The 72,089-nt window shown below is 40.6% G+C and overlaps 1 pseudogene; it reads left to right on the forward strand.

The window, feature by feature from the left end:
• Positions 1-9,591: 9,591 nt before the first annotated feature.
• On the forward strand, positions 9,592-56,539 carry LOC101429745 (transmembrane and coiled-coil domains protein 1 pseudogene; annotated as a pseudogene).
• The last annotated feature ends 15,550 nt before the right edge of the window (positions 56,540-72,089 follow it).

Raw genomic sequence — 72,089 nt, forward strand, 5'->3', positions numbered from 1 at the left:
TCCCAGACCGCCGTGGATCGTATGAGGTCACCAAGGTTCAGGAGCAGCAATGCAGAGTGAAAAGATAGGGGTGAGAAGAGAGGAGGGCGTAGGGCTGTGGTAGGGTTACTTCAGACGTGCAAGCACGCGCTCCCGAGAAATCCAAGGATCCTCTTAATCATAGCGGGTCGGTATAAGCCCCTGACATGGAAGGAAAGCCATCCAGTGATTCTCCCAGACCGCCGTGGATCATATGAGGTAGCCAAGGCTCAGGTAGCAGCAATGTTGCATGAGAGAAGTCCCAAGGTGAGAAGAGATGGGGGGGGGGGCTGCCAGGTTATGGAGTGAGGCTCTGGTGGGGTTGCACTGCCCCACGTTGGGCGCCAGCTGCGGCGGCTTGCTCGGTCGGTAGAGGTGGGGTCTGGCTGTGGACGAGGGGTCGGTCCAGCTCTGGACGAGGGGTCGGTCCAGCTCTGGATGAGGGTTCAGTCCCGCTTGGGATGAGGGGTCAGTCCGGCAGCAGACGAGGGGTCGGTCTCACAGGGGTTGTGCGGTTCGGCTGACGGGGTCGCCCAGCGAAGCTGGCGATGAAGGTTCGCCCGGAGAAGCAGGCGACGAACTGGAGACAAGGGAGGCCAGGCCCTTGTCGGGGGCTCTCAGGACTGGAGGGCGCACGGCAGAAGAACTACCATGGAGACAAGGTAAACACGCAAGTCCACTTTATTGAGGGAGAGGCAACAGTTTTATACGGGCTGGGGAATGCTGATTGGTCAAAGCCATGCCCTGTTCTGATTGGTTGCTGGAGAAAGGTCAGTGGGCGGTACTGGATGGGGGAGGGGTGGTAGTTAGGGATTGGCTGTCACTGTTGCTGGGGGAAGGGGCAGGGGTTAGGGATTGGTGCCTGCTGTTGCTGTGGTGGAGGGTAGACTTGAGTTTCCCGCCCACGCCTGGCTGTTGCTGCTGTCGGGGGAAGGGAAGAGGGCAGACTGGATTTTTCCACACACACCTGGCTGTTGCTGCTGTCGGGGGAGGGGAAAAGGGCAGACTGGAATTTTCTGCCCTGGGCCTGTGCAGGTAGAAAGAAGAAAAAGGGTGCCGCCCCACAGGCATCGTGTGGCGCCATCCGGGAGGAGGGGCGGCCGCGGAAACATGGCTGCCGAGAAGGGGAGACCCGAGGGCACTCTGCACCCATGCCGAGCTTCCTTCAGGGGTGGCGGTGAGTCCGACCAGCCACCCTATTATGGGGGCAGTGGCATGGCCTGCTGTGGCTGCTCCCCTGCCAGACCAGCAAACCACACTTCAGCCCGAGGGGTGACCGCATGGTATGAGCTAAAAAGCTATTGTTTTCATGAGAGAGGGAAAGAGAAAAGAAAAGTAATAGTTTCAAGTGTGGATAACAGACAGAAAACAAAACAAAGGTATTAGAAATTAAGACTTAGACCCTTCGTGGATCGAAGAAAGGGAGGTGGGAGGTGGAATATAGAAGAGACAGTAGATGGTGGTGGATATCAATATGTAGGGGAAAGAGGATAGTGTAGGTAGCCTAAATCAGTTCACACAGAAATGAGGCAGTGGAGGATGAGAAATCCCAGCGAATGTGAGTTGTTTCCTGCCGCACCTATTGTACAATTGAGTTAAAATAAACTAAGTAGAATATGAGGGACAAGAGGGAAAGAGACAACAGAAAAAAAAGAAAAAAAAGTGGGGGGAAGGGATGAGAGGAAGAAAGGAAAGAGGGTGGGCAAAGGGTGGGGAACAGGTAGGGGAAAGAAAGAAAAAAAAAACAGATATACACGAACCAGAATTAAAACACCCACTACACAGCACCTACCACACACAAAAAAAAACCTTAAATAACTGAGTAAAAAAAGACTTTGGGGATACGCTATGAGAGAAGACTCGGGGATAATGCGGTGTTAGCAATCAGGAAATTGAAAAAAGTAAAGAATAAGTCAAAATGAAAATAAAAACAAAACAAAATGAAATGATAAAGAAAAAATGCCAACGTTGAAGGCTAGGGCATTTAAGGACCTCAGATGGACCTCAGTGCATGATGGATTCAGGGATGGAAAGTCTGAGATATTGAGGACTCAAGAGGTGTGAGTCTCTGTGGTGTGGGCCATCAGAGTTTAGGGAATTCAGACCTGGCAACCTCCAATCTGGTCAACAGGAAGCCTGGGAGCTCCGCAGTGTAACACAGCCCTCAGGGATCCCCACAGCTGGGTGCCAGCCCTATGGGGGAAGTCAGATCCGCAAACTCTATATTGTGACTGAACCCTGCAATTCACTTACTTAGCTGGGATCATTAGTACGTGTATCTTTCACTTCAGCTTTTGGACAGCTCCCGTCCTGCGACTCCAAACCACCGCCACTAGATGGCGCCTCCACACCGCAGCCACACCACTAGTACAGATCCGAAGCCCGGCCCGTGACGCTGAAAACAGACTCCAAAACCGGAATTCCCAAGCTTCACAGAATACTCCCCAATCGGCTTCCAGGCGTGTCCCCCTCCCCTGCCGCAGCCCAAAACAATATTCCAATTACGTCCCTTTTTTGCCCACAGCCTATTTGGGCTGGAGACCGGCCGCCGGGCCTCCAGGGGCGGGGCTTCAGGCGGAAGCTCTACCATTTTTGCTCGCAATCAAAAGTTTCTCCCGCTTCACAAGAAAACACTGTCTATCCTCCCAAATCGATCTGCAAAGGCGACCCGTCGCATCAACCCACCAACAGCTCGCCCAGAACTCGCGAACTCCTTAGCAACTCAGTGCCATCTAAAAGCGGAGCTGCTGGGCAGGACCACGGTTCCCCCCACCCCCAATAGGGAGGAGCCCATGCGCGGGTCTCACCTGCGGGCAATAGAACCCAAATTATATCTACTAGACCAATCCTCTCCGTTACCTTTCCACCCAATCGATGTCCAGGCACTTCTGCCCTGCAAAAATCCCAAAAAAGCCACGCCTTGGAGAACCTGCAGCCATGCCCAGCTGTCTCTTCCCGGGACAGATCACAAAGGCAAGTTCACTCGGCGACCATCTTGCCTCCTCCTCTGAGCATTTTGCCTTATCATTCAGGTCCCTAAGTCCTAAGTGGATTTTTTCTGTTTTTATCGAGCACTTCTACTATCTGTTTGATTTCTGATGTACTGTCTTCCACATCACTAATTCTCTGCTCTGCCTCTTCTAGTCTGCTGATATTTGCTGCAAGTGTATTTTTGGTTTCTTGAACTGTGGTGTTCATTCCCATCATATCTGTTATCTTTTTGTGTATGTCTGCAATTTCCCCTCCAAGTGTTATCTTCATGTTGTTAACCTCTTCCTTTACTTCATTAAATTTGTCGGTGATAAATGTTCTGAGATCTTTCATTACTTGTGCAAAGTTCTGCTCCCCTTCCTGATTTTTAGTTTGTTCATTGGATTCAGCCATGTTTTCCTGATTACTGGTTTGGTTTGTAGATTTTTGTTGCTGTCTGGTCATCATTTTATCTTGACGGGTTCAATCAGTTCCTTAGCTTCTTTTTCTAGTCTTGGAGATTAATTAGCTGTTGTTTTTGCATAAGTGTTATATCTTCTCTTTATCACTTTGTTCTTCTTATTCTAATTTCTTATTGCTGGTTGAGTTCACTTTAAAGGAAAGTATTAGGGCGGGAGAAAGGCAATTGTGTAAGCAAGGAAAAAGTGTGAAGTAGTATTGGTGATATATGTTAACAGAGCAACATTATGAGATCTGGGAGGATGGATGTTAGATTCATGTAAGTTGTGTAGAGTTATAGCAGTAGGTAGAGTACCTATAATGAGGTAGTTGACTGAATATAGGAGGAATATGGTATGAATTAAAAAGCTATCATTTTTGTGAGAGATGGAAAGAGAAAAGAAAGGCAATAGTTTCAAGAGTGGATAAAGACAGAAAACAAAACAAAGGTATTATAAATTAAGAGTTAGACACTTTGTGGATCAAAGAAAGGGAGGTGGAATATAGGAAAGACAGTAGATGATGGAGGATATCAAGATGTAGGGGAAAGGGGATAGTGTACGCAGCCAAAATCTATTCACACAGAAATGAGGCAGTGGAGGATGAGGAGACCCAGCAAATGTGAGGTGTTCCCTACAGCACCTATTGTATAGTTAAGATAAAATAGAATAAGAAGAAAATGAGGGACAAGAGAGAGAGAAAGAAAAAAAAAGAAGAAAGTAAGAAAGAAAGAGGGGGAGGGTAAAGGGCAGGAAACAGGTAGAGAAAAGAAAAAAAAAAGATATACACCTACCACTACAGTCACAATAACAAAAAAAAAACACTTTTTGTGGATGTGCTGGGAGAAAAGACTAGGGGATAATGCAATGTTAGCAATCAGGACATTAAAGAAATAAAAAATAAAATAGAATAAAAATAAAAACAAAACAAAACAAAAAAGAAAAAAACACAAACATTGAGGGCTAGGACATTCAAGGAGCTCAGATGGACCTCAGGGCATGATGGATTCAGGGATGGAAAGTCTGAGATATTGAAGACTCAAGAGGTGTGAGTCTCTGGGGTGTGGGCCACCAGGGTTTATGGGACTCAGACCTGGTAACCTCAAGTTCGGTTAACAGGGAGCCTGGGAGCACCGCAGTGCATCACAGCCTTCAGGGATCCCCGCAGCTGGGTGCCAGCCCTATGGATGAGGTCACATCCACATGCTCTATCCTGTGTGTCTGTACCCCCCAATTCACTCACTCACTGAGGTCTATTCTGTGGATGTATCACCAATTTGACTTTTGGACCCCTCCCACCCTGTGATCCCCTGGAACAGCCACCTGAGGGCGCCTCTATACTGCAGCCAATTTAATGTCGCAGATCAATACCCAGGCCTGGGGGTGGGACTCCAGCCAGAAACGCTAATAACAGAGTCCAAACTCAAAATTCCAACGCTTTGCAAAATATTCCCCTAATCAGCTTCCAAATATCTCCCACTCTGCCAGACCCTGGTGGCATCTCTTTATTGCTATCAACTTAAGTCCACTGTAGATCGGCAGCTGGGTTTGGTGGGGTGGGGCTCTAGGCTGAAGCACTATTGTTTGTGTCTGCAATCAAAAATTCCCCCACTTTGCAATAAAACTCTTGTTTGTCTCCCCAAATATGTCTGCAAGTGCCTCCTGTCCTATTAACCCCCCAATAGGCCTCTCAGGGCTTATGAATTCCCCAGTACTGCAGAGCCTCTGAGAAAAGAAAAAGAAAAAAGAAAAACTCTGCAGCGGTTCCCTGCACCGCGGTTCCGCCCACCCTAGGAGGCAGCATTCTGCGTGCAGCCTGGAGTTCCGTGTAAAGAGTCTTAATTATATTTTATAGATGTATTTTCTCTGTTACCTTCCCACCAAATCGATGTCCAGACAATTCCTGTCCTGCAAAAATCCTAAAACAGCCTGGTCCCAAAGAACCCCCAATGCTGCCCAGCATCTTCTTTGCAGAAGATATTTTCAGGTAAGCTCACTCAGCCACCATCTTGCCCCCTTCCTCCATGAGACACTCTTGAGATGTGCATAAACATAACCTCACTTTGAACTTTCTTGAGATGGACTTTTTTCTCTCTCTTTCTCTTGAGGAGTAAGAGTAAAATTTAATTATTTTCATTTTAAAAATTAGGTGTATCAACAAAATTTAGGAGGAAATCAGAACAGAGTTAATGTATATATATATGTATATGTGTGTATGTGTGTGTGTGTATTAGTCAGCTGAAGGTGTGCTGGTGCAAAATACCAGAAATCAGTTGGTTTTTATAAAGGCTATTTATTTGGCATAGATGCTTACAGTTACCAGGCCATAAAGAATAAGTTATTTTCCTCACCAGTCTTTAGTCACATGTTGGAGCAAGATGACCTCTGATATCTGCCAGGGTTCAGGCTTTCTGGGTTCCTATCTCCCAGGGTTCATTTCTCTCCAGGCTCCATTCCCCTGTTTTCTCCACAAGGTCAGCTGTAGACTGAGGCTCTTTAGGCTTTGCCTTTCTCCACAAGGCCAGCTGTAAACTATTAGGTGAACAGCTCATTTCTCTTCCTGTGGCCTTCTCTCTTTCCTCATGACCATGCTCCTCTGTCTGCTTACTTCCCAGGGCTTCAGCTTAAGACTCCAGCATCAAAAATTCTTCTGCCATGTCATTTTCTCTGTAAGGGACTCAATGTCCTACTGTTATGGCCCAATCAAAGCCCTAATCATAATTTATTCACATCCAGAGGAAAAGACCAGTTTACAAACTCAATCCAATATATATTTTTGGAATTCATAAACCACATCAAACTGCTACAGTGTATTCTGTGTGCATATACCTTCTTTCATTGCTTTTAAAGAGGAAGACTGACCCCACCAGACCTGCAGGTTGCTCCACCCATATTTCCTTCCATGAGATGACCTGAAGGATTCACAGCTGGAACAGAGAGAGTGATTGCCTCCAATGAAATGTTGCCTGGGGAAAAGTTCTAGCCATTCTTAGCAGAGACTCAGGCCAGGTTGTCACCATTGTGAATGTTAGAGCTACTGTAACTTTTCAGAAGAACCCACGTCTAGGAAGAGGTGACTGCAGATAAGGGTATTTGTAAAGACTTTTCAGAATTATTTAGATTGATTATCTTCTGTTGATTACAGTCCAACTACATGACCTTGTTGTGAAATAAAATCATATGGTACAGATCAAAACAGGCCATGAAAACCAGTAAGAGTTATTTGAAAGCCAAATTACAGACCACCCAACAATTCAAATTTTAGGAATTTGAATTTGGTTTCTTAATAAAAAATAGAGGAAAAAAGGAAAGGAAGGAAGGAAAAAAGGGATGGAGGAAAGAAGAGGGAGAGAGGAGGAGGTGGCACTATTGAAACCTGACAAGAAACTATTTAAGAAACATTAGTTAATAAGAATTTCTTGTTAGATAGAATGGGCAAATGCATAATAAGTGCAAAATCTTTGTGCAGGTTAATGCAGTATTAAATCTAGTAAAATACACATACCTTAAAATACTTTTGTAATGTCATATATATACTGCTCCAAGCCCTTTCATAAAATACAGAGAGACTAATTCAGGAGCATTCTAGAAAAAAAATATGAATTTCTTTAAAGGGGCATGGTAAGGGTTAGGACACTATAGTCTCAGGGCAGATCACTCCTAACATACAAAGCTGAAACTATGTTTGGTATTTCTGTTCAATCTGGCAGCAAAAACTGTTGTAAGGGTATTGGCCAGTTTTGAGAACATTGTTTTAAAATATGATCTTGCAGTTATCTCTAAAAAAAAAATCTTTGTGAAAAGTTTATTAGCCTTTTTTGTAACATTTGTATATATTGACATTTCTTTCTCAAATAAAAGAAAAGTAGCAGAGTTTTAAATGGGAAAGGGACATAGCATATGATTTAAAGCAAATGTGAACCCTCTTTGGGTTCCTTTCACACAAAGGGATACAGACTCTTTTAAATAAAATAATACTTCCTTAAAAATCTGCTGCCTAACAACTGTTTACATCATAGAAAAAATAGCATTTTTGTAAAAAGAAATATAGATACTTTGTTAAAATGCTTTATTTTAAACCAGCAATTATTTTTCATATAAAGAGTTTCTAAACATCCATTCAGAAAATAAAAATAGAACATACTGAGTGCAAAGCAGAGAAGGCATGTTTGCATGTTTGCAAAAGATCAAAGTATTTCACTCTCAGGTAAATAATAACTGTAGTACATTATAGTACACCTTTTAATATTTTAGCAACTCAAAGACATTGCTTTTATCTCTGATGGCAAGTTACTTATACATAAAATCACGGCCAGGAGGAGAAGGCCAAACAAGTAGAAATGGATCATGGTATATTCATTACACATTTCCCCTAAATTAAAAGTGCTGAGACATGAGGCCACAGCCTACATCCCAAATCCCTTCACATGAGCACAGAACCCAGGATGTGGAGAATCAAAGGGGAGAATTATGGCATTCAGTCCTTCCAAAATTATTTCACTAGATCTTCCATGTTCAATTTTTCACTCAGAACAAGACTAACACCCAACCATTTACCAACTATGCCAAATCCATCAGCAAGTAGTGTTTCAATGAAAACACTTTTCTAAATACAGATGTTAAATCTTCACGCTATAAGAATAGATGGTTTCAAGTGACTATTGCTTTATCTCCACAAAGCAATTCTGCACTAATGACTAATTATTGTGTGGTAGAGGCAAAGGACATATTGATTCACTAAAACCCGGTAGTTTCCAACTGAGAAGTGGGCCAGTTGGGTAGGTACCCGAAAATCAAAGAATACTTAGCAAACTCAATGCTTCACTGCCATTCCATCACACTTTTGCCACTCTGGTAGGATAATACGAATCTGAGCACCAGAAATCTTAATAGATTTTCTTCCTTTCAGTTTGTGGGGCCAGGAGTCTGTTTTCTTCCTATAAAAGAATGCCCCTAGGGATGGAGTCCAAGCGTCCCCCTCTTTGTGCCAGGTTCCCACCATTAAGAGACATGCAGGCCCCCTGGGCCTTGAAGCCCCTGGCCTTCTCTGTGGACTCGGTGCTACGGGAGGCCAGGAGCTCTATCTGGGACATGGACCTCACCTCCTTAATTATTAGGTCATCGGGGTCAGCCCCTCCTGTGCAGAGAGATCCGTTTTCTTGCAAGCTCTTGATCAATTTAGATGTGCTCTTGGGCCTCTTCTCCGAGCCTTCCATGCTCAGGCTCCTCTTGATGACGTGGAACGGCATGGATCAGAAGGGCATGTTTGACCCCACAGCCTCCGGAGCTAAGGACCTGGAATCCAGTGGGCTCAATGCTGGCGCTCGGACCCTGTCCACAACTGTGGGCTCTGAAGCTTGGGGAGCAAGGCTCTCCCTGTCTTCCCCTCCCCACCCCCCACATCCCCAGGAAGAGGTTGCTCTCTTTTCAGCCACACTTCTGCCTGCTGTCGGCATTGAGATAGACTTTTGAAATATAAAATATGAAAGTCTTGTACACTCAGCCCCGGGTCTTGGGATACAACTTTTCCTTATGATACAATCATTCTTTGCTCTTCAGCATGAACCCTATCACATTTATTTCCTGTTCTCTTCATCTTTGTGAGTTCATCATCCTTTTCACTGAAATCCTTTTTGATGAATCAGATCATATGGGCAGGAAGGAGGAATACTCTGTTTAGATGTAACATGCTAGGGAGTATTTCACCCTTGACTTTCTCTCCCTCTAGTTTTTCTTATTTCAGGAAGTGCTCTAATGAATTGCATCCTGGTTGACACCTTGCCTTTCTCTTCAGTTCCATGACATAGCCAAAACTTAGGAGACAAGGCTGGATGAGTTGTAGATAAATTTTCTCCAATCATCAAATTTGCATTATCATCACAAAAGGTGCTCTGTATAATATCAAACTTCTAAAATTTTTGGAAGGAAGTGGATGTGGCTCAAGTGATAAGGCCTCTGCCTGCCATGTGGGAGGACCTGGGGCCTCCTGGTGAAAAAGAAGAGAAAACATGCCTGCATGGCAAGCCAGTGCTTGCATGGTGAACCCAGTGCATGCATGGTGAGCTGAGTGCCCACACAAGTGCCTGCATGGTGAGCCAAGTTTCCACGTGGTGAGCTGAGGGATCACATGATGAGTTGAATGCTCATGAGTGCCCGCATGGTGAGTTGAGTGCCCATGTGGCAAGCCAAGTGCCCATGCAGCAAGCGGAGTGCATGCATGCTGATACCTGCACAAGTGAGTCATGCAGCAAGATGATGATGCAACAAAAAGAGAGATGAAGGAGGGGGGAGAGTTCAAGGTGAAGCACAGCAGAAACCAGGAACTGAGGTGGCACAATTGACAGGGAACCTCTATCTACATCAGAGTTCCCCAAGATTGAATCCCAGGAAATCCTAAAGGAGAAACATGAGCAGAGAAGACAAAAAGAGAAATATATACAGAGGATAGTGCAGCGAATAGATCCAGAAAGGAAAAACATCAGGGTGGGGGAGGAAGATGGGAAGAAAATAAATAAATAAATATTTTTAAAAATTTATTGAGACCTGTCTTGAGACTGAACATATGTTCTATACTGGAGAAGGATCCATGAGCACTTGAGCATAATGCATATCCTGCTGTTTTGGGGTGTAATATTCTATAAATGTCTGTTAGATCTAGTTCATTTAAGATTTCATACATGCTCTGTTTCCCTGTTTATCCTCTGTCCAGATGTTCTATCCAATGCTGAGAGTGGTGTATTGATGTCTCCAACTATTATTGTAGAGATATCTATTTCTCCTTTCAGTTTTAACATTGTGCCTCATGTATTTGGGGACACATATAGGTGCATATACACTTATAATTGTTATTTCTTCCTGGTGAATTGCCACTCTAAGTAATACATAATGGCCTTCTTCATCCCTCATAAGTTTTTGCATTTAAAATCAATTTTGTCCAATAAGAGTATTGCTAGTCCAGATCTTTTTGGTTATTATTTGCATGGAATATCTTTTTCCAATCTTTAACTTTCAGCCTGCTTGTGTCTTTGCATCTAAATTGGGTTTTTTGTAGACAGCATATACATGACTCATATTTTTTGTACATTCTATCAGTCTATGTCTTTTGATTGGGCAATTCAATCTATTAACATTCAATGTTATTACTGTAAAAGCATTACATATTTCATCTATTTTATCCTTTGGCTTTCCATTGTCATATCTTCCTATTCTCTTTTTACCTTTTAAGTTACCCTTACTAACAACCTTTATTTCTATACTCTTCTCCAAAACTCCTTCCCCTGTTTTTCACTTTCAGGCTGCAGCAGTCCCTTCAGTATCTCTTGCAAACCTGTTCTTTTGGTAATATACTCTCTCAGGTTTTGTTTATGAAAACTTTAAACTCATCCTGATTTTTTTGAAGGACAGTTTTTCTGGATAAAAAAATCTTGTCTGGCAGTTTTTCTCTTTCAGTACCTTAAATATATCATACTATTGTCTTTTCACCTCCATGGTTTCTGATGAGAGATCAGCACTTAGTTTTATTGAGCTTTGTTTGTATGCAATGCATTGCTTTTCCTTGCTGCTTTCTGAATCCTCGCCTTATAGCTGGCATTTGACATTATGAATAGTAGGCATCTGAGTAGGTATATTCAGATTTATCCTGTTTGGAATGTATTGCCCTCTTGGATATTATTTATGTCTTTCAAAATGGCTGGAAAATTTTCAGTTATTATTGCCTCACATAAACTTTCTGCCCCTTTCCCATTCTCTTCTCCTTCTGGGACAATTATTACATGCTGTTTGTGTATTTTGCACTGTCATATAATTCTCTGGGAATGGTTCAATTTTTTCCATTCTTTTCTTTTTCTGTTTTCCTGTCTTTTCCAGTTCAGATGCTCTGCCTTTTAATTCACTAATTCCATCCTCAGTCAATTCAAATCTGCTGTTATAGGCCACAAGTATTTTTAATCTCATCATTGTGTTTTTCATTCCCATATCTCTGCTACTTTTCTTTGCAGAGATTCAATTTGCTTCTTATGCTCACCAGTATCTTTGGAATATCTTTTATCTGTTTTGCCATGTTTTCCTTCAACTTTCTGAATTTATTTGGAAATTTGTGTGACCATCATTGATTAGTTGTCTTAAACCCTTAAATTAGTTTCTCATCAGGATTTTTGATTTTTTCCTTTGGTTGGGCTATATGTTTCTGATTCTTCATATTATTTGTAAATTTTTGCTGAGGTTTAGGTATCTGATAATATTGATGAATTTACTCTGATGGTCAAACTCTCTTTTTCCTAGTGGTTCTGTTTCATGGTTATTTAGTTTTGGTTCAACTTATTTTAAATCTTTAAAGTTGCCAAGCTTAAGTTACCAACACAAGGGCAGGGATCCATTCAAGGGACATACACTAGATTCAAGGGATCTGGGACTCCAAAACATTTTTACTTCTTACAGTTTCCCATCCTGTCAGCAGTTGGTGCTCTACAAAGAATCTTTCCATGGAAAGTAATATTAAGTACAAAATCTCATCAAAATCAGTTATAGGCATGCAGTTTGTCTTGCAGCAAAGTTCCTTCTGGCTGTAGCCCTGAGAAACTTATAAACCAAGTTATCTGTTTCCCATATACAAAGGAGGAACAGTATAGGGTAAACATTTGCTTTACCCTAAGGAGAAAATGAAAGGAAAATAGGCATCATTGGTCCCAAACAGGTTTTAAAAACCTGCAGAACATAGTCAATTAGATTTCAAAGTCTGGGAGTCATCTATAGAATGATGTCTTCTCCTCCCCCATGGGGCCCACCCTTACCATAGCTTGACCAATGGCTGCATTCTTATTTACACACTATCCTCTGGGGGCTTGTTTTCTGGACCCTTGGAATTTCCCAAGCCATCAATTTCTGGTTTCTTCATGTCCAGCAGTTCAGTTCTTAGTTTATCTCTTTCCTCTTATATTTTGTTATAAGCTACCAGGAGAAACCAGGCTGCATTTTCCACATTTAATCTGGAAATCTCCTCAGCTAAATGTCCAAGCTCATTATTTTCAAATTCTTCCTTCCAACTAACATCAGGAATGAATTTTGCCAAGTTTTCTGCAACTTTTAAACAAGATTTGTGGGAAGCGGACTTGGCCCAGTGGATAGGGCATCTGTCTACCACATTGGAGGTCTGCAGTTCAAACCCTGGGCCTCCTTGACCTGTGTGGAGCTGGTCCATGTGCAGTACTGATGCACGCAAGGAGTGCCCTGCCATGGAGGGGTGTCCCTGCATAGGGGAGCCCCACACGGAAGGAGTGTGCCCCATAATGAGAGCTGCCCAGTGCAGAAGACAGTGCAGCCTGCCCAGGAATGGTGCCACACACACAGAAAGTTGATGCAGCAAGATGACACAACAAAAAGAAACATAGATTCCCATGCCACTGACAACAAAAGAAGCAGATAAAAAACAAGAACACGCAGCAAATGGACACAGAGAGCAGACAACCGGGGTGGGGGGAAGGGGAGATAAATAAATAAAAAATAAATCTTAAAAAAAATATAAAACAAGATTTGCCTTTCCTCCAGTTTCCAATAATATTTTCACCCTTTCCTATCATCTTTAGCATACATATTTTAGCCAACAGTATTTTCGAAGAAGTCGAGACATTTTCTATCAAGCATCTTAAATTATTCCAAAAATACCCTTTACCTATTTATAAAGCCTTTCAAACAACTTTGGTAATTACAAGCAGTGACATCCCACTCTGCTGGTACCAATTTCTGTTTTAGTTTGCCCAAGTGCTGCCAATGGCAAGTACCAGAAGTGGGTTGGTTTTTATTTAGGGGATTTATTTGGGGTAAAAGTTTAGTTCTGAGATCATGAACTATCCAAATCAAGGCACCATCAGAGGGAGTTTCTCACAAAGTCAGCTAACCTTGATTCTGTTGTCTGGCCATGTGGAATCAAGATGTCCACCAATATCTGCCAAGGCCTCTGCCTTCCTTTCCAGGTTCACCATCTCTTGGAGTCTAGCTCCTGGAGCTCAGCTTTAAGCAATCAGGCATAGGGCTTTTCCCTTTCCAGGCCTCCTACATCAGTCTCAGTTGCTCCCTTTTCTTCTGGAGTCCAGCTGCAAGTTATCAGGCATTTGGCTCATCTCTTCATGGACCTCAGCTGTTTGAGCCTCTCATGGGCTCCTCTCTTTGTGGCTGAGCTGTGGGTGAAGCTGGAGTCCTTTCTCTCACATTGTGGGATCAAATATGGTGGCTCCCTTTTCCTTTGTGTCTCTGTGTCTCTTTGTGTCTCTGTGTGTCCTCATTTTTATCAATCACAGTAAGAGAACAGAGACTCAACTTGAGTCATGCCTGATTTACATAGTCCATTCCAAAAGGTCTCACTCACAGAGGAATGGATTAGTTTCTTTTTTGGGGTTCATAAAAGAACTTCAAGCTGTCACAGGAATGAATGAACAAAGAAACAATCAATAATAACAAGAGCAACAGGAGCGGCACCAACAAAAACCTTAAGAGGAAAAGTCAGAACCCAGATATGCTACAATATATGATCTAAAATGATAAATTTTCAAAATAGAATGAAGTGACCCATACACAGGAAAAGCATAGTCAATAGAAGCGGTCTCAATATCCTCAGACTTAGAATTAGCAGAAAAAGAATTCAAAGCTGTGATTATAAATATATTCAAGAAACTAAAGTAAGTCATGTTTAAAGAATAAATGAAAGTAGGACTACAATGAAGGAACAAAATGAAACTCTCAAAATGGAGATAGAAATTATATTAAAAAACTAAATTGAAAATTTAGTATTAAATGAAAAACAATTATGAATGTAAAAAATCTAAAAGAAAATCTCATTTCAACATGGCAAAAGAATTAATCAGATTACTTGAAGGCAGATCAATTTAAATTATCTACTAAGCATCAGTAAAAAAAGACAAGCCAAATGAACAAAACCTCAGAAACCTGCAATATAACATCAAATATATCAAAATATATGTAACAGGGCACCCAGGAGTGATGTAAGAGGTCATAAAATATATATAAAGAAGTAATGAGGGAAGCAGATGTGGCTCAAGTGATTAACTTTCTACCTAACATGGGAGGTCTGGATTTGGTTCCTGGTGCTTCATAAAGAAGATGAGCCAGTGAGCAGATATGACAAGTTGGCACGGTGGGCTGACACAATAAGATGATGCAACAAATAAGACACACAGAAGAAACCATAATGAGAGACACAACAAAGCAGGGAGTGGAGCTGGTTCAAGTGATTAGATGCCTCCCTCCCACATGGGACGTCCCAGGTTTAGTTCCTGTTGTCTCCTAAAAATAAAAGAAGACCAGCACACAATACACAGACACAGAAAATGCAAAGCAATGAAGGGGTGGGGAGAAATAAGTAAAATACAATAAATTTTTTAAAAAAAGAAGTAATGATTGAAAACTCCCCAAATGCAAATCTATACATCCAAACTTCAACAAACCCAACTAGGATAAATATAAAGAGGTATACACCTACACACATCATAATCAAACTGTGAAATTTGGAGATAAAGAGAAAACAAAGGAAAATAATTCCTTATATAGAGGGAAGCAGAAATATGATTGACTGGATGCCACAAGGAAGTGGCCTGACATGGTCAAAATTCTGAAAGAAAAGTCTTGGCCAAGAATAGTATATCCAAGGGGGTGGGGAGGGAAGGGAAGAGAAATAAATAAATAAATAAATAAATAAATCTTTAAAAAATAATTGTATATCCAGCAAAGCTATCCTTCAAAAAAAAGTGAAATAAGACAATTCCAGATTAACCAGAACTGAGAGAATTTGTTCATAGAATAAATTCTTACTAGAAATACTAAAGAAAGTAATTCAGGCTAAAAAGAAATTACTCTAGACTGTGACTCAAATTTTTAGGGAGAAATGTAGAGCATTGAAAAAAATAATATGGGTTAAAATAATAGATTCTTTAGTTACACATTTTCTTACTTATTGTTTGCTTTCATATAATACATGAGAGTCTATAAAGTAGAAATTATAGCATTGGATTGAAGTTTTTAACATCTATAGATGCAACATATGACAATAAGATAAAAAAGAACGGAGGAAGAAATGGAGGTATATTGAAGCAAACTTTGTAATTTTTCTTGCATTAAGTAAACATTAATGCAAAGTATATTGTGATAAATTAAGATGCATATTGCAATCCTTAGATTACAATTCCTACAAGATAATGTCAAATTTGCATTTTATAAAGATCATCTAGGCAGGATTATAGAGGATAAATTTGAAGGAGTCTGGTCTAAAGGAAAAGGAACCATTTGAAGGAATTATCTAGGAAATAAGCAGTAAAACCTTGGCTAAGACTAAGGCAATAGGAAAAATAGCAGGACTAAATTAAGAAAATATATTTAGGTCTCCATTACTAATTATATCTAGAAGCAAGAAGAAGATGTCAAGGAAACTTTCCTGGTTTCTGACTCAAACAATATGGAGATAATGGTACCATTCTTTGTGACCAGAAAGAGGGGCAGAGCTTTGGGGGAAGAGTTTAATTTGAGGTACTTATGATACTCCAGTTAGAAATTCAGATGTGGAGCTCAGGAGAGTGTTCTGGACTAGATGTGAAGAGTTGTAGCTCACTGGGAGATTGAGTTTAAACCACAGTTTTAGAGGAAGTCACTCATAGGGAGTGCAGGGGAATGGGAAGGAGTTTGAACTTTGTGGAACATCAACATATAAGGGGTAAATAGAGATGGAGCTAGCTGAGAAATCAGAATAAACAGAGTTAGAAGGGCTAGCAAAAGAATGATGGCAAGTAGGATCAAGTAAGTGGGAGAATATTATCAAATCAACATAAAACTCTGTAAAATACAAAAATAAGGTCAGGAATGACAAGAAAAAGAAAATATTCCTTATATTTCAGAAATTGAATGTACTGGTAACTTTAGCAGAGAATTTCAGTTGAGTAATTGGCTAAGGTGGAGTGAGTTTAAGATCATGGTGAGCTGTATTAATCAGTCAAAGGGGTGCTGATGCAAAATACCACAAGTCTGTTGGCTTTTATAAAGGGTATCTATTTGGGATAGAATCTTACAGTAACAAGGACCTAAAGAGTACAACTCAGAGCTACTTCCTCACCCAAATTGTCATGTGTTGAAACAAGATGGTGGGCAATTTCTGTGAGGGTTCAGGCTTCCTTCTTCCCTGTTAAGACTCCATGGGTCCAACTTTTTCAAATCTCAGCTGTAGCTTAGAATAGGGCTTGTCTTTCTCTCCAGTGGCCATTTCTTTCTGGGCTCAACTGCTCTGTTTTCTCCACAAGGCCAACTGTAAGCTGTTAGGTAATTGGCTTGGCTCTCTCCTTGGGGATCCAGCATCCAAAACTCAAACTCTCTCCTCTTCTGTGTCATTTTCTCTGTGAGTCACCACCCATCAAGGGGGCAGGGACTCCACATCCTACTAACATGGCCAAATCAAAGCCTTAATCAAGTAAATATGAATCTAACACAATCTAATATGCCAAGAGGAAGAGACTCATTTACAAACATAATCAAATGTCTACTTTTGGAATTCATAAACAATACCAAACTGCTACACTCCACCCTCTGAGTTCCTAGAAAACATTACAATATGGAATTAGAGTGGACATGCTGGTATGCTATTATAGAACTATTGTGACTCTAGCAATGGAAGAAATTGTATCATTCATGTGGAGACAGTGGCTACAGTAGTTGCTGAGGGCAGTGAGAGGGAAGTAGTGATGTGATGTGGGGATATTTTCAGAACTTGGAGTTGTCCTAAATGATATTGCAGGGACAGATGCTGGACATTATATATCCTGCCATAACCCACTGAATGTACTGGGTGAGTGTGTAAAATACAATGTAAACTATAATCCACACTGAGATTTGATACGGACTCCTCTAGTCAGAGAGAGCCTGAAATCAACTTAGTTCTTCAATTATATTGTTAAATGCAGATTTTTTGGGGTATTTTTTTAGGAGGTATCAGGGATTGAACCTGGGACCTTGTACATGTGAGGCAGATGTTCAATCACTGAGCTGCAACCACTCCCATGGTATTACTTTTGATTTACTATTTGCTAGGTACAGGCACTTCTAGTGACTTCCACTTGACCTTTCCTACAATAGCAGTCCTTATTCAAGAGGTCAGGGAACCAAAGTGGGGATATTGCTACTTCTTCAGTATGTATATTCCAATTATGCATCCTGGAACTGGGGAAATAACCATAGATTGGTTTGGGGAGCCCCCGAACCCACTGTGAGATGGACTGAATTAAAACTCCATCAATTACCTGACCTCCATAATCCCCTATTCTGACTGGTGGGCCATAGTGGTGATTAGGGTCACCTGGAATTACTGTCACTTCAGAACCATTGTCCAGGAACTGCTGAAGTGTCTGATCATTTCCTTTTCCCCAAAGCACAGTCACCGTGGTAAAAGGCCATAGATTCCTTTGAGGAAAGCTGGGAGGAATATTAATAGCATAAATTTTTAACAGTGGGCAGTGTCCTTCCCCAAGCTGACCCAGCTTACCTTTCACTCAATGTGTTCTGAGTTTCTTAAACTCCCTCAAGTCTGGAAGACTCTTTATATTTTATTCAAGTTAGGCTTTTGTCCACTTGGTCTAGAACTCTTCTATTTATACAGATCACATAAGAAGTTAGTACATGACCTATTTATTCCCCTTCTACATACCTCATGGTCAACCAGCCAATGGCATACATCTCTGTGAATCAGTCCATTTTGATTACTGCAATGACTCTGCTGTCCATTAGAGTCACCAAGCCCCCTTCTGTTGGGCAATTAAGTGCCATCACCAGGCTCCTGCCAACCTGGGGTCTGATCATCCCCATTATATTTAAGGTTCCAAATACAATGTAAGCAGTTCCCACAGCAATATCTAACCTACAGAGAAGATTGATCACAGAGCTCTTCAGAGTATATGATGCTCCTATCACAAATTTATTCCTCCCAGTTGTGATGAAAGGTATGTCTTCTGGGCACTTCTCGGTGGGTAAGCATGTCTGGCTTGATAAAACCTCCCTAAAATTCCAATCTCCCTAAGACTTTGTGCTTCTTCATCTACATAATACCAGGGCAGTTCTGGCATTTCCATTGAATTTAGTGTAGGCATCTTTTGGCCCATGTTTTAACTAACTAAAGTCTTAAAGCTTTTTTAAAAAATGTTTTCCTTAGAGAATTTGTGAACTTACAAAACAATTTTGTACATGTGTGGAATTCCCATAAAAATTACATTGCTGTGGAACATTTGTTATGGATTATGAGATAACATCGTCAGACTAACAAAAACCATAGTCTATAGTATACATTTGGTATATATTTTTTCCACACTCCCTATTATTAACACAGCACATTTTTTGGCATTGATGCAAGAATATAACAGTACTGCTGTTACCCATAGTCCATAGGCTACATTAATTGTATTTTCCCATGCTTTTCCATATTCTTACCACTTTGCAAATAGTGATATACATTTGTTCTAGTCCATGAAAGGATATTCTTGTATTTGTACCACTAACCACAATTCTCATCCACCTCTGGGTTCATTGTGTTAATCAGACCCTAGATTATTCCCTAGCTTTCTTTCAATTGACACTTACATACCTAGTCTAACATTTCCAGGCACAATCCCATTTATAAACCAGCTTTGTTAGTCATACTCACTGTAATGTATCACTCTCAACTCTATCCATTTCCACACTTTTGTAGTCAAGCTAATTAAAAATTCTACATGCATTAATCATCAGTAGCCATTCTCAGCCCTTATCCTATCTCCTACTGACCTGTACTCCAGGTATTAACTCCCTGCATTTATTCTTCATCTTTAGTTCATATTAGTGAAACAATGCAATATTTGCCCTTTTGTGTCTGACTAATTTCACTGAGCAAAATGTCTTCAAGGATCATTCATGTTATCTTATGTGTCCCACTTTCATTTCTTTTTACTGCAGCACAGTATTCCATTGTATGCATATACCAGCTGGGTTGGTTTGACCTATCTAGGTAATATGATTATGCATTTAAACACAAAGTCAGACAAAAGGACCTCAGTTCTTGCACATCCCACAATGTGTGTGGCAGAAATAGAGCTTTCTCTCTGCAAATTTAAGGTAAGGATAGCACATTTGATTTGTTCTTAATCATATTTTTTTTGTATCACTTCATTATTCAAGCTCTTTTCTCTCTCTCTTCAAAATTTTAGGTGATACTTGAGATTGAACCAAGGATCTCATACATGGGAAGCAGGCACTCAACCACTGAGCTCTACCCACTCCCTCTTTTGTTATTTTAATTAATTTTGTTTTGTGCTTTTTTTCTTTTTCCTTTTTTATTTTCTTTTGTTCTTTCTTTTTTTCCTTTTTGTCTCTTTTAATTAATTCTAAATTTATTTGGAATAGTGTCAATTTATTCATTCTTATTTTTACAGATGAAATAAATTAAGAAGCTGTGCACAATTAATAATCCCCAAAGTATTATTTAATTACTTAATTTATTCATTCAACAAATATTTTGGGTTTTTGGTAGGTATCAGGCACAATATATGTACCAGAACAGGCAAGATTTTTTCTTCACAGAACATTATTATGTGGAGAAGGCAGATGATAAACAAGCAAAATATCATGCATACAATATTAGATCTGGAATGATGTGTGTTACTTTAGCATTTAAGTGTCTCCTCTACTAAAGGTCCTCAGTATAAGTAAAATCTTTGAAAATATTCTGGGAGATCATTATATATATGGAAAAACTCAATTTCATTTGTTTCATTTTATTGGTTTTTAATCTGCCTTCTTTTTTGGTTTTCAGTTTTGAATGTAATTTTACAGCCAAACAATAGGACACAAAACAATTCTTGCTTGTGGAAACATGAACATGTTCATTGTGGAGGTGTGAGGAACTACCTAGTATTTTCAGTGACTTCCAAGTATAAGTGTGAGAGTGAAGACATCATGAAGAATGGATGGGAAGTTATTCCATTTCTTATCTGCTCTTTGCGTCTTTCCCTGTATATAATGACCAAATTGAAACCTCTCTGTTCATCTTGCAACTTTTAAGAGAATCACTGGAATTTTTTTCTACATGGCCTTTTGCAAATGTATGGCAAGATAATTTATTAAAACTTAAATGGAATGTAAAATTTTCCTCTATGTTTCTTCTTTCCCTACCTAATTCAAGGAAGTAGTTGGGCTCTGCAAAACAGAAGCTGTCAAAATGTATAGTTCTTCAGGATTGTTTCATAATCATCTCATTGAACTGGTCATACTGAATGAACTGGAGACTGAAGGAAAGTTGGGTTGGAGTGGGAAAGGAGAATCCTAGACATTGGGAAAGGACAGGGCCATACTTATACTGTCCCGGAGTAGGTGGCAACAATTCAGAGGGAAATGGTGGATCAGGAAGATAAATCTGATAATGGTCCTTCTGGCCTTGTCAAGCTGCCTGTGCTCAAATAGGGAATGGAAGCAGCAGAGCCAATGCTTCAGTAAATGGAGTGTGTTAAGTCTTCTTTCCAATGCCTTGGTGCATCATTGTGTACTGGAGAATATTGCAGAACCATAAGCAGTGGGGGGATATTCTAAGAAGACATAATAAGTTTTCTACCATTTGGTAAGCAGGCACCTCTGATATGGAGTTTCATTTACTTAAAGAAATATCATGAAACAGTTCTTATTGCACAAATAATTTTATGCACAGATTCACTCGAATAAATACCTATCTTTAATTCATCCATTCAGTGAAAAAGGTTTACATGTATAAGGTCTACATGTCAGATGTTATGCCAGATACTTTTGAAAATGAAATGACTAGACGTTCCCTCAAAGTTTGGAGAGAAGTAAGGCCAAGTCAAAAATTGTTTTAGTTATCTTTTTGCTACATAGCAGATGAACCCCAAAGGTAGAGGTTTAAAACAATATTCACTGCACACACAACTTTTCAGATAGGCAATGTGAGGTTCTTCTAGCCTGATCCAGGCTCAGCTGCACTCAACTGGACTTACTCATGTATCTAAAAGCCAATGTCATGTCAGCAGGTGGCCTCCAGAACAAATATGGAGGCTTGACTGGGGCAGAGAACAATGGATTTTTACTTGAGTGCACTCCTAAACTGACCAGACATGTGATCTCAAAGGTCCTGAGCTCAGTGCCTTTTTTGTGAGGACAATCATAACCCCTTTCCAGAGACCCAAAGAGAAGTACGTGAAGAGGCTATGGACATCCATAACATTTCCTGGGTCTTAGGACCAGTAGATGAAATAACAGGGGTCCAGATTCCACTTTTGAGTGATGGCTCTTCTAGGAACCAGATCACACAATCCCATTCTATTATATATCTATGATAGATGTGTCTTTGGAGGAGATACAATACATTGGTTGATTGAACAAATATTTATCAAGTACCCACTATGTGTCAGATACTGTCATATTTTCTGGTGCAGCGGCTTGCTCGGTCAGTACAGGTGGGGTCTGGCTGCGGACGAGGGGTCGGTCCAGCTCAGGACGGGGGGTCGGTCCCACTTGGGACGAGGGATCAGTCCCACTTGGGACGAGGGGTCGGTCTGGCAGTAGACGAGGGGTCGGTCTCACTGGGGTTGCGCGGTTCGGCTGACGGGGTCCCCCAGCGAAGCCGGAGACGAAGGGGTCGCCTGGAGAAGCAGGCGATGAACTGGGGACAAGGGAGCCCAAGCCCTTGTCGGGGGCTCTCAGGACTGGAGGGTGCACGGCAGAAGAACTACCGCAGAGACAAGGTAAACACACAAGTCCCCTTTATTGAGGAAGAGGCAACAGTTTTATAGGGGCTGGGGAAGGCTGATTGGTCGAAGCCATGCCCTGTTCTGATTGGTTGCCGGCGAAAGGTCAGTGGGTGGTACTGGATGGGGGAGGGGTGGTGGTTAGGGATTGGCTGTCGCTGTTGCTGGGGGAAGGGGAAGGGTTTAGGGATTGGTGGCTGCTGTTGCTGGGGTGGAGGGCAGACTGGAGTTTCCCGCCCACGCCTGGCTGTTGCTGCTGTCGGGGGGAGGGAAAAGGGCAGACTGGATTTCTCTGCCCACGCCTGGCTGTTGCTGCTGTCGGGGGAGTGGAAAAGGGCAGACTGGAATTTTCCGCCCTGCGCCTGCGCAGGGAGAAGGAAGAAGAAGGGTGCCACCCCACAAGGCATCAGGTGGCGCCATCTGGGAGGAGAGGCAGCTGCGGAAGCATGGCTGCTGAGAAGGGGAGACCCGAGGGCACTCTGCGCCCATGCCGAGCTTCCTTCAGGGGTGGCGGTGGGCCCGACCAACCACCCTATTATGGGGGCAGCGGAATTAGGCCTACCGCGGCTGCTCCCCTCGCCAGGCCAGCAAACCACACTTCAGCCCGAGGGGCGACCGCATCTGGAAATTCAAAGATGAGTTTTCTTTAGTTGCTTTCTTATGAGAGGTCTGAAGAAGATATGTAAGAGCCTTAACAAAATATACAAATTATTTCTCTCTAAATATAATTCATTCTATATTAGCTTTCCTTAAAAAATAGGTTAAAAAGAGGCTACCATTTATCCTGTTAGTTCCCACTTGATATCTACTTAGAAAATTAATTACATAGAAAACTTCTTTCAGAAATTCATATAATATTACAAATGTTCAGAAATATGAGACCATTTTCATGTTCAGAGGAGAAAATTCAACTGGTATTCAAAAAGTAAGTGGCAAAATAAAAAGAAAATTAAAATGGAAGAATCTGCATTTATAAGCATAAAATCCCAGTAACTATTACAGCATTTTCAAAGAGTAAAAACCTTCCTATAAGACAACATTATCATTAATACAATTGTGCACAGGACATTGTCCACAGCAATATCCCCAAAGGAAGAGGAATAGGCATGTAATTTCACACATTTGGGGGTGATAGGGATGGAGAAGCCTCTAGGGATGCATGAAATCATGAAACCAGAGTTCTAGTCTTATAGCTTAGGACCCTTGGGCCCAGGTTGCTCAGGTACATAACCATCCCTTCTCAGAGGCTTCAAATCAAAAGAAGGTTCTAAGCATCCCATAGCATCTAAATCAATAAGTCCAAGTTCCAAGCCCAGTAAGATTCCAAAGATATCAGGGAGGTCTTCTTCCTCAGCTTCATTTGAGCAGACCTCAAATTCATCAAGCTACAGGTCTTCTTCAGAATATCAATGCATCATGTGTACATGTATTACTAAGGTACACATGGCAAATGGGGTTGCTGTTGAGTTGCAAACCAAAATTACATTTGCATCCATGGGAAAAACATCCCAGTATTTTAGACTGAGCTCTCCGAAGAGAGCACCAAAGAATTTGCCCTCCAAGTATAACCAATGCCAAGTTTGGTTTAATCCTTGGATACCTTCCAGGAGTTGCTGAGGCATGTACCCTTGAGCCCACCATCTATGTGAAGGAAGAAGAGAAGCCTCGTGCAGTGTCTGTGAACTCATTGGTCATCAGGGAGCAAAGTTTCCACTGTGTGACATGCTGCCATGTGTTCTCTTCCTTGAAGACCATTCTGCAGCACACAGTGTGGCATGAAGGAAAGATTCACCTGCCACATCTTCTTTGAGGAGATGCTGAAGCAGCAACAGCTGCCCTCAGCATTATGTCAATCCAGACTGTGGCATCAGCAATTTTAGCAGAGATTGATGGTGGCCATGAAGAAGGAAGTAAGAGAAAGAGAATAAATCTGACAACATCTGCACTATAAGTTGAAAAAGCAGAAACGGGAGCTGAATAGGCTGAGGTAAGAGCTGTTGAAGCTGCAGAGGCAAGAAAACTGGCAGAAGAAACCAAGAGCAACACAACCTCTATCACAGATAGGGAAGCACTTAATGACCCACCTTAAGATAGCCTAAATTGGAAAAAGCATGGCTTCAGCCTGGGAAATGCACATCTTTCTGTGAAAATTTCCATTCAGTCTACTGTAATCTTCCTCCCATTTAAGAACCTCTACTCTGTCCATTGTAATTTTGCAACCTCTATCCAATTACATGAAGATCAACAACCCCAGGAGGAACTGGACTGAAGAAGCCTCAGAACAGCTGATACCAGCTCAGGCTAAGAGGCTAACCCAGACCTAGAAGAGAGAAGAGGTCTCATCTGGAAGCTGAGATCTACGGAACCCTGAAATGAGCCACACTGTAAGTTGGGAAAAGAGGAATGGGATTTCACTGGAACATGGGAGACTGGGAAGGAACCACAGCATAGGCAGTTCCATGGGAATTTAGTTTCTAAAGGAGAATGTGATAGATTTTTTAATACACACCATATGATTTTATTTAGTGTGAAGGCACAACTTTATTTTATTATTATTATTTAAAGAAGCTTCAGATTACATAAATTTTACATAAAAAATACAGGGAGTCCAATATACATAACCTCTTCTCCCTCCATACTTTCCCCCATTAACATCTTTCATTAATATGATGCATTTGTTACAATTGATGAACACATATTGAAGCATTGCTATATTTTATAAAAGATTTTATTTATTTCTCTCCTCTTCCCCTCCCCCCACCCCAGTTATCTGTTCTCTGTGTCTATTTGCTGCGTATTCTTTTTGTCCGCTTCTGTTGTTGTCAGTGGCATGGGAATCTGTGTTTCTTTTTGTTGTGTCATCTTGCTGCTTCAACTCTCCGTGTGTGCAGTGCCATTCCTGAGCAGGCTGCACTTTCTTTTGTGCTGAGCAGCTCTCCTTATGGGGCGCACTCCTTGTGCATGGGGCTCCCCAATGGGAGGGGCACCCCTGTGTGGCATGGCACTCCTTAGAGTTCCTTAGAATATCAATGATCAGGTTCTTCCATTACTAGAGTAATAATAAGCTACTTTGGTCCATAGCTGCATTTCCACTTTATGTTTGCTCATTCCTCAATCTTGAGGATTTGGGGATGGTGATGCCCACTCTGCTTCTGATTGAGAATGGGCTTAGATCCCTTGGAGCATATGGATGGAATCATCTTGTTTGCCATTGTAGATACTCTGTTTTTGGGGATGGGAATTGTATATCATAATCCTTTTGTTAGTTTCCTGGGTGAGTCTGATGACTTGGAGAGTATGTGTTGGCTGCAACTCTGCTGAGATTCAGGGCTCAAACAGCATATGAACAGCATGAAGATTTAAGTCTCTGTGACACATATTTAATGGGGGTAGGGCTAATTATAGGTTCAAGTAAAAGGGACATAAGAATCATGTTTAGGAAAATTATAAATGAGTCCAACTTTGATACATTGGGGGGATAAGCTATCATATATTCCAAAGTAAGGCCCACTGACAAGGTGCCAAATTTCTTGTTCATCTGCCCTAACCACAGTGTCCAGATGTCTCTAGAACTCTCAGGGGCCCTCCTATTTGAAACATTGTTTACTGTGGCAGTCAGTGAGATTTTCCTAAGACATGCATAAGTGTAACCTCTGGGATGACCTTCCAACTCACTAAAATCTCTTAGCCATAAAAATTGATTTGTATTTAATGTTTCCCCCTTTTGGTCAAGGTATTTTTCCAAATGTATTGCTAGTGGGTGCTTGGTAATAATCCCTCAGTGCCAGGGAGGCTCATCCCTGAGAGTCATATCCTATGCCTGGGGGAATGTAGTAAGTTTATATACTCAATTTTGCTTAAAGAGAGGCCACATTAGAGCAACAAGGAGGCTTTTAGGAGGCCACTCTTAGGCAACATATAATACTAGGTTAGGTTTCAATTTCACAAGAACAACGTTTATAAGTACAAGCCTCTATATCAAGAGCCTGATATATTTGTCTGCCCTTCTTCACTAGGAACTGCCCATGCACTCTAGGGATTCTTGCCACTGTATTAGAGAATGTAGTATGACCTCCCAGGATGGGAATTCATTAACATTTTGGTTATTACATGGGTCTCCACTCACCAAGACTATACCCCCTGACCACTTAAACACATTCATATTCCATAGAGACATCCCCCAGGTGTCACCTTCCCCACACATCCCCCACCACTGATACCTTGCAGTAGTGGTACTATCCTGCCATAGTTGTGACTCTTGTGTTAGTCAGCTAAAGGGGTGCTGATGCAAAATACCAGAAAGTGGTTGGTTTTTATAAAGGGTATTTATCTGTGGTAGGAGTTTACAGATACTGGACCATAAAGCATAAGTTAGTTCCTTCATCAAAGTATATTTTCACATATTGGAGCAAGATGGCTGCCAACATCTGTTAGGGTTCAGACTTCCTGGGTTCCTCTGGACTCAGCTACTGTTTTCTCCACAAGGTCAGCTGTAGACTATCAGGTGAAGCACTCTGTCTCTTTCCCTGGGACTCTAGCTTAAGACTTCAGCATTAAACTCCGACATTAAGAACCATTAACTCTGTTCTTTGCCATGCCTTTTATCTCTGAGTCCCCACCCACAAAATGGTGGGGACTCAGTGTCCTACTGGCACAAGAGTTTTACATAATTATTTAACCAGTTAATCCTATGAATCCAATATAATCTAATATGCCCAGAAGAAAAGATCAGTTTACAAACACACTTCAATATTTCTTTTTGGAATTCATAATAATATCTAAGGGCTACACTCCTGAAATCCAAAACCTTCCCAAAACAAAGCCAAAAAATTAAAAATATATATATATATAAATATAAAAAGATTAACTTCTTTTTGCATCGTGTCTTTTATTTCTTTAAGATCTGTTATCTTTTATGTACAATGATTTTCATCTGTATTTATCTCACATCTTATTTTTTGTTTCACTTTATTTTCAAAGAGCTTTAGGTAACAGAAAAGTCATGCAGATAATACAGAGGATTCCCATATACCCCCTCTCCTCTCCCTCCTTTCTCACATTTTCTCCTATTAATGACATTTTAAAAAAAGATTTATTTATCTAACCCCCCATTGTCTGCTCTCTGTGGGTTTTTTTTGCTGTGTGTTCTTCTGTGTCTGCTTGTCTTCTCTTTTAGGCAGTACTGGGAACTGATCCTGGGACCTTATGGAGTGGGAGAGAGGTGCTTAATCTCTTGCACCACCTCAGCTCCTTTAATAACATCTTACATGAATGTGGTACATTTATTGCAATTGATGAACAAATATTGAAACATTGCCACTCACGATGGTCAATGGTTTACGTTATGGCCCACATTCTGTGCTGTACACTGTTATAAGTTCTAACAAAATGCATAATGGCCTGTATCCATCATTGCAAGATCATGCAGAACAATTACAATGCCCTAAGAATACCCCATGCTCCATCCATTCTTACCATGGGTTCATGATAAACACTAGGTTGCAATTTTTGAAGAATAAGTTTCATAGTTACATGCATTAATATTAAGGGCTTGACATATTGGTCCATCTTTTATTAGTCACTGCCCATGTTCTTGAGAGACCTTGACCCTCTATTTGAGAACTTTGCAGGGCTCCCCAGGATGGGAGTTTAATTTTTTTTTGGTTATTGTGTGGTCTCCAACTACTGAGATAACACCATATGACAAGATGAACTCTTTCATATTCCATAGATGCATGCTCCATGTGCATGCTTTCCCACATATTGTCCCACCCCCAACACCCTGTACCAACAACCTCCCCTTGCTATATTTGCCAAAAGAACATTCCCACCATTGTAATTTTTAAAATCCTCCCCCTTGCAGCTTTTTGCTTGCTGTCTGCTCTGTGTCCATTCGCTATGTGTTCTTCTGTGTCTGTATTTATTTATTTATTTATTTATTTATTTATTTATTTATCCCCCCCTGTAATTTGCTTGTTGTCTGCTCTCTGCATCCATTCAATGCAATCTATTCTGTGTTATTGCCTGTCTCCCTTTTTGTTGCATCACCTTGCTGAGTCAGCTCTTCATGGTGCTTGTGGGTTAGGCAGCACTCTGCAGTGCTTGCAGTCTGGGCAGCCCTCCATGGCACTTGCAAGCCAGCAGCACTCTGCAGTGCCTGGGCCAGTGTCTCTCCACAGCATGTGAGTGAGCCTGCCTTCACAAGGAGGCCCCAGGATGTGAAACCACTGCCTCCCATATGGTAGATGGGAGCCCAACTAATTGAACCACAGCCTCTTCCCTCCACCATTGTAATTTTAACCACAGACCTACAAGTCCCCACAGTTCACCTCTTTCTTCCTCCAGTCCTTCCCTCAGTTCCATGGATAGTCCAAACCACCTCCCCACCCTGCTCATCCTTACATTCCAGGACCTTTGACCCCACTCACATCCCTGCACCATCACCCCATCCACTGCCAAATCACCCTTCCACATTTTCATATATTTTGAAGGCACAACTTTAACACAGTTTAAATCATATGCATCTTAGTTATGCTATATTTTCAGTACCAGCTCATAAAAAGATATATTTGCAAGCATGTCATCAGAGATTTTCCGATTGTCAATGTAAAAGTTGATTTATATCTATCCTTCTCTAGTTCCATCTTGTTTTGAGAACCATAGTTTTGTAATAAGTTTTAAAGTCAGAGGGAAACGGACTTTGGCCCAGTGGTTAGGGCGTCCGTCTACCACATGGGAGGTCCGCAGTTCAAGCCCCGGGCCTCCTTGACCCATGTGGAGCTGGCCCATGCGCAGTGCTGATGAGCGCAAGGAGTGCCGTGCTACACAGGGGTGTCCCCCGTGTAGGGGAGCACCATGCACAAGGAGTGCACCCATTAGGAGAGCCGCCCAGCATGAAGGAGGGAGCAGCCTGCCGAGGAATGGCGCCGCCCACACTTCCCATGCCGCTGACAACAACAGAAGCGGACAGAGAAACAAGACGGAGCAAAAAGACACAGAAAAGAGACAACCGGGGGAGGGGAGGGGAATTAAATAAATAAAAATAAATCTTTAAAAAATAAATAAATAAAAAAAATAAAGTCAAAAAGTGTGAGTCCTCCAACATCATTTTTATTTTTCAGAATGGTTTGAGCTATTCAGCATTCTTTATCTTCCAAATAAATTCAATGATTGGATTTTCCATTTCTGCAAAGAAGGCTGTTAAAATGTTGATTGATATGATATTGAGTATGGAAATCATTTGGGTAGAATTGATAGTTTGGCAATATTTAGTCTTTCAATCCATGATCATGGAATATCTTTCCATTTATTTAGATCTTCTTTGATTTCTTTTAACAAAGTTTTGTAGTTTTTCATGTTTAAGTCCTTTACATCCTTGTTTAAATTTATTCCTAGATATTTGATTTTTAGTTGCAATTGTAAATGGAATTTTTTTCTTGATTTCTTCCTCAGATTGTTCTTACTAGTGTATAGTAACACTGTTGATTTTTGCATATTGATATTGTACTTCACCATTTTGCTGAATTCATTTATTAGCTCTAGTCTCTTCATTGTAGATTATTTGGAATTTCTATATACAGAATTAAGTCATCTGCAAATAACGAAATCTTTCTTTCTTCCTTTCCAATTTAGATGCTTTTAATTTCTTTTCTTTCCTAATTGCTGCTATTACTATTGTTATTCAAAATATTGAATAAGAGTGGTGAGATGATAATGGACATCCTTGTCTTGTTCCTGATCTTAGAGGGAAAGCATTCAAACTTTCCCCACTGAGTATGGTGTTAGCTGTGACTTTTTCATATATATACTTTATTATATTGAGAACGTTTCCTTCAATTCCTATCTTTCAGAGTGTTTTTTTTTTAAATTGAGAGGACACATTAATTGCATTTCCTGTGTTGAACCACTCTTGTTTGCCTGGGATAAAACTCATTTGATCATGATATATAATTCTTTTAATGGGTTATTGGAATTGTTTTTTTTTTTTTTTATTGTTTTGTTATATATTTTTTTATTCATTTTTCTAAAATATTACATTCAAAAAATATGAGGTCCCCATTCACACCCACCGCCCCCACCACACCTCTCCCCCCACAGCAACACTCTCCCCCATCATCATGACACATCCATTGCATTTGGTGAGTACATATCTGGGCATAGCTGCACCTCATGGTCAATTGTCCACAAATAGCCCACACTCTCCCACATTCCATCCAGTGGGCCCTGGGAGGATCTACAATGTCTGGTAATTGTCCCTACAGCACCACCCAGGACAACTCCAAGTCCCGAAAACACCTCCACATCTCATCTCTTCCTCCCATTTCCCACACCCAGCAGCCACCATGGCCACTTTTCCCACACCAATGCCACATTTTCTCTGTGGACCTTGGATTGGTTGTATCCATTCCACATCTATGTCAAGAGGGGGCTTAGATTCCACATGGATACTGGATGCAATCCTCCTGCTTTCAGTTGCAGGCACTCTAGGCTCCATGGTGTGGTGGTTGAAATTCTTCAACTCCATGTTAGCTGAGAGGGGTAAGTCCAATAAATCAGAGTGTAGGAGCTGAAGTCTGTTGAGGCTCAGGGCCTGGCTATCATACTGTCAGTCCAGAGATTCAAATCCCCTAGATATATCTTAAATCCGAGTACCAACTACAATTCCAGTAAAGTAGCATGAAAGTGTTGTGAAAAGAGATCACATCTGAGTCCAGCTCCATCACGCAGAAACACCAACTCCAAAGAAGAGCCAACTGACATGGCAGTGAACTCCCTCAGCCATGACCATAGAACTTGTGGGTCTCTTTAGACTTCAAAAGAACCAATACATGGGGTTGTATCTACTTTGTCTGTCTCTGAGACTCTGCTCAGGTGTGCATAAGGGCAATCCTTCTGAAAACCTCCAGACTCGTTTTTAGAGACTCATAGCCATATAAACTCATTTGTCATTTCCATTACCCCTTACATTAGGTCAAACAGCATTTTTAACTCCTGTTATTATAGGTAGACAGGGATATTCTGCTGGTCAATGTTGAACCATTAATTCAAGGTCATTTTCTAGTTACATCATCAGCTGGTACTTGGTAGTGATCCATCGGTGCCAGGGAAGCTCATCCCCGGGTGTCATGTCCCACGCTGGGGGGAAGGCATTGTATTTACATGCTGAGTTTGGCTTTGAGACTGGCCACATTTGAGTAACACAGAGGCTGTCAGGAGGGAACTCTTAGGCACAGTGCTGCTCTAGGCCTTGTTCTTATTTCAGGCATATAGGCTCACAAGCATAGTCATTAGTATCAGGGGGTCACTGTTGGACCCTCATTCCTTCCTGTTCCTTGCCGTTGCACCTGGGGGACTGCTGCTGCTCCCATAGGGACCATGACAGAGCCCCCCATGGCCAGGAACCCAGCACCCCCCCAGCTGTTGTTTTTAATTGTTTCCACAATGAGTATATCAAAACATTTCCATGCACCCTGGACACATGCCCTGTATAAGTCCATGTCAACCTAATGGCCCCTGTCAATAGCGTCCCATACCAGTATTCCTCTGCTGCCATTGTAGAACCACTCTGTGATCTAAAACTTCCTGAAAAGTGAAGCCCAATATAATATCCGGTTCCCTTAATACTAAAATGGAATATAGCGATGAGTTGAAAGGTTAGATACAGAGGAGGAGGCAAGATGGTCGCCGAGTGAACTTGCCTTTGTGGTCTGTCCCAGGAAGAGATGGCTGGGCGCGGCTGCAGGTTCTCCAAGGCACGGCTTTTTTGGGATTTTTGCAGGGCAGAAGTGCCTGGACATCGATTGGGTGGTAAGGTAACGGAGAGGATTGGTCTAGTAGATATAATTTAGGTTCTATTGCCCGCAGGCGAGACCCGCGCACAGGCTCCTCCCTATTGGGGGTGGGGAGAACCACAGTCCTGCCCCACAGCTCCACTTTTAGATGGCTCTGAGTTGCTAAGGAGTTCACGAGTTCTGGGCAAGCTATTGGCGGGTTGATGCGATGGGTCGCCTTTGTGGGTCGATTTGGGTAGACGGAGTTTTGTTGTGAAGCGGGAGAAATTTTGATTGCTAGCACAAACAGTAGAGCTTCTGCCTGAAGACCCGCCCCCAAGAGCCCGGCAGCCGGTCTCCAACCCAAATAGGCTGTAGGCAAAAAAGGGACGTAATTGGAAAATTGTTTTAGGCTGCGGCAAGGGAGGGGGACACGCCTTGAAGCTGATTAGGGAATATTCTGCGAAGCTTAGGAATTCCGGTTTTTGGAATCTGTTTTCGGCGTCACAGGCCGGGCTTCGGATCTGTACTAGTAAAGTGGCTGTGGTGTAGAGGCGCCATCTAGTGGCAGTGGTTTGGAATCACAGAACGGGAGCTGTCCAAAAGCGGAAGTGAAAGATACACGTACTAATGAGCCCAGCTAAGTAAGTGAATTGCAGGGTTCAGTCACAATATAGAGTTTGCGGACCTGACTTCCCCCATAGGGTTGGCATCCAGCTGTGGGGATCCCTGAGGGCTGTGTTACACTGCGGGGCTCCCAGGCTTCCTGTTGACCAGATTGGAGGTTGCCAGGTCTGAATTACCTAAACTCTGGTGGCCCACAACACAGAGACTCACACCTCTTGAGTCCTCAATATCTCAGACTTTCCATCCCTGAATCCCTCACGAACTGAGGTCCATCTGAGGTCCTTAAATGCCCTAGCCTTCAACATTGGCGTTTTTTCTTTATCATTTCATTTTGTTTTGTTTTTATTTTCATTTTGACCTATCCTTTACTTTTTTCAATTTCCTGATTGCTAACACCACATTATCCCCGAGTCTTCTCTCACAGCATATCTCCAAAGTCTTTTTTTAGTCAGTTATTTAAGGTTTTTTTTGTGTGTGGTAGGTGCTGTGTAGTGGGTGTTTTAATTCTGGTTTGTGTATATCTGTTTTTTTTCTTTTTTTCTTTCCCATACCTGTTCCCCACCCTTTGCCCACCCTCTTTTCCTTTTTTCCTCTCATCCCTTTCCCCCCTTTTTTTTTCTGTTGTCTCTTCCCCTCTTGTCCCTCATATTCTACTTAGGTTATTTTAACTCAATTATACAATAGGTGTGGGAGGAAACACCTCACATTCGCTGGGATTTCTCATCCTCCACTGCCTCATTTCTGTGTGAACTGATTTAGGCTACCTACACTATCCTCTTTCCCCTACATCTTGATATCCACCACCATCTACTGTCTCTCCTATATTCCAACTCCCACCTCCCTTTCTTTGATCCACAAAGGGTCTAAGTCTTAATTCCTAATACCTTTGTTTTGTTTTCTGTCTGTTATCCACACTTGAAACTAGTACCTTTCTTTTCTCTTCCCCTCTCTCACGAAAACAATAGCTTTTTAGCTCATACCACATTCCTCCCATATTCAATCATCTACCTCATAATAAGTACTCTACCTACTGCTATAACTCTACACAATTTGCATGAATCTAACCTCCATCCTCCCAGATCTCATATTCTTGCTTTGTTAACATAAATCACCAATACTAATATACACTTTTCCCTTGCTCACACAATTGCCTTTCCCCAACACTAATATACTTTCCTTTAAAGTGAACTTAACCAACAACAAGAAATTAGAATAAGAAGGAAACAAGTGACAAAGAGAAGATATAACACCTATGTAAAAATAACAGCTAATTAACCTCCAAGAGTAGACAAAGAAGCTAAGGAACTGATTAAATCCATCAAGATAAAGAGATGACCAGAAAGCAACAAAAATCTACAAACCAAACCAGTAATCAGAAAAACATGGCTGAATCCATTCAACAAACCAAAAATCACGAAGAGGAGCAAAACTTTGCACAAGCAATGAAAGATCTCAGAACATTTATCACCGACAAATTTGACGAAGTAATGAAAGAGGTTAAAAACATGAAGACATCACTTGGAGGGGAAATTGCAGACATACGCAAAAACATAACAGATATGATGGGAATGAACACCACAGTTCAAGAAATCAAAAATACACTTGCAGCAAATATCAGCAGACTAGAAGAGACAGAGCAGAGAATTAGTGATGTGGAAGACAGTACATCAGAAATCAAACAGATAGTAGAAGGGGTCAATAAGAAGATAGAAAAAATCCAATTAGGATTTAGGGACCTGAATGACAATGCAAAACACTCAAACATACGTATTATAGGCATTCCAGAAGGTGAAGAGAAGGGAAAGGGGTCAGAAGGAGTGTTGCAGGAAATAATGGCTGAAAACTTCCCAAATCTACTGAAAGAGACAGATGTACATATCCAAGAAGCACAGCGCACTCCACTAGTCATAAACCCCAACAGGCCCACCCCAAGACATATACTTGTCAAATTATCTAATGCTCAAGACAAAGAGAAAATCCTAAAAGCAGCAAGAGAAAAGAAAACCATCACATACAAGGGAAGCTCAATTAGATTAAGTGCTGATTTCTCTTCTGAAACCATGGAGGCAAGAAGGCAGTGGTATGATATAGTCAAGGTACTAAAAGAAAAACATTTCCAACCAAGAATACTCTATCCAGCTAAACTAGCATTCAAACATGATGGAGAGTTCAAAATATTCACAGACAAACAGAAACTGAAAGAGTATACCAACAAGAAACCTCCCCTTCAAGAAATTCTAAAGGGAGTTCTGCAGGAAGAAAGGAAAAAACAGGAAAGGCAGAGTTGGAGGAGAGTATAAGAGCAACAACAACAAAAAAAAAGACAAAAAAAAATATACAAACAAAATATGACAAACACAAATCCAATCAAAATATGGCTAACACAAATAATTCCTTGAAAGTAATAACACTGAATGTCAATGGATTAAACTCACCTCTCAAAAGATTCAGACTGGGACATTGGATAAGGAAATATGACCCATCTGTATGCTGTCTACAAGAGACACATCTTAGGGAAACGGACTTTGGCCCAGTGGTTAGGGCATCCGTCTACCATATGGGAGGTCCGCGGTTCAAACCCTGGGCCTCCTTGACCCGTGTGGAGCTGGCCATGCGCAGTGCTGATGCGCGCAAGGAGTGCCGTGCCACGCAAGGATGTCCCCCGCGTGGGGGAGCCCCACGCGCAAGGAGTGCGCCCGTGAGGAGAGCCGCCCAGCGTGAAAAGAAAGTGCAGCCTGCCCAGGAATGGCGCCGCCCACACTTCCCGTGCCGCTGACGACAACAGAAGCGGACAAAGAAACAAGACGCAGCAAATAGACACCAAAAACAGACAACCAGGGGAGGGGGGGAAATTAAATAAATAAATAAATCTTTAAAAAAAAAAAAAAAAAAAAAAGAGACACATCTTAGACCCAGAGACGCATGGAGATTGAAAGTGAATGGCTGGAAAACAACCATACAAGCTAACAATAACCAAAAAAAGACAGGAGTAGCTATATTAATATCAGACAAAATAGACTTTAAATGTGAAACAATTGTGAGAGACAAAGAAGGATACTACATTTTAGTGAAAGGGAAAATCTGTCAAGAAGATCGAACAATCAGAAATATTTATGCCCCTAACAAGGGTGCCTCTAAATACGTCAGGCAAACGCTAGAAAAACTAAGTGAAACAATAGAAACATCTACAATTATAGTGGGGGATTTTAATACACCACTATCAACTCTGGACAGAACATCTCAAAAGAGAATCACCAAAGAAACAAAACATCTGAACAGTATATTAGAGGAGCTGGATCTAATAGACATATATAGATCACTACACCCAAACACAGCAGGATATACATTTTTTTCAAGAGCACATGGATCATTCTCCAAGATAGATCATATATTAGGCCACAAAGAAAGGCTGAATGAATTCAGAAAGATTGAAATCATACAAAACAATATCTCTGACCACAGTGAAGTCAAGCTTGAAATTTGCAAGGGACAGAGGCCCAGATTTCACACCACAATTTGGAAATTAAACAGCACACTCTTAGAAAAAGAGTGGGTCAAAGAGGAAATCTCAAAAGAAATCAATGACTACTTGAATCAAATGATAATGATAACACAACATACCAAAATTTATGGGATGCAGCAAAAGCAGTACTGAGAGGAAAATTTATATCCATAAATTCATATATCAAAAAAGAAGAAAGAACAAAAATTGAAGAGCTAACTGCACATTTGAAGGAATTAGAAAAACAACAACAAAGTAACCCAACAGGAAGAAAAAGGAAGGAAATAACAAAGATAAGAGCAGAACTAAATGAAATAGAAAATAGGAAAGCACTTGAAAAGATAAACAAAACCAAGAGCTGGTTTTTTGAGAAAATCAACAAAATGGACAAACCTTTGGTGAGACTAACAAAGAAAAAAAGAGAGAAGATGCAAATACACAAAATAAGAAATGAGAAAGGCGATATCACCACTGACCCCACAGAAATAAAGACTATCATAAGAGGATATTTTGAAAAACTATATTCCAACAAAAATGACAATCTAGAGGAAATGGACAAATTCCTAGAAACACATAAGCAGCCCATATTGACGAAAGAAGAAATTGATGATCTTAACAAACCAATCACAAGCAGAGAGATAGAATCAGTTATTAAAAATCTCCCAACTAAGAAGAGCCCAGGGCCAGATGGCTTCACAGGTGAATTCTACAAAACATTCCGGAAAGAACTGACACCAATCCTGCTGAAACTATTCCAAAAAATCGAAACAGAAAGAACATTGCCCAACTCCTTCTATGATGCCAACATTACCCTAGTACCAAAGCCAAACAAAGACATCACAAGAAAGGAAAATTACAGACCAATTTCTCTAATGAACCTACACGCAAAAATACTTAACAAAATACTTGCTAATCATATTCAACAACACATTAAACGAATTATACACCACGACCAAGTGGGATTCATCCCAGGTATGCAAGGATGGTTCAACATAAGAAAATCAATCAACGTAATACACCACATAAACAGATTGAAGGAAAAAAATCACATGATTATATCTATTGATGCAGAAAAAGCATTTGACAAAATACAGCACCCTTTCTTGATAAAAACACTCCAAAAGATTGGAATACAAGGAAATTTTTTGAACATGATAAAGAGTATATACGAAAAACCTAAAGCCAATATTGTTTACAATGGAGAAATCCTAGACTCCTTCCCTCTAAACTCAGGAACAAGACAAGGATGCCCACTGTCTCCGCTCCTATTTAACATTATCCTAGAAGAACTTGCCCGAGCACTGAGGCAAGAACCAGAAATAAAAGGCATTCAAATTGGAAAGGAAGAAGTCAAAATTTCATTATTTGCAGATGACATGATCCTATACATAGAAAATCCTGAGAGATCTACAACAAAGCTTCTAGAACTCATAAATGAGTTTAGTATAGTTGCAGGTTATAAGATCAATGCACAATAATCAGTAGCATTTCTGTACACCAATAATGAGCAAGATCAGGAGGAAATAAAGAAACAAATACCATTCACAATAGTAAATAAAAAAATCAAATACTTAGGAATAAATTTAACTAAAGAGATAAAGAACTTATACACCGAGAACTATACAAGATTGTTCAAGGAAATCAAAGAAGACCTAAATAAATGGAAGACTATTCCTTGTTCATGGATAGGAAGACTGAACATTATTAAGATGTCTATCCTACCAAAACTGATCTACACATTCAATGCAATCCCAATAAAAATCAACACAGCCTTCTTTAAGGAGCTAGAAAAACTAACTATGAAATTTATTTGGAAAGGAAAGAGACCCCGAATAGCCAAAGACATACTGAAAAAGAAAAACGAAATTGGAGGAATCACATTACCTGACTTCAAAACATACTACAAAGCTACGGTGGTGAAAACAGCATGGTATTGGCATAAGGAGAGACACACAGACCAATGGAATCGAATTGAAAGCTCTGATATAGAACCTCACATATACAGACACATAATATTCGATAAAGCCACCAAACGCTCTCAACTGGGAGAGAGTGGCCTATTCAACAAATGGTGTCTGGAGAACTGGATAGCCATATGTAGAAGAATGAAAGAGGATTACCATCTCACACCTTATACAAAGATCAACTCAAGATGGATCAAAGACCTAAATATAAAAGCCAAGACCATAAAACCCTTAGAAAGCAGTGTAGGGAAACATCTATAGGACCTTGTAATAGGAAATGGATTTATGAATATCTCACCAAAAGCACGAGCAGCAAAAGAACAAATAGATAAATGGGACTTCCTCAAAATTAAAGCCTTCTGCACCTCACAGGGGTTTGTCAAGAAAGTAAAAAGGGAGCCCACACAGTGGGAGAAAATATTTGGCAACCATATATCTGATAAGAAACTTATAACATGCATATATAAATAACTCCTATATCTTGAAAATAAAAACATAAACAACCCATTTAAAAAATGGGAAAAAGACTTAAACAGACACTTTTCCAAAGAAGAAATACAAATGGCAAAAAAGCACATGAAAAAATGTTCCAAATCTCTAGCTATCAGGGAAATGCAAATCAAAACCACAATGAGATACCATCTTACACCCATAAGATTGGCAGCTATGAAAAAAGCAGAAGATTACAAGTGCTGGAGAGGATGTGAAGAAAGGGGAACACTCATCCACTGCTGGTGGGAATGCAGAAGGATCCAACCATTCTGGAGGACAGTATGGCGGTTTCTCAAAAAACTAGCCATAGATTTGCCATATGACCCAGCAATACCACTGCTGGGTATATACCCAGCAGAACTGAAAACAAGGACACAAACCGATATATGTACACCAATGTTCATAGAAGCACTGTTCACTATCGCCAAAAGTTGGAATCAACCCAAATGCCCATCAACAGATGAGTGGATCAATAAAATGTGGTATATACACACAATGGAATACTACTCGGCTGTAAGAACAAACACACTACAAACACATGTGATAACATGGATGAATCTTGAGAACCTTATGTTGAGTGAAGCAACCCAGACATTGAAGGACAAATACTACATGACCTCAATGATCTGAAATAACCAAGCTGCCCTAGATAGCAAGAGACTGAACAATAGGCTTACAAGAAATCAGAGGGTGGAGGAAGGATGTTTGCCGATGTCTGCAGGGGTGGAATTTAAGACGAGATGGTGGTAAGTATGAACACAAAGAAGAGATAGAAGGGGGGCAAGGGGTTGCCTCTGGTTGGGGCTTTGTGGGTTTGAGGGTGGCTGGGGAGGGGCGGATGGGTAACATTGCCCAAAAGTGGGGGGAGGGAGGGGTAGCATACGAACACAGGAGAGGGTCAGGTGTTGGTGGAGAGTAAAATACCGAGAAAATCATATCAAAATATAATATAGAGGGTTACCTGTTTAGAACGCTCGGAGGGGAGGGTCTGATGCAGGACGGGCTCCTGGGCAATGTCTAAATGCTCATTCTGCCAGAGTGGGTGACACCATGGGGTAGAAACCCAAGTAGTGAGAGTGGGGGTGGACCCACATCCTGGGGAGGACTAATGCCACCAAATAGAGGGAACTGTATCCCTCGAGAGAAATGGTGGCTCCCAGGGCATTAGGGCAGTTGAGCAAGTTAGGCGCTGAACACTATTCCATCTATCTCTGGAAGTGGCTCCTTCGGAAACGGAGGTTGGCTGTCACTGTGGGCACCAAGGTGGAAGGGAAAATGGACGTTAAATGTGTGGAACCAAGGTAAAAGGGGGGTAAGAGAGGAGTTTCGTGAGAGTACACAAGGATGGATATAAAACATGTAATATTACACCATAACATATAGGAGATGACAGACTGATAATGTAAACCATAATGTAAAACATAGGATAACTAAGAATGTAAAAAAATGTGTATCCTAAAGTATGCACCACAATGTAAGCACAGATGTCACCTTGTTAGAAAGCTATTGTCTTAGATGCTGTACATCACGTTAAGTAAATATGATGTGAATAGGGTGTAAGGGTATTGCTGTGGAAGGGAAAAGGTTTTGTGGTGGATGTATGGGAGTGCTGTATATTATATACATGCATTGCTGTGGTCTAGGGCTCCTGTGAGGAGAAGCTCAATAATTAGGGGAAAAAAAACAACAACATAGGATATAGAATTTTTTCCAAGTCAACACTTATTCTCTATCTAACCTTTAAATCCATCGCTATATGCCATTCCCTAGTAAGGGACCCTGACATTATATTGGGCTTCAAATTTCGGGGAGTTCTGGATCACAGAGTGTTTCAACAATGGCAATGGAGGTATACTGGTATAGGATACCATTGACAGGTGATATATGGCTGACAGGGAGCTGTACAGAACATATGTCCAGGGTGCATGGTAATGTTTGGATATACTCATAGTGGCAACAATTAAAAACCACAGCAGGGGGTGGAACTGGGTTCCTGGCCAGTGGTGCTCTGTTGTGGTCCCTAGGGGAGCAGCGACAGTCTCCCAGGTGCAGCAGCGGGTACCAGGAGGGAGTGAGGGTTCAACAGTGAGCCCCTGATGCTAATGACTATGCTTGTGAGCTGATAAGCCTAAAATAAGAACAAGGCCTAGAGCAGCATTGTGCCTGGGAATTTCCTCCTGTCAGCCTTCATGTTACTCAAATGTGGCCAGTCTCGAAGCCAAACTCAGCATGTAAATGCAATGCCTTCCCCCTAGCGTGGGACATGACACCCAGGGATGAGCCTCCTTGGCACTGAGGGACCACTATCAACTACCAACTGATGATGCAACTGGAAAATGACCTTATACGGAAGGTTCAATGCGGATCAGCAGAATATCCCTGTCTACATAAAATAACAAGTCTTTAAAATGTTGTTTGACCTAATGTAAGGGGGAAATGGAAAGGAGAAATGAGTTTATATGGCTACGAGTCTCTAAAAAAGAGTCTGGAGGCTGGCAGAAGGATTGCCCTTATGCACAACTGAGCAGAGTCTGAGAGACAGATAAAGCAGATACAACCCCCAGATATTGGTTCCTTTGAGGGCTAAAGAGACCCATGGGAGTTATGGTCATGGCCGATGGGGTTAACTACCAGGTCAGATGGCCCCTCTTTGGAAATGGTGTTTATGTGTGATGAATCTGGACTCAGATGGGATCTCTCTTCATAAGACTTTCATGCTAATGTGCTGGAGGTGCAGTTAGTGTTGGGGTTTAAGATATATTTAGGGGGAAACGGACTTTGGCCCAGTGGTTAGGGCGTCCGTCTACCATATGGGAGGTCCGCGGTTCAAACCCCGGGCCTCCTTGACCCGTGTGGAGCTGGCCATGCACAGTGCCGATGCGCGCAAGGAGTGCCGTGCCACGCAAGGGTTTCCCCTGCGTGGGGGAGCCCCACGCGCAAGGAGTGCGCCCGTGAGGAAAGCCGCCCAGCGTGAAAAGAAAGAGCAGCCTGCCCAGGAATGGCACCGCCCACACTTCCCATGCCGCTGACGACAACAGAAGCGGACAAAGAAACAAGACGCAGCGAATAGACACCAAGAACAGACAACCAGGGGAGGGGGGGAAATTAAATAAATAAATAAATCTTTAAAAAAAAAAAAAGATATATTTAGGGGATTTGAATCTCTGGACTGACAATGTGATAGCCAGGTCCTGAGCCTCAACAGACTCCAGCACCTACAATCTGATTTATTGGACTTACCACACTCAGCTAAGATGGAGTTGAAGAAGGACAACCACCACACCATGGAGCCTAGAGTGATTACAACTGAAAGTGGGAGGATTGCATCCAGCATCCATGTGGAATCTGAGCCTCCTCTTGACATAGAGGTGCAATGGACACAACCAATCCAATATCCACATAGAAGAGGTGGCATTGGATTGGGAAAAGTGGACATGGTGGCTGATGGGTATGGGGAAAGGCAGAAAGAGATGAGAGGTGGAGGCGTCTTTGGGACATGGAGCTGCCCTGGATGGTGCTTCAGGGGCAATCACCGGACATTGTAAATCCTCACAGGGCCCACTGGATGGAATGGGGGAGAGTATGGGCCATGATGTGGACCATTGACCATGAGGTACAGAGGTGCCCAAAGATGTACTTACCAAATGCAATGGATGTGTCATGATGATGGGAACGAGTGTTGCTGGGGGGGGGGGGGAGAGGTGTGGTGGGGGGAGGGGTTGAATGGGACCTCATATATATATTTTTAATGTAATATTATTACAAAGTCAATAAAAAAAAGAGATAATACAACCCAATGACGATTGGACCAGCAAACCAACTAAGTGAAAAAATACTTTAGTAGACATTTTTTCCAAAAAGGAAATAAAAGCCATGGGGGCTGCTGGGTGTGGGGAATGGGAGGAAGAGATGAGATGTGGAGGCGTTTTCGGGACGTGGAGTTGTCCTGGATAGTGCTTCACGGACAATTACGGGACATTGTAGATCCCCCCAGGGCTCACTGGATGGAACGTGAGAGAGTCTGGGCTATGATGTGGACCATTGACTATGGGGTGCAGTGATGCTCAGAGATGAACTTACCAGGTGCAATGGATGTGTCATGATGATGGGAGAGAGTGTTGCTGTGGGGGGAGTGGGGGGCAGGGGCGGTGGGGTTGAATGGGACCTCATATTTTTTTTTAATGTAATAATGTAATAAATAATTTTTAAAAAAAAGTAACCAAACAGGACATGCACAAAATGTTCACCATCACTAACTACTAGGGAAGTGCAATTCCAAACTATACTGAGATACCATTTCACAACTTATAGAATGGCCATTATTTTCAAAAGGAAGACAACTAAAAGTGCTAGAAAGGATGTGGAGAAATAGGAACACTGCTTCATTGTTCATGTGAATGTAGAATGGTGCAGCCTGTGTGGAAAACAGTTTGGCAGTATCTCCAGAATCTAAATATACAATTGCCAAAAGTTTTCATATAAATGCAAATGAATAGAGTTGATGGTAACACATTTTAGTGACTACATAACTAATGCTCCTCACTTAGTCTTTTTTAAAGAATTCACCATATTATTATTTTAATGGAAAAATAATTATAAATAAAAATATTTTAAAGGAATAAAACAAACTAAGCAGAAAAATGATATAGTATTCATAATCCACAAGTAATACAAAAATCTAAAGTACATTTCTTTGAAAAACTAATAAACATCTCCAAATTTGTCATTTGAATGTTTGGTGTTAAAGCACAATGTCATTAGACAATAAGTATGAGATAGTTATATAAGAAAATTGAGAAAATCTTACTCTTTTCCTGGAGTGTAATATGAATAAAAATATTGTTAACCTCTAGATTAAAGCAGAGATGATCATCCATTTACAGTAACCCTCCTATCCAAATTTATGTATTCATTAATTGTTTAATAAATTATATGACAATGTAATCAATATTGGAAAAACATGCAATGAATAAAGAAATACAGTAATCAGGTAAAAAAATAAAATAAAATAAAATAAAATAAAGGTTAGATACAGAATACACATTAATTTGGAAAAATTCTACATCCTATCTTTTTCTTTTCTTTTTTCCTAATTATTGAGCTTCTCTTCATAAGAGCCTTAGATCACAGTAATTCCTATATACAATATACAGTACTCTCACATATCCATTATAAAACCTTTTCCCTTCCACAGCGAAAATCTTTTAACTTATTCATATCATATTTACTGAAACTGATGTACAGATATTGAGACAATAGCTTTCAAACAAGGTAACATTTGTGTTTACATTGTGATTTATACTTTAGGCTATACAGTTCCCTACATTTTTTAGTTATCCTATGTTTTACATTTTGGTTTACATTATTAGTCTGTCGTCCCCTATATGTTTTTGGTGTAATATTACATGTTTTATATCCATCCTTGTGTAGTCTTGTGAAACACTTCTTTTGCCCTCACATTTACTTTGTTTCCATCTATTCAATATCTATTTCCCCTTCCCCTTGGGGCCCACAGTGACAGTCAATCTTCATTTCTTGAGGAGCCATGTTCAGAAATACTTACAACAGTGTTGAGGGCTTGATTTGTTCAACTGCCCTAATGCCCAGGGAGTCATCCTTTCTCTTGAGAGATATAGTTCCCTCTATTTGATGGTATTAGTCCTCCCCAGAATGTGGGTCTACCTTCACTCTCATTATATGGGTCTCTATCCAATGATATAACCCACTCTGGCAAAATGAGCATTCAGATATTCCCTAGGAGTCTGTCCTGCATCAGATTATCCCCTTTGAGTATCTTACACAGGTAACTTTCCTAATTATATTTTGAAAAGTTTTTCTCAGCATTATACTCTCAACCAACACCTAACAATCTCCTATGTTCATGTGTTGCCCCACCCTCCCCCTAATTTCTTGGGCAATATTACCCATCCGCCCATCCCTAGCCCCACGGAAAGGTAACCCTATGTCCCCATTTTATCTCTTCCTTGTACACATACTTACCTCCAGCTTAGCATAGATTTTACCCATGTAGATGTCAGCTTACATCCTTCCTCTACCCCCTGATTTCCTGTAAGCCTATCTTCCAGTCTCTAGCTCTCTGAAGCAGCTTGCTTATTTCATATCATTGAGGTCATGTAGTATTTGTACTTCAATGCCTGGGTTGCTTCACTCAACATAAGGTTCTCAAGATTCATCCATGTTATCACGTGTGTTTGTAGTGTATTTGTTCTTAAAGCTGAGTAGTATTCCATTGTGTGTATATACCACATTTTATTGATCCACTCATCTGTTGATGGGCATTTGGGTTGATTCCAACTTTTGGTGATAGTGAACAATGCTGCTATGAACATTGGTGTGCATATATCAGTTTGTGACCTTGTTTTCAGTTCTGCTGGGTATATACCCAGCAGTGGTATTGCTGGGTCATATGGCAAATCTATGGTTACTTTTTTGAGAAACCGCCAGACTGTCCTCCAGAATGGTTGGATCCATCTGCATTCCCACCAGCAGTGGATGAGTGTTCCCATTTCTTCACATCCTCTCCAGCATTTGTATTCTCCTGTTTTTTTCATAGCTGCCAATCTTATGGGAGTAAGATGATATCTCATTGTAGTTTTGATTTGCATTTCCCTGATAGCTGAAGATTTGGAGCATTTTTTCCTGTGCTTTTTAGCCATTTGTATTTCTTCTTTGGAGAAGTGTCTGTTTAAATCTTTTCCCCATTTTTTAAATGGGTTGTTTATCTTTTTATTTTCAAGATATATGAGTTCTTTATATAAGCAAGTTATAAGTCTCTTATCGGATATATGGTTGCCTAATATTTTCTCCCACTGTGTAGGTTCCCTTTTTACTCTCTTGACAAACTCCTTTGAGGTGCAGAAGGCTTTGATTTTGAGGAAGTCCCATCTATTTGTTCTTTTGCTGCTCGTGCTTTTGACGTGAAGTTCATGAAGCCATTTCCTATTACAAGTTCTTGTAGATGCTTCCCTAACTGCTTTCCAAACTCTTTATGGTCTTGGCTCTTATATTTAGTTCTTTGATCCATCGAGTGATTTCTGTATAAGGCGTGAGTTGGTAATCCTCTTTCATTCTTTTACATATGGATATCCAGTCCTCAGGCACCATTTGTTTAAGAAGCCATTCTCTCCCAGTTGAGAGGGTTGGTCGCCTTATCGAATATTATATGACTGTATATATGAGGATCTATATCAGAACTCTCAATTTGGTTCCATCGGTCTGTGTCTCTCCTTATGCCAATACCATGCCATTTTCACTACTGTAGCTTTGTAGTATGTTTTGAAGTCAGGTAGTGTGATTCCTCCAATTTCATTTTTCTTTTTCAATATGTTTTTGGCTACTTGGGGCCTCTTTCCTTTCCAAATAAATTTCATAGCTAGCTTTTCTAGTTTCTTAAAGAAGGCTGTGTTGATTTTTATTGGGATTGCTTTGAAAGTGTAGATCAGTTTTGGTAGGCAAGACATCTTAATGATATTTAGTCTTCCTATCCATAAACAGGGAATATTCTTCCATTTATTTAGGTCTTCTTTGATTTCCTTGAATAGTGTTGTGTAGTTCTCTGTGTGTAAGTTTTTTTTACATATTTAGTTAAATTTATTCCTAAATATTTGATTTTTTTAATTTACTATTGTAAATGGCATTTGTTTCTTGATTTCCTCCTGATCTTGCTCATTTTTGGTATACAGAAACGCTACTGATTTTTGTGCATTGATCTTATAACCTCCAACTTTACTGAACTCATTTATGAGTTCAAGAAGATTTCTTGTAGACTTCTCAGGTTTTCCTTTGTATGGAATCATGTCATCTGCAAATAATGAAATTTTGACTTCTTCCTTTCCGATTTGGATGCCTTTTATATCTGGTTCTTGTCTCAGTGCTCGAGCAAGTACTTCTAAGACAATGTTAAATAGAAGGGGTGATAGTGGGCATCCTTGTCTTGTTCCTGATCTTAGAGAGAAAGATTTTAAGATTTCACTATTGTAAATGATGTTGGCTGTGGTTTTTTCATATATACCCTTTATCATGTTCAGAAAATTTCCTTGTATTCCGATCTTTTGCAGTATTTTTATCAAGAAAGGGTGCTGTGTTTTGTCAAATGATTTCTCTGCATCTATACATATGACCATGTGATTTTTTTCCTTCCATGTGTTTATATGGTGTATTACATTGATTGATTATCTTATGTCGAACCAACCTTGCATAACCGGAATGAATCCCATTTGGTCATGGTGTATAATTTGTTTAATGTGCTCCTGAATATGATTAGCAAGTATTTTGTTGAGGGTTTTTTGCATCTAGGTTCATTAGAGAAATTGGTGTGTAATTTTCCTTTCTTGTGGTATCTTTGTTTGGCTTTGGCACTAGGGTAATTTTGGCATCATAGAATGAGTTAGGCAAAGTTCCTTGTCTTTCAATGTTTTGGAAGAGTTTCATCAAGTTTGGCGTTAGTTCTTTCCAGAATGTTTTGTAGAATTCACCTGCGAAGCCATCTGGCCCATGGCTCTTCTTAGTGGGGAGGATTTTTTTTTCTTTATTTATTTTTTTAATGTTACATTAAAAAAAATGAGGTCCCCATATATCCCCACCACACTCACCCCACTCCTTCCCCTATAACAATAACCTCCTCAATCATGGTGAATACATCTCTGAGCACTGTTGCACCTCATGGTCAATGTCCACCATAGCCCACACTCTCCCACAGTCCACCCAGTGGGCCATGGGAGGACATACAATGACCAGTATCTGTCCCTGCAGCACCACCCAGGACAACTCCAACCCCTGAAAATGCCTCCAAATCTCATCTCTTCCTCCCAATCTCTATCCGCAGCAGCCACCATGGCCACTTTCTCCACACCAATGCCACATTTTCTTCAATTACTAATCACTATAGTTCATGAATAGAACATCAGTAAGTCCACTCTAATCCATACTCTAGTCCTCCATCCTGTGGACCTTAGAATGGTTGTGTCCACTCCACAACTATATCAAGAGGGGGCTTAGATTCCACATGGGTGCTGGATGCAATTTTTCTGCTTTCAGTTGTAAGCACTCTTGGCTCCCTGGTGTGGTGGTTGACCTTCTTCACCTCCATGTTAGCTGAGTGGGGTAAGTCTAATAAACCAGAGTGTAGGAGCTGAAGTCTGTGGAGGCTCAGGGCCTGGCTATCACATGGATGGTCCAGAGATTCGGGTCCCATGGGTATACACTAAACCCCAGCACCAACTACAGTTCCGGTATGGGTAACAGGAGAGGCTTGTGGACAAAGACCACATCTGAGTTCAGCTCGATCACACAGAAACACAAACTCCAAAGTAGGGCCAACTGACATGGCATTGAACTCCATCTGCCATGACCATAAAACCTGTGGGTCTCTGTAACCCTCAGAAGAACCAATACCTGGGGTTGTTTCTACTTTATCTGTCTCTGGGACTCTGCTCAGGTGTGGATAAGGGCAACCCCTCTGATAACCTCCTGGCTCTTTTTGGAGACTCGTAGCCATATAAACTCATTTGTTCTTAGCATTTCCCCCTTTTATTCAGGTCAAAAGCATTTTTAACTCCTGATATTATATGTAGACTGAGATATTCTGCTGATCCGAGTTGACCCTTTTATTCAAGGCCGTTTTCTAGTTACATCATCACCTGGTACGTGGTAGTAATCCCTCAGTGCTAGGGAGACTTATCCCTGGGAGTCATGTCCCATGCTTGGGGGAAGGCAATACATTTACATGATGAATTTGGCTTCAAGACTTGCCACATTTGAACAACATGGAGGCTCTCAAGAAGTAACTCTTAGGCACTCTTCAGCTGTAGTCCTTGTTCTTATTTCAGGTGCACAGGCTTACAAGCATAGCCATTAGTATCAAGGGCTCATTGTTGGACCATCCATCTTTTTTGGTCTTTGCTGTTGGACTTGGGGGATTGTTGCTGTTCCTTTAGTGACTGTGCTAGAACTCCCCTGACTAGGAACTCAGCACTCCCTCAGTTGTTTTTTATTTTAACCACTGTGAAAATACCCAAACACTTTAATGTGCCCTGGATATATGCCCTGGAGAACTTGCCAACCATGTGTCCACTGTCAATAACATCCCACACCAGTATTCCTCCCCTGCCATTGTTGAACCTCTGTGATTCAAAACTTCCTGAAAAATGAAGTCCAATATATTGCCCGGTTCTATTAATAGTAAAATGGAATATAGTGATGAGTTTAGAGGTTAGATGTAGAATATATATTAATTTAGAAAAATTAAGGTAAAAATAAATTGAAGTATCAAAAATTTTAAAATGCAAATCTTTGTCTTTGATGTTTTGCCTTCCATCACTGCAATAGTGTTGCCCTGTGTGCAATTTGGCAAGGCAACTTCTTCCATCTTTTCCTCCATGTCTACGTCCTTTCTTTTCTTTTTCTTTTCCTAATTATTAAGCTTATCTTCACAAAAGTTTTAGATCACAGCAATTCATATATACAGTATACAGTAATCCCCCATATCCAACATAAAACCCTTTTCTCTTCCACAGGAATAACCTTTTTACATGTTCATACTATATTTACTGAAACTGATGTACAGATATTGAGACAATAGCTTTCAAACAAGGTAACATTTGGGTTTACATTGTGGTTTATATTTTAAACTACACAATTTTCTAAAATTTTAGTTATCTTATGTTTTACATTATGATTTACATTTTAGCCTATCAACCCCTATACATTTTTGGTGTAATTTTACATGTATTATATCCATCCTTCCATAATCTTGTGGAACACTTCTATTGACCTCACAGTTACATTGATTCCACCTATTCAATACCTCTTTCCCCCTCCCCTCAGGGCCTGCTGTGACAGTCAATCTTCATTGCTTGAAGGGCCATGTTCAGAGATACTTGCAACAGTGTTGAGGGCTTGACATGCTCAACTCCCCTAATGCATTGGGAGCCACCATTTCTCTAGAGAGATACAATTCCCTCTATTTGATGGCATCAGTCCTCCCCAGGATGTTGGTATACCTTCACTCTCATTATATCGGTCTCTATGCAATGATATTACCCACGATGGCAAAATGAGCACTCACACGCTCCCTAGAAGCCTGTCCTGTGTCAGATTACCCCTTTAAGCATCTTAAACAGGTAGTTTTCCTTATTATATTTTTAAACAGTTTTCTCAGCATTATACTCTCAACCAAATATCTGATAATTTCCTATGTTCGTATGTTCTCCCACCCTCCCCCCAATTTCTTAGGCAATATTACCCATCCTCCCATCCCTAGCCCCCCTCAAGCCTGCAAAGCCCCACCCAAAGGTAACTCTATGTCTCCTTTTAATCCCTTCCTTGTACAAATACTTACCTCCACCTTATCACAGATTTCACCCATGTAGGTGTCAGCTTACATCCTTCCTCTACCACCCAATTTCCTTTAAGCCTGTCATCCAGTCTCTAGCTCTCTGAGGCAGCTTGGTTTACTTATTTCAGATCATTGACGTCATGTAGTATTTGTCCTTCAATGCCTGGGTTGCTTCACTCAACATAAGGTTCTCAAGATTCATCCATGTTATCACATGTGTTTGTACTGTATTCCTTCTTATAGCTGAGTAGTATTCCATTGTATGAATATACCACATTTTATTTATCCATTCATCCATTATTGGGCATTTGGGTTGGTTCCATCTTTTAGCAATAGTGAACAATGCTGCTATCAACATTGGTGTGCATATATCGGTTTGTGTCCTTGTTTTCAGTTCTATTGAGCATATACCCAGCAGTGGAATTGCTGCATCATAAGGCAAATCTACAGCTAACTTGTTGAGAAATCACCAAACGGCTCTCCAGAATGGCGAGATCCTTCTGCATTCCCACCAGGAGTGTATGAGTGTTGCCATTCCTCCACATCCTCTCCAACACTTGTAGTCTTCTGTTTTTTTCCATAGCTGCCAGTCTTATGGGAGTAAGATGGTATCTCATTGTAGTATTGATACGCATTTCCCTAATAGCTACTGATTTTCATCATTTTTTCATATGCTTTTTAGCCATTTGTATTTCTACTTTGGAGAAGTGTCTGTTCAAATCTTTTCCCCAATTTTAAATGGGGTGTTTGTCTTTTTATTTTCAAAATATAGGAGTTCTTTATATATGCAGGATATAAGTCTCCTATCAGATATATGGTTACCAAATATCTTCTCATGTTGGGAGGTTTTTAATGACTGATTCTATCTCTTTACATGTGATTGGTTTATTGATATCATCAATTTCTTCTTTCATCAAGACCGGCTGCTTATGTGTGTCTAGGAGTTTGTCCATTTCCTCTAAATTATCCTTCTTGTTGGAATATAGTTTTTCAAAGTATCCTCTTATGATAGTCTTTACTTCTGTGGGGTAAGTGGTGATATCTCCTTTCTCGTTTCTTATTTTATGCATTTGCATCTTCTGTCTTTTTTTTCTTTGTTATTCTCACTAAGGGCTTGTCAATTTTATTGATCATCTCAAAGAATCAGCTCTTGGTTTTGTTTATCTTTTCAAGTGCTTTCTTATTTTCTATTTCATTTAGTTCTGCTCTTATTTTTGTTATTTCTTTCTTTCTTCTTCTTTTGGGTTACTCCTTTTTTTTTTTTTTTTTTTTTTTTTTACTAATTCCTCTAAGTGTGCAGTTAGCCCTTCAACTTTAGCTCTTTCTTCTTTTTTGATGTATGAATTTATGGCTATAAATTTCCCTCTCATACTGCTTTTGCTGCAACCCATAAGTTTTGGTATGTTGTGTTATCTTTTTCATTAGTTTCATTAATTTCTTTTGAGATTTCCTCCTTGACCCACTATTTTTCTAAGAGTGTATTGTTTAATTTCCGTATCTTGGTGCAAAATCGGGACCTCTCTCTCTTGCAGATTTCCAGCTTCACTCCATTGTGGTCAGAGAAATTATTTTGTATAATTTCAATCTTTCTGAAATCATTGAAAATTTCTTTGTGGCCTAGTATATGGTCTATCTTGGAGAATGATCCATGTGCACTTGAGAAAAATATATATCCTGCTGTATTTGGGTGTAATGTTCTGTATATGTCTATTAGATCCAGCTCCTCTAATATACTGTTCAAAGTCTTTATTTCTTTTTTAATTCTCTTTTGTGATGTTCTGTCCAAAGTTGATAGTGGTGTATTAAATTCCCACACTATAATTGTAGAGGCATCTATTCTTTCACTTAGTTTTTCCAGTGTTTGCCTCACGTATTTTTAGGCACCTTTGTTAGGAGCATAAATGTTTGTGTTTGTTTGTTCTTCTTGAACGATTATCCCTTTCAATAATACATAGGTCCATCTTTGTCTCTCACAACTGTTTTGCATTAAATGTCTATTTTGTCTGATATTAATATAGCTACTCCTGACCCTTTTTTGGTTATTTTTTCCTTGTAAGATTGTTTTCCAGCCATTCATTTTCAATTTCCTTGAATCCCTGGGTCTCAGATATGTTTCTTGTAGACAACATATAGATGGGTCATATTTCCTTATCCAGTCTTCCAATCTGAATCTTTCAACAGGTGAGTTTAATCCATTGACATTCAGTGCTATCACTTTCAAGGAATTATTTATGTTAGCCATATTTTTTTGGACTTGTGTTTGTCATATTTTGTTTCTTTTCTTCTCTTTTTGTCTTTTTAATTGCTCTTACACTCTCCTCCAACTCTGCCCCTCCTGTTTTTTTCTTTCTTCCTGAGAACTCCTTTTAGTATTTCTTGAAGGGTGGGTTCTTGTTGGCATCCTCTCTTAGTTTCTGTTTATCTGTGAAAATTTTGAACTCTCTGTGATTTTTGAATGCTAGCTTAGCTGGGTAGAGTATTCTTGGTTGGAATTTTTTCTTGCTCCACTGCCATCTTGCCTCCATGGTTTCAGATGATAAATCAGCACTTAATCCTATGGAGCCTCCTTTGTATGTGATGGTTCTCTTTTCTCTTGCTTTTAGACTTTTCTCTTTGTCTTGAGCATTGGATAACTTGACAACTATATGTCCTGGGGTAGACCTGTTGGGATTTATGCTGTTTGGGATGCATTGTGCTTCCTGGACATGTACACCCATCTCTCAATAGATTTAGGAATTTTTCAGCCATTATTTCCTCCAACACCCCTTCTGTCCCTTTTCCCTTCTCTTCTCCTTCTAGGATGCCTATAATGTGTATGTTTGTGCATGTTGCATTGTCATTCAGTTCCCTAAATCCCAGTTGGGTTTTTTCTATCTTATTATTGATCAGTTCTGCTATCTGTTTGATTTCAGATATATTGTCTTCCACATCACTAATTCTCTCCTCTGCCTCTTCTAATCTGCTGTTATTTGCTGAGAGTGTATTTTTGATTTCTTGAATTGTGCTGTTCATCACCATCATATCCATTATCTTTTTGTGTATGATTGCAATTTCTTCTGTATTCTCTCCAAGTGTTTTCTCCATATATTTCATCTCTTCCTTTACTTCTATAAATTGTTTGCTAATATGTGTTTTGAGAGCTTTAATTAATTATTCAATGTTCTGCTCCCCTTCCTGGTTTTTAGTTTGTTCATTGGATTGGGCCATGTTTTCCTGATTATTGGTTTGGTTTGTAGTTTTTTGTTGCTGTCTGGTCATTATTTTATCTTGATGATTTGATCAGTTCCTTAGCTTCTTTGTCTAGTCTGGGGTTTAATTAGTTGTTGTTTTTGCCTGAGTGTTATGTCTTCTCTTTGTCACTTTGTTCTTATTATTCTATTTTCTTGTTTCTGGCTAATTTCACTTTGAAGGAAAATATTAGGGCCAGTGAAAGCAAAATGGGTAAGAAAAGAAAATGTATAAAGTATATTGATAATAAATGTTACCAGAGAACTATATGAGATCTAGGAGAATGGGTATTAGACTCATGTCTAATATCTGCTGTGTAGAGTTGTAACAGTAAGTAGAGTATCTATAATGAGACAGTCAACTGAATATGGGGAGGAATATAGTGTGAATTAAATGACCAGTGTTTTCATAAGAGAGGGAAAGAGAAAAGAAAGACAATACTATTAAGAGTGAATAAAAGACAGAAAACTGAACAAAGGTATTAGAAATAAAAAGTCACACAATTTGGGGACCAAATAAAGGGAGGTGGAATGTAAGAGAAACAGATGATAGAGGATAGAAAGATGTAGAGGAAAGGGGATAGTGTTGGTGGCCAAAATCAATGCACACAGAAAAGAGGAAATGGAGGATGAGAAAACACAGCAAATGTGAAGTGCTCCCTGCAGCACCTAGTATATTTTAAAAAAATAAAATAAAAAAGAAGAGAAAGGAAGAAAAAGAGAAAAAAGGGGAGGGGGGACAAAAAATGGGGGGAGCAAGCAAGAAAAAGAAAAAGAGGAAAAAAAGAGAAAGGGCCTTGGGGGGTTAAAGGGGAAGAAAAAAACAGAAGATAATGCAGCAATAACAACAACAACAACAAAAACTGAACATTTCAAGATAGGAATCCTCTTTGCAGTTAAATAAAACACTTAGGGATCTGACATTCCCCCTTTCTCCCTTCTTCACTTCCCTCTCTCCCAGGGCAGCAGAAAAGCTGCATGAGGGATCCAGTAGGAGATTCAAGTGGGTCCTTGTTGAATAAACTCAACACAGAAACAATGACTCTTTATTTCCAGCGAGAGAGCACCTACACCTCACCAGAAACCCCAAATATGCTATTGGAAGTTTGGAAAGCATGTCCTACAATCTCTCCCCTTTACATGTGCTAGGGGAGGGTTAATTGATTTTCTGACTCCACCTTCTCCCAGCCGAGTTTCCTATTCCAAGACATTTAGGTAAATTGGGCTTTCTCAGCAGATTTGCCTCTCCTTTCTTCCCAGGCTTTCCCTAAGTCAGCTGGTATGCTCCTCCAAGCTCAAAAAAAGAAAAAAAGAAAAGCAGAAGGCTAGGGTAATCATGGACTTCAGAGCATGTTGCATTTGGGAATGGGAAGTCTGGTATATTGTGGAATCAAGGTATGTGAATCTGTGGAGCATCAGCTATGGGGTTTAGGGGATACGGACCTGGGAACTATGCATCCAGTAAACTCGGGGTTTGGGAATGCCACAGCACAACCAATAGTTTTCAGGGATCACCATGGCTGCCAGCCCTAGGGGGAAGGGTCCTACCCATGGCTTCTGACCTCCATGTCAGAAACCCAAAATTCTACATTTTGCAAGAACCTCTTCTGTCACTGTCTCACCAAATCAAGGCCCAGAAAACTCCTGCCCTGCAAGCCTCTGAAACAACCCTCTCTGGCAGGACTCTGACCCTACTCAGCCTCTTTGCAGGAGAGATTATGAGGTGCATTCACTTAGATGCCATCTTGCCCCACCCCCACCCCACAGTTTTGAATTGAGTCCTGTAGCAAGATGAAGAGAGGAAAGATCTTGCATAGTAGTTGAAACAAGCCAAAGGCTCCAAAGAGAAGCCCTCAGATCAACAGGACATCTGGCCAGGAGATGGCAGCTGTGATGTAGTCAGGCCAGCCCAAGTCTTCTTCCACAACAGGGGCTCATACCAGCTCAGCTGTGATGGAAATAACTTTTGTTGCTGCATGTCTACCAGGAGAGGAGGCAACTGCAGAGGGAATTGGAGTAGTTAGAAGTAAGCAGCCTTGCGAAGACTTCCAGTACAGTGGCCTCTAACATTGGTGGCAACATCCACACAGACTCCGTGGATGGAATGCTAGACCCTCAGTACACTAAGGTTGCTATTGCTTTCCTGCAGCAGAAGATCCTGAAACTCACAGAATGGATCAAACAGCCTGGGGTGACAACTTTTCCAAGTACTTGAACCTTGCCAACAGTGCAGACAAACAGCAGGCAGCCCACATCAAACAGGTCTTTGAGAATAAGAACCAGAAATCCTCCTAAGCCCTCCTCTAGCTACTAATTTAATTAAGCTTGAATCTTACCACCAGAAGCTCTGGGAGGTATAACAGAATGGGATCCTGCACCAGCCAAAGGATGTGTTCAGGGACATGCAGCAAGGTCTGAAGGATTTGGGAGCAAAGGTGACTGGCTTCAGTGAGGGTGTGGTGGACAGTGTCAAGGGTAGACTCTCCAGTTTCTCCCAGTCCACCCATTCAACAGCTGGGACTGTGCTCTCAAAACCCAGAAAGATTGCCTCATTAATTCAGAATAAACTTGGCAATGCAGACATCATCTCTAATCTGAAGGACTCTTTAGAGGCAGGGCAAGCAGAGAATGGGAGGAAGACTTTGGGGTGGTTTCAAACTTTCAATAGAGCCCAAAATATGGTAGTGAGGAAGATTGTTCTAGTGCCACATTAGGCCAGGGAGGCAACAGCACCACTGGGGGCATTGCTGTAGGAGCATCCAACTCCAAAACAAAAAAAACTCTGGACGAGCAGAGCTCAGAGTTTGATGCACTACTATATGAGATCCAAGAGACCCAGGAAACCCAGGCCAAACTAGAGAAACCCTTTGAGACACTTGAGGAACATTATCAGATGAATTATTCCTTAATTTTGCAGACATTATAGGGAGAGCAAATAGGTGTGAACAATTAGAAGAACAACTAAATGGCTTAACAGAGCTCCACCAGAATGAAACCTTGAACTTGAAGCAAGAATTGGCCAGCTTGAAAGAGAAAATCACTTATCAGCAATATGAATGTGCTGAGAATCCAGGAGTCCCTGGAGGTGTGCCAGACCCACATCTCCAAGATGAAGAAGCTATAGCAGTAGCAGCAGGTGGTGCAGCTGGATGGGCTGGAGAATGCCGCTGCCTGGAACCTTCTGGGCAAACTCATCAACATCCTTCTAGCCATCATGGCAGTTCTTTTGGTCTTTGTTTCCACAGTGGCCAACTGTGTAGTTCCCCTCAGGAAGACTTCCAACAGGATGTTCAGCAATTTATTTCTCACAGTTTTCATTGTCTTTCTCTGGAAGCACTGGGATGCCCTCTTTAGCTATGTGGAACATTTATTTTCATCTCCCAGATGATGCTGGCACATCAGGCATTCCTGATATGCCTGAACATATTAAAACCTATATTAGGGACAGTTGCCAGACATGGTATGTCCTCCCATGGCCCACTCGGTGCACTGTGGGAGAGTGTGGGCTATGGTGTGGATCACTGACCATGAGGTGCAGTGGTACTCAGAGATGTATTCACCAAGTGCAATGAATGTTTCATGATAATGGAGGAGGTTGTTGTTATGGGGGGAGGAGTGAGGAGAAGGGGGTGGGGGGTATATGGGGACCTCATATTTTTTTAATGTAACATTAAAAAAATAAAGAAAAAAAAACCTGTATTAGTCAGCCAAAGGGGTGCTGATGCAAATACCAGAAATTGGTTGGTTTTTATAAAGGATATTTATTTGGGGTAGATGCTTACAGATACTGTACCATAAAGCATAAGTTACTTCCCTCACAAAAGTATATTTTCAAATGTTGGAGCAAGATGTCTGCTGATGTCATCAAGTGTTCAGGTTTTCTGGGTTCCTCTGGGTTCAGTTCCTCTGTTTTCTCCACAAGGTCAGCTGTAGACTATGAGGCTCTTGAGGCTTTGCCTCACTCCACAAGGTCAGCTGTAGACTATCAGTTAAATGGCTCTGTTTCTCTCCCTGGGGCTCCAGCTTCAACATCAAACTCCAAAATCAAAACTCCAACATTAAAAGCCCTTAACTCTGTCCTTTGCCATACCTTTTATCTCTGAGCCTCCACCCACTAAGGGGTGGGGAGTCAATACCCTACTGACACAATTACTTAATCAAATAAACCTCTGAATCCAGTATAATCTCATATGCCCAGAGGAAAAAACCAGTTTACAAATATAATCCAATATTTCTTTTTGGAACTCATCAATAATGTTAAACTGCTACAAAACACTTGCATACCATAGTAGGAGTTTGATGTGGAAGATTTCTCTGAAAGGAGGAACTCAATCTGAAATAGGAACAGGTGAGAAGCATCTTTGAATAATTATAGACAAGAATACTACTGATAAAATATTGGATGTGTTGAGGGAGGGAGAATAGGAAATTCTCATCTCAGCCACCTGGAAGAAGCAATAAATATAAGATCACTCAGGATTCTAGAGATATCCCTGAAGTCCTCTCTGTGGTACTTATTGTCCAGAATGCATTCATCTTCCACACCCCTGGTGATGAGTTAACAATCCAGGCTAGTTGGAATCATCTCTGAAAAACATTGTTATGTGAACAGAAAGAGTCCAAGATGACTAAATAGAAACCATGCGAGGATCCCCTGATTGGGAAGTGCACATCTCCTCTTCCCTTAACATCACAGCAGAGAATGTGGGTGCATCCCTTGTGCACTATTGCCTTTTATGAAAAATTAATATTACTTAAAGAATAGTAATGTACTCAGAGCAGATACTCTGCATCTTTGTGGTATAATATATTTTATCAGTGTGAATCTGAGATCATCCCTGTCACCTATACTTGTGACCTCAGATGAAAATGAGAATCAGATTTTTCTACTCCTGGTATCCTTCAATACATCTCACTGCATTTTTACAGAGAAAAAATATCCCAAATGACAAAGGAGGGCCTCAAACAAACTCTGAAAATTTCCTCTATGACTTGTGTGAATCTGGAGCTCTGTGAAGTTGAAGTGTGTGAATGATGCAAAAATTGACTCCAATACTGTTTCTAGTATGGTCAACCCAGAAAATGATGAGTCTCTTCTTATCTACTATTCAGTAGGCTCCCTTATTAGCCCCATTCACAGGTTTGTGAGCAAATTAGCAAGGGGAAGACGTTGTGCAGATTCTATTACAGCTTTACCATGTGGCAGGTGTCCCCTGGGTAATAAACTGTGCTCTCTATTTAGAAGACTAATAGTAATTCTTTATTAAAAATTCAAAATTTTCTCTTAGTCAACTAATTATTAAAAACAAATTCCACAGGTGTTTTTGTGGGAAAATTGAGTCCTAGAGAAAAATCTCTGACAGCCAAAGTGATATTGTAAATTGTTGTAACATGACATTTTGCTTCCTCAGGCAGCTGAATTTCTTCATGGATCACCTTCAATTTTCAATGCTTTGTTGAATATTCATTCAAGTTTGTGGAATTGCCACCAGTTGATGTACTTTTAGCCTGCATGATGCTGTTGATTTGTGCCTGGAGACTTCCTGATATGCCTGCACCTTAACAGGCCTTCCCATATCTGACCTATGTGCTCCCTGTCCCAGGACTCAAGATGAGTCCTGACTCCTATACACATCATTAAGTACTAATTTATCAGAAGAAGAACTTGATTTTGAGTATTCCTGGATGACCAAGTGAGGTCCAGGACAAAGTGTAACACAGATCTAGGCAAATTACCCCCTATCAAAGAACTGCTTCTCAGCACTCCTTGAGCACTGTTTTCCAACTTCCTTATTGTATTATTAGCAATTAAATTTTTGCCTATGACTTAAATATTCTTCCTTTTTGACATAAAAGTATATCATTTTATGGATTTTCATCTGATATAAATTCAGTCAAGGGATGTCATAGGATTGGTTTGATAGGCAGAATGTAGCAGCTTGGAAAGCAACCCCTGGAATATCCATCTAAGATAAATTGAAAGATATTTAGCATGATTTCATGGTGTCCTTAAAATAAAAAACTAAACATTTTTTGTGTTATAATAATTGCATAAACTGTCAATATAAAATATGTAATCTGAGTTTTACCATATATGAGCATTCTCTTTCTTTTCGCTTTTTACTCCCTCAGTGGACAGGGAGAGACTTGTGAATGATTAAGGAGAAAAATGGCAAAATTAGAAAATAAGGAGAAATTGTATATTTGATGACTAATTGTATAGACTATTCATTTCACATAACTTCTAATTGTTAGAATATATATGGATTTTTGTGTTTTCTAAACTCAAGGTGTGTGTTTGAGAGAAAATAGCATAGTAATATTCATTTCTAGGTTAGTTAGTGCTCTGTAAAGTTGGATAGGAACCTTGGTGTTGATATTCTCAGGATTTATTCCCTAAAATTTTATTTCATTACAATGGGAAAACAATTTGTATATATGTATTGAGAATCCTGGAGAATTTTTATCCAGTGATCAATCTGGCATCCACAGGGTTGGGGTAGGTGGATTTCATTTCCCTCCTAATGGGCTACAATGAGGAAAGAACAGCATCAGCCTGGTATGTTCCTACTGAAATCCAAGCCTGAGTATGCTCAGGAGGAGGCAGTGGGCAGACCTAGGTTGAAGTCATCAGTTTTTGCCAAATCTGTCAAGGACTTGAGGGAATATATTAGGAACAGTTCCAGTTTGAAGGAGCACAGACTGAAATGGACAAAGAAACAATTTCCCTCTTTAGGACAATCTGCAAAATTTGAAGAGAATCCACGGGTTCGATCATAATATAGAAATGATATTTCCTGATTTGGGTTTGTGTGATTACCTAGGGAAGTGTTCCTGTTTTGAGGAAAATATATACTGGAGTATTTTTTGTTAAGGGGAAAATGCAGCAAAACTATACTATTAGGGAATCTGAGTGAGGGGACCAGGAGTTTTTCATTCTGTTATTGAAATTTTTATATAAGATCTGTAAGTTCTATAATTACTTCAAAATAAAATATTATTTTACAGTTACCATGTCAATACTATGCCATTATGGAGGAACAATATTAAACTCTATTATAGAGAATAAGCTTTATATAAATCCATGTCAGCCATGGCTGTGAAACTATGATTCTCTTAAGAGTTTGAATTTAATTAAGGAGGCAGGTGTGTGAATATTTTACTAGATGACCACTATGCCTTTGGTATTATGAATCATTTGAGGATTCTATGGAAACAGCATTGTTTGGATTCCATTTTTGCACATGAACTCCTTCTTCTACTGGGCACATTGAAGACTGACTGCTTTTAAACAAGGCTGAATGCTGCAGGGAAGGTCATTTACTTGTCCTACCTCCTCCAATCTAACTACAAGACCCTCTATATTCTATGTTTCATTTCTCTCCCCATGACTTACAAAGGCTGCTCAGGTATCACTTCTGTTTTTCTGACTTGGCCACATGTCTTTGAGACTATTCTGTACATATGTAATACAGGGTTCAGACAAGAAGTTGCTTCAATAAAGTCCATTGAGCCTTCACTGACTCTTCTTCCTCCACATTGCTACAAGAGGTTTTAGTGTTCATGAGGGCAGAAGACATTGGCTTATCATGACTGCCACTTTCCAGTTCACAGTGTGCATGAAGGTTATCAGATGCTGACATTCCCTCATGTGTCAAGGAATCAACCATGCATGTGCCTTTGTGAAGGGAACTTGTTTGTAGTATCCTTCAGGACTGGCTTAGAAAGAACTGTGGGGTGGTCACATAACTTTGCCTTCTCCTGATCCATCTCAGAGAGGGAATATGGAGAATGGGGACAGGGAACTCTGAGACTCTGTGACTCCATGATGGGGTCTAAGGCCCTTTGGGAGAGGGCAAGGCAGGCAGGTGGAAGGTGATGGATGAGGTTATGATAACTAGGCCAAGGCAGGTACGCCATGGCAGTTGCAAAGTGAAACTGATCCAAGATGATGGAACAGAAAGTAGATGGAAGAAGATCTAAAGAGACGACAGGGATCTGAGTGCCTGGAAACTAAAAGGAGTCAGAGGGAGGAGAAGGCAAGGGAGGCAAAGAGAAGAGGGCCTGGAAATGGCTACCCTGGTAACTAGGGACCAAGAGTGACTGGAAGTACATAGATAGGGGATGTTTGGAGTAGGGGCAAAGATAGAGAACTGAGGGATGGAAAAGGGCAGGGACATCTCCTGAGAGATGAGATTTCAGTAAATGCAATGAGACTCATGGGGTAAACTAACATGGCTTGATGGGTTCTTAAGGCAAGGCTGGGTAGGGTGAATTTGGACTGGATGGGAGCAGAATAATTGAACAGAGACAGAAACAAACCTCTTAGTCACTCTCAATCTGGGAGGGTGGGAACATGAATGATATTCCCAATTTTGGGGGATGCCCCAAATGTAAAATCCCCTGGAAGACTGTTCATGAAACCATAACTGCCCTTCAGGTAAAGATGAGACATTTGACTGCATTATACCACTCCTGGTCAGGATGTGGGTGAGATGGTCCTGCCTTGGATGGTATTAGCAGTATTAATGAAATAAGGGTCTGCTCAGGGAAAGACTCCCATATCCTTTCTATTGTCCTTGGGGACAGTAGTGGGTGAAGTGGTAGAAAAGATCCATCACTATGTCCTGCTTTGTGTTGGACTCAACAATAGAGCATCAGCCATTTTCACTGAGGTGGCACAGAAGGAAAGAAGCCCAGCACTGGGTAGCTAAGCCAGAAGTGCCATAAAGGGAACACAAAGAGCTACCAAGGAAAGCCAAAGGAGGGGACAGGGCCAGCCCACTCTCAGGGCAATGTGGCCTTAGGGGATAGACATAGCAGAAATGGATGGACCCCTTACAGAAAAACTGCTAATATTATAGCGCAGGAATTTGTCCCTCTAAGTAAGAAATTAAGGTCTTATTACAAGCCATAACAGAGAAGGAGGAAGACCTTCTAGGGTTTCAAATACTGCAGAGCTGCCCAATGAGCCCCAGATGCAGCCTGGGAAAGAAGAATACATGTGTTGCTAAGGCTTCCTTGTCCATGAAACAGGACAGTGAGGGAGACAATTCTGACTGTGAGCATGATATTTATCATGGAATCTTTAAATATTCATTGAATTACCAGCACTACTGAGTGGTGGACATGTTAACAAACAGTAAGAGCTATATACTGGAGTATCAGACTGCAGGATGCAAAACAAGATAAGGGGATATAATGGGACAAGTTATGGGTTGTTTCATTACTGTTCAGTTACAAGATAAAGATTATGCAGTTTACAAAGCATAGCATTGGCATCAAAGGAAAAAGGCATTTAGGTTACGGTTCAGAGAATTACAACAGTCACAGATAATTGCTTCTGGCTGTTTTAAAAGCTCAATATACACCAAAGAATGTGTCATGATGATGGGAGAGAGTGTTGCTGTGGGGGGAGTGGGGGGAGTGGGGGGTGGGGGCGGTGGGGTTGAATGGGACCTCATTTTTTAAAATGTAATTAAAAAATAATAATAATAAATAAATAATTAAAAATATATATATACACCAAAGACATATTGTAATATATCATAGTTAGTAAGCTCCTAAAGTACAATTTAGTAGATTAAAACATATTCATTAGTTTATGATTGGTTTCAGTTATAAATATCCCCATGTGACTCTCCAAATACCACTGCAGAGACCCCAAACCCTCTGCCCTCAGGAAGAGGCACTGCACCATTGTCTAAATCCTACTGCGGAAACAATACACTCATCAGACTCATGAAGCAAGGTTGCAAGCTATTCACCGGTATGATGAAGGTGTTTGAGGAGAAGGTGGTGAAAACTGGTATAAGTACAGTATTGTCCTATTTCAGAAATGTTAGTACAGACAGAAAACCCAGTCTTCAGAAAAAGAAAATGTAAATCACATGTATAAACAGAGATAACATCACCACTTTATGAAAGAAAGCTTGTAAAATTCTAAGAAAAAAATGAGTTTAGTTTTTTTTCATTTATTTTGTTTTGTAAAGAAGTTTTCTGATTTTATTACCCAGTCATATTATAAGAATGAATAAGGATAGCATAAGAACAGTTAGGCATCCATGCTCATAACCAATTTTCTACCTACTCTCAACTTAAGAGAAAGAGTAGGGACCTGAGTACCTGGGAAACAAAAGTTACTATATGAAAAGAAGAGATAACCTGGGGATACCAGGAACTCCTCAAACAGGACAGTCACTCTGGCAGAAGAAAAGATGTTACCTCAGTGGCATGAGAAATTGTGCACTAGGATCAAGTTTCCCAACAGACCAGCGAACTTAGGATTGGAGCAAGAGTAGGGAGGGCTGAAAAAATGAAAAAATGTTGTTATAGTAGATTATGACTTGAATTTGACTATGTGGAAAGAAGTAATGGGAGTCATTTTGCAATTATTTTGGAATGTTAGGGGTGATAAATGCTAGATCTAATGAAAATGAAGAACATGACATATTATAGAATTGCTGAGTCCAGAAAAATAATTTTCTTATGACAAATAAAAACAAAATCAACAATAAATATCATTTACTGAGTCAAAATAATGTAAATATTAAATTAATTTTTTTAAATCATGATATAATTATTTTGGGAAAAGATTAGGACTGAGAAGTGAAGAGATATGGTGTGGAATTGCAACATCTCATCTTTTGAAAAGCAAATACATCTATAGACTGAGCATAAATTGGGAAAGTTAAATTTAAAAGTGAAATCATTATCCAAACACTGAGACATACAAAGAAGAATTAAAGTAATCAAAAACAGCTCCTTCTTGAAAGTGGCATTGAGGATATAAAGAAATGGGGCAGGGAGGATATTCCTATTTGTTATCCTAATGATGGCTGCATTATTCAGTATCTTAACCTAAAAATATATCATTTTGATCCAAAACCCAAAGCAATGGAAGCAGTTTGGGATAGCAAAAGTTCACTACCCAGTGATAACTTTTCTTGGCAACCATGTGTATTTTCTCTTTGAAGCAGAGATGTTTTTAGATATTAACAGAATGTCAGTGACAGTATCCTTTTTTTCTGCATAGGATTTATGCACGGTGGTATGGGAAGTTGAAATCAGTTGAGAACCAATGCTGCTCATCCTGTAACATCCATATGAATTTCTGTGATCTTGTAAAAACTCACATCCTGATTCAGTGGCTCTGGAGTGAGCCCTGTGATTTTCATTTTTGGTTGCGCCCCCTGGGATGTGCTGATACTGGGGCACATGTGCCTCACATTAGTAGTAACATGGCCCTCTTTTGCATCTCCCCTTCGTTACAGAAATGGTGTTCAATCTATAATGATTATTCTAATCACCTTAGGATTATTTAAACTCTGAATGTCCAGATCACAATCAAAAATAATTAAATCAGAATTTATTATGATGGATCCTAGATATAATAGGTTTTTAAAAGACTGACAGATAATTTTGAGTTGCAGAGGCCTTTACAATCTATTGCCTTAGAGGGTGTGATGAGATATGGGAGTTTCTTACCTTTAAGAATGCATGAATTCAGTGACTGTTATAAGCCATTTTATATTTTGTCATAATTTACAAAACTGTTTGGGACAAAGAATTAACTATAATGTAAACTGTATTTCATGGTTAGTAGCAATACTTCAATATGTGTTCATCAATTGTAACAAGTATTCCACACTAATGAAGGATGTTGTTAATGTGGGAAAGTGTGGGGGGGGAGGGAGTGGGTATGGGAATCCTTTATATATTTTTAAAATATTTATTTATTTACTTTATTTTTCTTTATTTATCCCCCCTCCCTCTGATGGTTCTCTTGTCTGTCTGCTCATTGCTTGCTCACCTTCTCCAGGAGGCACCAGGAACCCAATCTAGGATCTCCTATATGAAAGGTGAGTGCCCAATGGCCTAAGACACATCTGCTCCCCATGGGCTGCTGTGTTTGCTGGCTTGTGGCACCTGCTCATTGTGGCAGGGGTGGCATCTAGCTTGTTACAATGGGGCAGCACCTAGCTCATTCTGATGCAAGTGGTATCTAGCTCTTTGTGGCAGAAACAGTGTCTGCTCAGTTTCCTTTTTAGGAGACTCCAGGACCTGAACCAGGGACTTCCCATTTGGTAGGTGGACATCCAACTGGTTGAGCCATATGCACTTCCCATCCCTTATATTTTTATGTAACATTTATGTAATCTAAAGCTTCTTTAAAAATAAAAACATTAAAAAATGCACGATTGTTTTGTAAACAAACAATTGTGAACATGGTGATATCAGCAAAAGTATTGGAATAGGAAGTTCCAATGGTTCGTCCCTCCTCACAAACAATGCACAAGAGAGCAAAAACTGTTAGAATCATATTTGTCATAACCTGGGAAACATTAAAAACTTGCAGCAACCACATGAAGGCTGAATCAAGATAAAACTGACTTAAATGAGGAAAGAGAACTTTGAAGCATTTAAATTTAGCTCTACACTCCACCTCTCAAGTGGGTTGGTCTTGAAGGCTGCAGCCCATGTTCTCTCTGATTCCAGAGGGAGCAGGGCAGGCCTTGATCCCAAGGAGTTGTGTTTGTCTGTTTTGACCTCTCTGGGCATTCCCTTGAAGACTGATGCAAGGTGTTTGGCTTTATTTTGCCTGACTTAGAATTATCTCAGGGCAAAAATGTAGCAGAGGGGAGAATGATCCTTAAAAACACTGAAATGCAAATAAGTGCTGTTACCTGGGGGAAAGATGACAGGTGAAGTAAATAATAGACACACCAATACCTGGCTAAGAATGCTGGGAAGAGAGTTGCTTTATGGAATAATAGTTTTCAAAAATTTCTATATTGAAGAGGAATCTAGAAAGCCCAGCATATATCTTGGATAGTACTTGTGATTAGAAAAGGACTGAGAAGATTTTATGTTGTCACATTTGGCTGATAAGTTTCAGAAAATTAAGAAGTAAAGACTATGGGAAGCAGATTTGGCTCAATGGATAGAGTGTCACCATATGGGAGGTCCAGGGTTCAAACCCAGGGCCTCCTGACCTGTGTGGTGAGCTGGCCCACTCACAGTGCTGATGTGTGCAAGGCATGCCCTGTCACACAGGGGTGTCCCCCATGTATGGGAGCCCCATGTGCAAGGAGTGCACCCCATAAGGAGAGCCACCCTGTGTGAAGAAAGCACAGCCTGCCCAGGTGTGGTGCCACACACAAGAAGAGCTGACACAGCAAGATGATGCAACAAAAAGAGACACAGATTCCAGGTGCCACTGACAAAAATACAAATGGACACAGTAGAACACACAGTGAATGGACACAGAGCAGACAATAGGTTGGGGGAAGAAAAATAAAGAAAAAATAGTAAATATTTTTAAAAAAAGAAGTAAACACTAAAGCAGGGGTGTAAAAGGCCTGGCTAAACATAAAGGAGTGCTTCAACACAGATAATGTACAAAGACTGGAAGAGGGGTTGTTTGTTTTAAATTTTGGTTCCAGGTATGTTGCAGGTTGAATCCTATATCATAAAGAACATGTTAAAGTGTTAACCAACATTTGTGAGGATGCAAACCCATTTGAAAATGGTTTCTTAATATTTTAAGGTGAGACAGGATGTGGATTTATTTGTGAATAGGGTCTTTGAAAATCCTTTGGGAGAAATGAATCAATTTGAGCCTGAATCCAACTTGGTTGTAGTTTATAGGCAAAGGAAATTGAACATGGAGATGAGAAGCAAAGGACCAGATATAGATGCCAGAGAAGAGACACAGATCACCATGTGACAGAGGAGTGCCATCACCAGAATGCTGACAAATCTGAGAGAAAGTATGCCCTTACTTGATTTTGTACTTCCAGCCTTCAAAACTGTGAGGCAATAAATGCTTGTGTTTAAGCCAACTCATGGTGTGGTATTTGTTGTAGCACTTCTGGCAAACTGAGAATACTAGTATAAATGCATTTTTTGCTAACTCCAGTTTAGTTCCAATATGATTTACAGACAATTGTCTAAAACAATAATTATAAACCTATACTAATGGGAATATAATATATAAAGATGTAAGTTGTGACAGTAACAACAAGGGGATTGATAGTGCAGAATTAGAGATATTTTATACTATACCTTGTTAATAGTACCTCAATCAAGATTGTTACATGTTTACAAGTTAATTGTAATCCATATGGTAATCACTAAGAAAATAACTAAAAACATCCAAAAAAGGAAAGAAAAAAGAAAAAAAATTGTATATTACAAAAAAATCAATTTAACCTCAAAGAAGGAGTAATGGAGGACATGAGAAATATATATATATTATATGTAGAAAACAAGAGATAAGACAGAAGTAACTCCTCCATTAGTAATTATTTTACATGTAAAAGGAGTAACTGCTCAATTAAAAAGCAGAGAGCAGTAGAATGATTTTTTTTAAAATGACCCAACCACATTCTGTCTACAGGAAAATCACTTCTATGGGAACTATAAAAGGAGCTATAAAAAGAGGAGCAAACTAATCTCTAAATTATGAAATAAGGAAATAATAAAGATTAATGTGTACAAATGCAAAATATAGAAAAGAAAAACAATAGACAAAATCAACAAAGCCAAAAGTTGGTTCCATGGGAACGCCTAATCTTTAGTATAGTGACCAAAGAAACAACAACCAGAAAAGAGAAAACACTAATAATTAAAATGAGACATTAAAGTGGGGCCATTATTACTAACTTTAGAGAAATAATTAGTTTTCAAGAGAATACTATGAAAAATTGTAAACCAACAATTGTTGCAACCTCCAGGATGGTGAGGGGCAGAAGATGAAGGCAATCTTTAGTTACTAAACCCTTGCAGAGGCTGGAAATGGCACCCAGTCCCCACCTTCATGATGTGCAGCCTGGATAAAACCCACAACTCATTGCAGCCAATTTGTTGCAGCAGAGCCAGGAGTTCTGAGTGGCAGAAAAACCCAAACAGCACCCAGAGGTGGAGGAACAGATTTATTATGTGCAGGCCCAGAGGAGAGTTGCTCTCCAAATTCTGAGCCCTGTTTTTTCAGTTTTCATAGGTTTATATGGGTTTTTATGCAGGACTGGCATAGCTCTTGCTCATTGGCTAACGTGTTGCTAGGCAAAATTTTGTAAGTGGGGTTACAGAAGCAGAAGGCAGGTGGAAGGCCATTCTTTCATGGGCTGATTTACATAAATGGGTGGGCAGGAGTGGTTCATTAGATTACAGAAGTGGGGGGGCAGGAGTGGTTTGTTTGATAGTCTTCTGCAAGGCCATGTTTTTATGGGCTGATTTACAGAAGCAGGGGGCAGGAATGGCTTGTTAGATATTCTTCTGCAAGCTTATGCTTTGTATTTCCCAACAATTCCCCCCCTCTGATGCCCTTATAGTTTTTATAGGGTGTCACTTGAAGTAAGTGGAAAAACAACTTAAGGTAGCAAAGCATTTTATAAGACACAAGCATTGTTGTTAAGATTAGTATTTTTTAAAACTACCTTCCAGTCTCTGGGAGTTGTAGTTGTTAGTCCAGTTCTAAAAAGTAAGCCAAGAAGTTTGAAGAGGAATGGGAACCACAAGGAGCAGGAGTTCATCTAGTCAGGTGATGGTGATTCTCAGTGGCCTGAGCAAAAGGTGGGCTGGAGAGCCTCCTTTGTCCAGTTTTTATAACCCAAACTAGATCTCTGGGTAAGTGTGGGTGTACTGGGTGATTTAACAGGATGGGATCCCAAGACAGGACAGTATCATGTATTTGGGTGAGGTTTTTCTCAACTGTTGGAGGATACAATCCTGGTCAGTCTTTCCTAGGAGTGTGAGATTTCCCTTGAAGGTTTGAATAATCGGGGGTTGGTTAAACAGAATTTCAAAAGGTGAATAGCCTGAGGGTGTAGGGGTGCATCTGACATTAAGGAAGGTAATGGGAGCAGATCTACTCATGGGAGGCCAGTTTGTTTGTTTGTTTGTTTGTTTTACAGAACTTGGCTAGGGTGGTTTTGAGGGATTGATTCATGTGTTTTACTTTCCCTGAACTCTTGATTCTATATGCAGTGTGGAGCTTTTATTTAATTTTCAACAACTTTGCCAGCTCTTGGGTGATGGCTGCTACAAAAGCTGGACCATTATTGCTGCTAATGGATAAGGGTATTCTGTGCTGGGGATCTATCTCTTGGAGCGAAGCTTTAGTTATTTTTCTTGTTTTTCAGTGCGGATGGCAAAGTCTTCGACCCAGCCCAAGAAGGTGCACATTATTACTGGTAAGTATCTATACCCTTGACTAGATTTAATTTCTGTAAAGTCCATTGTTAAGCTTTTAAAAGGGGTGGTTACTGTGTGTTGGAAGCCAGTGGGTAAATGGGGATCTTGGGAGGGGTTGTTTTTAGCACAGCTTTGACATTGGCTGTTAACGGTGGTGCAGAGTGAGGCCATCTGGGCAATGTAGTAATATTTCCTGAACAGGGCTTTTAAAGCAGGTTTTTTTTTCCAGGTGGGTGAGCTGGTGGTATTGTTGAATAAGGGTGTAGGTGGTCCCCTTTGGGATGAAGACTCAGCTATCTGGGTTGGCCAGTTTTCCTCTGGGGTCTGGTGCCTTTCTTTTCTCTTTGCCCACTCCTGTTTCTCCCAAGTATGGTTTAGTTTCTCAATGCATTGCCCTAGAAAGGACAGGTGAGGTTCTGGTGGTGGGGCCTGCAGTTTGAGGACTTTCTTGGCTGCCTGTTGAGCTGCTTCATCAGCTAGTGTATTTCCTTTAGTAACTGCATCTGTTTCCTTTTGATGTCCCTGACAGTGGATGATGGTGACCCTGCTTGGTTTCCAGACTGCCTCTAGTAGTTGAAGGATTTCTTCTTTATTTTTCATTTCTTCTTCCCCTGCAGTTAGGAGTCTCCTCTCCTTGTAAATTGCTCCATGGATATGTACAGTAGGCCAACTGTAGGGCTTGAATTAGTTCCCAGAGTTTTGCTCACTGTACAGACCACCCTTTAGGTAGGGGAGCTGCTTTCATTACTTGTTTAGTCATGGTGACTGCATATCCAGCAAGCTTCTCTCCATCTCTGATAAAACTGCTGCCATCTGTGAATAGAGTTTGATCTGGGCAAGGAAGTGACTTGTCCTGGAGATCAGAGAGACTGACATACAATTCTTCTGTTTTGCTAGCCAGCAAGAGGTTATCTATGTACTGAAGGAGAGTACAATTTAAGTTTTCCTGTGGGTAGGAAGCCAGATCCACCACCAGGGCTTCTCTGAAAAGCGTGGGGGAGTTTTTGAAGCCTTGCAGGGGTTGTGTCCAAGTTAACTGAGTCTTTTGTTGAGTTTGGGATTCCCCCATTTAAAATCAAATAGTGATTGGCTCTGGGGAACCATCTGCAAGCAGAAAAAAGCATTCATTAAGTTCAGACAAATAAATCAGGTGGCCCCAGGTGGTAATTGACCCACTAAGGTGTAAGGGTTAGGGGCCATGGGGTTCCATTAGGCTTTTTACTGGCAGCAGCAGAGTGTTCCAGGGCAAAATATTTCCCCTTTTTTTGGGGTGGTCTTTCTTGATTGGTTGGGTCTGGATTCTTTAAGGCTGCTGCTAACAGGGAGACCTGCTGTTTCATTCACTTTTTTGCTTCCCTCTCAGCAATTTTGTTCTGATTGTTGAATACTTCATTTGTGACTTTGAGTAGCTGGGAGATATTTATCTTTGCAAACCCATTTATCTTCTGAAGTTTCCATTTGATATCCAGTGCTACCTGGGCAATGAAAGTTGCATTGACCATTCTCTGGCTTTCTGGGACTTTTGTGTTGAAGAGGGTGTAGATCCTGAAGGCTTTGCAAAGTTATCCATAAAAAATTTTCTGGAGGCTTCTCAGGCTTTTGAGTGATGGATGCCATTTTGGACATGTTTGTGGGCCACCTCACTCTCTCCCATACCCCTTTGAGGAGGGCTTTTCAATACCCCTGAAGGGCAACTCATCCCTGATTTGTGTTAAAGCCCCAGATCAGTTGGGCTTCTGGCGCTGCTTCTCAGACCCATTCCTCTGGCTCCAAGACATATTTGGGGGCCTGTTTTCCAACCACTTTCTGGTTTCCATGAGGATCCGGCATCTCTGTTCCATATTGAATAAGCTTAGGAGCCAAAATGGCGTCCATCACTCAAAAGCCTGAGAAAACTCCAGAAGATTTTTTATGGAGGAGTTGGTGGCAATAATCCCAAGTGGGGCAATGGGTTTGGAAAATGGACTCCATGAGATTGATAAGAGCCTGAGACTTTTCTGAATATGAAAGGGTATGGCTCTTCCAGTTTAAGAGATCTGCAGTTGTGAAAGTCTGATAAAACAGAATTGGCCTCCCAGGTTGGACTGTTCCATCTGCACTGACCTGACCTGGACCCTGTGTTTCACAGAGTGGCATCTGAAGTGCAGGTTGTGCTGACCAAAGTTTTTCACCAAAGGGGTTTCAGAATCCCCTTCCCGGGGGCTGATGGGCCCAGGGAGACTGAAGGTTGAGGAGTCTAGGGGAGATCTGCTTGTGGAGGCTCCAGAGCAGGGAGATGTTTTGGAAAAGCTTGAACATATGGTGGGGTAATGATTTTTCCTTGAGATTTTTGTGGAATAATAGGTTTTCAAGGTCCAGCCATTTGAGTTACTAAGATCCTACTCTGGCCCTTCCTTCCAACACAGAATTAAACTCAAGGTGCAAGATTTGGGTGATTCCTAACTGGGAATTGATGTAGGGAAATTGATCAGGATAACGGGGTTCCAGTGACTGCCTGCCAAACTACATGAACCTTGGCCACCTCTAGGGTTCCCTCTGAGGGCTAGTCAACACCAAACTTAGGCCACTCCAGTTTACACAGAGTCCAGAGAGTTCTGGGGGACATATGGACATGATAATCCCAGAAAAACCTTTCTTGAAGTTTTTTAACATACAATCTAAGACTGTGAGTTTGGATTGTGATGATCCCAAACCTGAAGCAGTGTTGCAGGACAAGCAAATGAGGGGTGCCCCTCATGAGG

This window comes from Dasypus novemcinctus, chromosome 25 (assembly GCF_030445035.2).
Source record: "Dasypus novemcinctus isolate mDasNov1 chromosome 25, mDasNov1.1.hap2, whole genome shotgun sequence".
NCBI lineage: Eukaryota > Metazoa > Chordata > Mammalia > Cingulata > Dasypodidae > Dasypus > Dasypus novemcinctus.